Consider the following 72,089-nt stretch of genomic DNA (forward strand, 5'->3'; position numbering starts at 1 on the left):
TTGGTATTTGTCTGCTATTTACTGACAAAATTCATAAATGACTGCACACCCATTTTGGATGGGATACTCTTAGTTATATATTTTGATGGAATTTGTGAAATAATTTCACAAGAAGTTTTCCTTGATAAACAACACTGGAGAGGAAATTTTCAAAATTCACTGTATCATATATATGTATACATACATACATATACCAGTCTATGTTTTCTTGCAAAACTATGATCCTCTTTGGCCTATTCATTAGTGATACTGGGGAAAATTATTAAATAATGCTATTCATTGAAATAGCAGCTGTCCCTACTGTAGCTAAAAACTCAATTTAAAATGGTCTACCACTAGGCAAAGAGGGAAAAATCTGAACATATAATGATGCTACATTGTCTTCTGTGTTAACCTTGATTGCTTCTTGACCTGTGTGTGGGCAATATTATTAACAGTTAGAAATACTCTATTCACAACAGCTACAGGCAATGGTATCCATGGAATGATAGATTAATAGTCCCAGAGTTAGCTAATTAGTTTAAATATTATTTACGTCAAAATCTAAGCTCATTTCTACTTATTCTGAGGCAAACTCTGAATATGAAATATGATTTATCAGGACTCTTACAAGAAAAACGTCAGGTATAAGATTCATATATGGAAACACAAGCTGATAAGTTAGGGAAAAATATTTTAAATTGGTGGATACATGAGTCTAGGGTGTGGGGAGGCTATTGACTGGAAAGGGACACAAGAGAACACTCTGGGATGATGGAACTATTCTGTGTGGTGTTAGGAGGGTACGTATTTCTCAAACAGACCGTATGAAATTCTTAATCTGCGCATTTTGTTCTATGTAAGTTATACATCAATAGTAAATAATTCTTTAAAAACTCACTAAAAATTACCCCTGTAAATTCCACTAGATTTAGTTTATCAGTGAGTTTTGAAAATACAAGCAGGGATGGTATCTTGAATTGAAAAAACTGTTTGAACACTAGGAGTTCAAATCTGAGACTCCTAAGAATTTGAATACAAGTGATTCAGTATCCATTTCACTCCTGTCAGACATGTATAAAGCTGAGATACTAACATTAACCAAACTTATTGGGCTGTCCAAAGAATAAATTAATTGAATATCTCTAAAACATGTAGCAATAGAAGCAAATCATTCTTTGTATCCTATGTAGTTAAACTTGATGTGCAAAATGAAAAGTCATCACTCTTTTCCACAGTAGTTATTTTCATTTGTGCTATACATTACATTTATAGGAGTAAAACTATGTAAAATATATGTAAAATGAGGGTCAGGTCATTGTTATTTTGCATACTTTGTTTTTGGTGAGCAGAGAACCTTTTTAGTCAATTTATGTAAGTGCTATAGTGTTTTTGTCATCATAACCCGGGGACCAATTTGTTGAATTGGATAGCTGGAAGCAAGGAAAGAAGGAAGGAAGGCAAAAAGTGTTTCACCGAAAAGGCAGAAGACTGGCATCAATTGCAAGCTCTGGAATGAAGACAATTTTGGCTGAGTCCCATTTTATATAGGACTAAAGGAGAGTGCTGTCCTCAAGGGCAATAATGCTTATGAGAACAAAGAAGACTATGGAGAAATTTTAGGCAGTAGAAGAGAGCAGAAAGGTCAAGAGGATCATAGTTGAAGTAAGCTATACAGCAAATCAGGCATTGCCCAATTAGGAATTACCATCAGACAAAGCAGGAATACCTGAAAGCTAATTGCTTATACAACCAAATATTTAGAAATAAAGATATTTTCATCTAGAACAATCCTAAAAATCACTCTGATTTCTAAAAAGCCAAAGGTAGTGGGCAGGTATACAAAGAAAGGGATATTTATGAGAGAGTGCCTGACATTTAATCTATTTATGTAAGTGACATCAATACATATTGTCAAGCCTGGCAATGGATATGACATAATTAATCATTAATACAACCTAGTTGCAGAAGTTCTCTTTAAAAATAGAGTTATGTCTCAGAATAAAGAAAGATTCCTAACTCTAATACTTATTGCCTCTATTTTCTTGGGCAAATTACTTCAACTCACTAAACCTCAGTATCCGTCAGTAAAATATAGATAATAATAGTGCCTACTTCATAGGATGTTTGGGAGGGCTAATGATAAAATGCTTGCAAAAACATTTAGTATGTAGTACGTAGAATAAAGTAAGCACCCAATAGATGTTAAAATCTGACATACATACACACACATATATACACACATATTTACACATATTTGCACATGTGTGTGTATATATATGCATATACACATAATATAAATATTAGACAAATTTGACAAATATGCATAAAAACTCTACTTGTTACTTATGGAAGAGACTATTTACCATATCTGTTTCCCTTTCCTTCTGGGTCCACAGCTATCTTATGTGCCTTAAAGTAAGGTATTGCAGGTACTGAGTTCCTGCCACTGGCACGAGTAGCACGAATGTGTGCTGCTTCTAGATCTGGCAGGTGAAAACCTTCCATGAATTCTTCTACCTGTTCTGTTTCCAACCTGCCAGCTCAATGTTGGCAGTCATTTGCCATAGAATGGCAAGGCTCTGATCACTGGAGACTCAGAAAGGTGGAGGGATGGCAGAAGGGTGAGGGATGGCATAATGTACATTATTCAGGTGGAGGTTCCATGAAAAGCCCAGCCTTTAATGCATGCAGTATGTTCATGTAACCCAATTGCATCTGTACCCGCTAAATCTCTTTAAAAAAAGAAATGCAGGGCTCAAATCTGACTGCAGGAACTGAGTGCTACCGCCACCACCACCTCCACCCTTGGTTTTGTTTCCTAGAGTTTTAAGTGCATGAAAAATATACTTCTATTGCGTTAAGGCCATTGAAATTTGGAATGTTGCCTATTGTAGTAACTAGAGTTACCTTGACTAATATACTACTGAATTCAAATGGTGTGTATATTATGGAACATCAGTTCATGTTTTTGCTGCATGTGGGAATAAAATAAGAGTGTGTCATTCAGAATTTTGTTTGGTTCCTCATAATAGAAAACCAGTTACCAGCAGCTTTAACACTTAGTTATTTATTTTTCTTACAAGGATGTAGGTCCAGAAATAGCAGTTGTTGCTTTTTTGCTGTAGCCAATATATCTGGAATTCCCTTGCTTTTCCCTCATTGTTACCATATGACTGCTGTGGCTCCTACCATCATGTCTACATACAAGGCAAAAAGAAGGTAGAAAAACTTACTGTATCTGTCTCCTTTTATTAGGAAATTCAAAACTTACTTAAACTTAGAAGACAACTCAAGTTGCACTGGCAGAATTGTGTCATCTGGTCACCACCAGCCACAGAAAAGATGCAAAGTCAGTATTTGACTGGGCACCTTATTGCCCTAGACATAACTATGGTTCTATTATCAAAGAATAATTGAGGAATGGATCTTGGCTAAGTAACTGACAAAGTCTGTAACTTATAGTGGTAACAATGAACTCTAACCTGACTGATTTTTGGTTCAGGCTATTTGTCTATACAGGTGATATCAAAAAACCCAGAAAAGGTCAGAAGGGACTGTGTTTTTACTAAATTCCAAAAGTTGACAGAAATAATTATAGCTCTGAAAAGGCTATATGTCATCACATGCTTGTAACTTCTGCTTCCACATGGAAAGCCACTTGACATCTGAAAACCCAGCTCTCTGTTCATGGGCTTTCCTTGTTCTTTTTCACCACATGATGAGACAGGGAGATAAAAATGTTTTATCTGTATAACTTTTAAAATAATTTGGAAAGAAAAGAGAAAGTATATTTAAAATTATTTGGGTTAAATCCTTAAAGTCTCTAATATGCTATATATTTAATCACATTTTAATGTTTTAATTTTCTTTTTCTTTTTCAACTTTTCTTTTAGGTACAGTGGGTACATGTGCAGGTTTGTTGCATGGGTAAATTGCAACAAACCTGCACATAGAGTTTGGTGTATGAATTATCCCATCACTCAAGTCATGAGCTTAGTACCTGATAGGTAGTTTTTCAACCCACATCTTCTCTCCATTCTCCTCTAGAAGTCCCTGGTGTCTATTGTTGCCATCTTTATGTCCATGTTTAGCCAATGTTTAGCTCCCCCTTATAAGTGAGAATATGCAATATTTGGCTTTCTGTTCCTGTGTTAATTCATTTAGGATAATGACCTTCAGTTGCATCTGTGTTGTTGTAAATTGCTTAATTTTTGTTGTTGTTGTTGGAGACGGAGTCTCACTCTGTCGCCCAGGCTAGACTGCAGTAGTGTGATCTTGGCTTACTGCAACCTCTGCCTCCGGGTTCAAGTGATTCTTCTGCCTCAGCCTCCTGAGTAGCTGGGACTATAGGCACTTGCCACCACGCCTGGCTAATTTTTTGTATTTTTAGTAGAGACAGGGTTTCACTGTGTTAGCCAGGATGCTCTCGATCTGACCTCGTGATCTACCTGCCTTGGCCTCCCAAAGTGCTGGGATTACAGGTATGAGCCACTGTGCCCAGCCCTAAAGTACATAATTTTATTTCTTTTTATGGCCGCATAGTATTTCGTAGTGTATGTGTACCATATTTTCTTTAACCACCATTCATGGGGATCTAGGTTGATTTCATGTCTTTGCTATTGTGAATAGTGCTGCAATGAATACGCAAATGCAGGTATCTTTTTGGTAGAATGATTTATTTTCCTCTGGTTAAATACCCAGTAATTGGATTGCTGGGTCAAATGATAGTTCTATTTTAAGTTCTTTAGGAAATCTCCACACTGCTTTCCACAGTGGCTAAACCAATTTGCACTCCACGGGCATAGCATGTGTTCCCTTTTTCCACAACCTCACCAACATCTGTTATTTTTTTACTTTTTAATAATAGCCATTCTGACTGATGCGGGATGGTATCTCATTGTCATTTTCATTTGCATTTCTCTAATGATTGGTGATGTCAAGCATTTTCTCATGTATTTGTTGGTTGCATGTATGTCTTCTTTTGAGAAGGATCTGTTCATGTCTTTGCCCATTTTTGGATGGGGTTGTTTGTTGTTTGCTTGTTTGTTTAAGTGCCTTAGAGATTCTGGATATTAGACCTTTGCTGGATGCATTTTTTTGCAAATATTTTCTCCCATTCTGTAAGCCTGTTTATTGATAATTACTTTTGCTGTGTAGATGCTCTTTAGTTTAATTAGGTCATGCTCATGGATAGAAAGAATCAATATTGTTAAAATGGCCATACTGCCCAAAGCAATTTATAAACTCAGTGCTATTCTTATCTAACTACCAATGTTATTTTTCAGAGAATTAGAAAAAAAATTATAAAATTCATACGGAATCAAAAAAGAGTCTGAATAGCCAAAGCAATCCTAAGCAAAAAGAACAAAGCCAGAGGCATCACACTACTAACTTCAACCTACACTAAAAGGCAACAGTAACCAAAACAGCATGATACTGGTGCAAAAACAGACACACAGATCAATGGAACAGAATAGGGAATCCAGAAATAAAGCCACACACCTACAACCATCTGATCTTTGACAAAGTCGACAATAACAAGCAATGGGGAGGGGACTCGCTATTCAGTGAATGGTGCTGGTATAACTGGATAGCTATATGCAGAAGATTGAAACTGGACCCCTTTCTTTCACCATATTAAAAAAGCAACTCAAGATGGATTAAAGATGTAAGACCTAAAACTATAAAAGTTTTATAGAAGAAAACCTAGAAACACCGTTTTGGACATCATCTTTGGCAAAGAACTTATGACAAAGTTGCCGAAAGCAGTTGTAACACCAAGAAAGATGGACAAACAGGACCTAACTAATTTTAATTTTTAATTAGTCAGGTAATGGTCTTGTTTAGTTTGAGTGTTTAAGTACAATGAAGAACACATCGACTTGTTTTCTCATTTATCTTATTGGGAGTTTGTAAATAAGCAACTCTGCTGTATGACTCATTAATAAAACATAGACTTTTGCCCTTTGAAAAAACACCTTGAAGCTGCTTTTATATATTTATGACAGATTTCACTTGCTGTCATGACTCATGGATGGTAATAATTATAATTTATTTGAAGGCCATTGTTTTCTTTTCATTTTTATTTATCTATTTATTTAATTTTTAAATTTTTTATTTTTTTTTTTACTATTATTATACTTTAAGTTCTAGGGTACATGTTCATAATGTGCAGGTTTGTTACATATGTATACTTGTGCCATGTTGGTGTGCTGCACCCATCAACTCATCAGCACCCATCAACTCGTCATTTACATCAGGTATAACTCCCAATGCAATCCCTCCCCTCTCCCCCCTCCCCATAATAGGCCCGGGTGTGTGATGTTCCCCTGTTTTCTTTTCTTAGTATGGGGGTAGTTTTAGCTGAGACATTCAGTCTAAGCTGAAAATTTTAGTGTACTATATATATATCTGGAGTGAAGGGGTGGCCTGCCCCTCCACACCTGTGGGCGTTTCTTGTTAAGTGGAACGAGAGACTTGAGAAAAGAAATGAGACACAGAGACAAAGTATAGAGAAAGAAAAAGTGGGCCCAGGGGACTGGCGCTCAGCATACAGAGGACCCACGGGGGCACCGGGCTCTGAGTTCCCTTAGTATTTATTGATAATTATCTTTACCATCTTAAAGATAATGGAGTGGGAGGATAATAGGATCATTGTAGGGAGAAAATCAGCAGTAAGACGTATGAACAAAGATCCCTGTGACATGAATAAGTTTAAAGAAAAATGCTGTGCCTTGATACGCATATGCAAACATCTCCATAAACCTTTTAGCAGCATTGCTCCAGCAAGTCCCACCTTTTGCCCTAAGGCGGTTTTCTCCTATCTCAGTAAACAGAGCATACAATTGGGTTTTACACCAAGATGTTCCATTGCCCAGGGACGGGCGGGAGACAAATGCTTTTCTCTTACTTGAGATTAAGAGAATGGTGATGACTTTTAACCAGCAAGCTGCCTTCAGGTACTTGTTTAACGAAGCACATCCTGCACAGCCCCAAATCCCTTAAACCTGGAGTCACCACAGCACATGTCTCTTGCAAGGACAAGCTTGGGGGTAGGGTCACAGATTAACAGCATCTCAAATACAGAACAAAATGGAGTCTCTTATGTCTGCTTCCTTCTATATAGACACAGTAACAGGCTGATCTCTCTTTCTTTTCCCCACACTGGAGTATTTGTATATTCTGTTTATTTTCCTTGCAAGTATTTTCTTCAATTTAAAAATTATTATGTGTGAGTATATTTGCATAATGTATTTTCTGTGATTACTTGTTAATTTATAGTAAATTACAATTACTTTAATGAATTTTCATATAAACATATTTGTTACTTAGGGAAATTTATCAAAGCACTTGAATTTTTTGTTTGTAAATATTCCAAACAAACATTCATTATTGCCAACTTTTACAGCTGGTCAATATTTTTTTAGCAAGAGCAGAAATTTATGCAGTTGACCTGAAAGGACCTTGACAGATATCAAGTAGTCTCCATGATATACAGGCATTGCATTTCGACTTTATTACTCAAGATTATGTTTTCCTTATTATATTGTGCTTGCTAAAGGGGAAGATACTAACATTATTGTCAGTATGGCACAGATAATTTTCACCTAAATTAGTTGATTTCTGCAATGCTACTATATGTGCTGCCTGTAAAAGCACAGGAGGCATAATTCCATTTCATTTTTATTAAATGATTGTTGCAAATAAGTTATAAATTCTTCCATCTTAAAAACATAAATCCGGCCTTGACCCTATATCCCCTTCATCTATGATCCCCTCTCCAATTTTCTTCGTTCCTTGTTAGCAAAGCTTATCGAAAAGTGGCCTATACTTTGATTCTGATTGCCCCTCTCCCTTCTTTTTCTTGAAAACACTAACCAGGTCTTCATCCCCATCACTCTGTTGAAATCTTAATTTCTTAGGTCACCACTGACTTCCATGTTACGAAATAAGTCAATCATCGTCTTCTGATTACATGGCCATTCTCTTTCTTCAAGTGCTTTATTCCATTGCTTTCCAGGGAATGCACCTCTTCTGGATTTTGTCTAACCACACTGGCTTTTCTTTCTCAGTTCCAGGTGTTGAGTCCCTTCATCTTTCTGACCTCTAAATGTTGGGTTATCCTAGGGTTTACTCTGGGACCCCTTTTCTTTTTTCTTTCTCTTTCTTTTTGTTTATTTATTTATTTTTTTTTGAGAAAGAGTTTCACTGTGAGACCTGGGCTGGAGTGCAGTGGCACAGTCTCAGCTCACTGCAACCTCCGCCTCCCAGGTTCAAGTGATTCTCCTGCCCCAGCCTCCCGAGTGACTGGGACAACAGGTGCATGCCACCATGCCCAGATGATTTTTTTGTATTTTTAGTAGAGAAAGGGATTCACCATACTGGCTAGGCTGTTGTCAAACTCCTGACCTCAAGTGATCTGTCTACCTCGGCCTCCCAAAGTGCTGAGATTACAGGCATGAGGCACTGTGCCCAGCCTTTTTTTTTTTTTTTTTTTTTTTTTTTTTTTTTGACACAGGGTATCACTCTGTTTACCAGACTGGCGTGCAGTGAAGCAATCAGGGCTCACTGCAGCCTCAACCTCCTCCAGCTCAAGTGATTCTCCCACCTCAACCTCCTGAGTAGCTGGGACTACAGGTGTGCACCACCACGCCCAGCTAACTTTTTGTACTTTTTTTTGTAGAGACAGGGTCTCCCGAGGTTGCCCAGACTGGTCTATAGCTCCTGAACTCAAGCAATCCACCTGCCTTGACCTCCCAAGTGTTGGGATTACAGGTGTGAACCACCACGCCTGGCCAGGGACCCCCTTTTCTTCTTAATCTATACCTACTAACTAGATGATCCCATCTAATCCCATCTGTATGCTGATAACTCCCAAATTTAAGTTTCTAGAGATTTTGTCCCTTGATTTGAATATCCAAACTAGCTACATGATACTTCCTTTTGAAATTAACATTTCCAGAATTCTTTGTTTTCCTTCCCAGTTTTGATTTCCCAGTGTTCTCCATTTCAATAAATGGTACCACCATTCATTCTGTTGCTCTATGCCATCCCTGATTCTATTTTTTCCCACAGCCTCATCCAACACATCTTGTAGTTTCTCCCTCAAAACACAACTGAAATTTGATGACTTGGCATCCTGCGCAACTACTATCATCTTTTTTCTGAATAACTGCAACAGCTCTTAAACTCTTCACCTTTGTTCCCTAAAGTCTGTTGTCCACTTAGGAAAATATCTATGTTATATGATCTTGTGCAGTCACTGCTATTAACTCTTCAATTTTACACATGAGACTTAAAATGAAATCCAAGTCTGTGCCCTATGAGGCCCCACAGATCAAATTCACACGGGTATTCTGTAGTTATTCATGTGGTTTGCTCATTCACTATTTTTAGGTTTATCTCAGTATTCTTTAGATAAACCTCTGACAATCCTATGAAACAGCTTCTATCACTCTAATCTCATACCCTGCTTAGAGGTTTTTGCACTTATAATCAGTAAATGTTACATTACGTATGTACTTGTTTATCTGTTCAGTATTGCTCTTCCCTATGAAAATAAATTACATGACCACAGGAACTTGGCTTTATCCATTTAGGTATACTCAGTACTGAGATGAGCACTTGGCATATCCAATCCATTTACTGGGCTTCCATATAATAGATAATCATTACTCTGACCAAAATCATTCCTGTATCTCACAAAAAACTATGTATTTTTTCTGTCCTTGGAATTTTTTTTTTTCAAGATGGAGTCTTGCTCTGTTGCCCAGGCTGTAGTACAGTGACGCGATCTCCACTCACTGCAGCCTCTGCCTCCAGGGTTCAAGCAATTCTTCTGCCTCAGCCTCCCAAGTAACTGGGATTACAGGCGTGTGCCACCACACCCAGCTAATTTTTGTATTTTAGTAGAGACAGGGTTGCACCATGTTGACCAGGCTGGTCTTGAACTGCTGACCTCAGATAATCCACCTGCCTCAGCCTCCCAAAATGCTGGGATTACAGGCATGAGCCACCATGCCTGGACTGTCTTTGGAAATTTTATTAAACTTGCCTACTACCCAGTGAGATTAAACATTTTCTCTTCTTTTAACAAAAGAAGATATCATTGAAAATGTTGCCATCTACCTTTATAACTAGCATAGAGAAGATAAGTTGACCTGGACAGATCTTCTTTGTTCTGGAAAGAGTCACAACTTTGGTTATGTACTCTGAGATATGAGGTATCTGATTATCTGGGGAATGGTAGAGCTGGTTCCCAAAATTTGTCATATGGTATCAGAAAAAAATCATTGTTATTTTTGATTACTCTGAATGTTTTAAGAGTGCCTATATCAAGCTTGGTTAACATAATTGCCTTTTCTTCATATAAAAGTAAAATAAAAAATTATTAGAAAATAATGAACCTGTATCAAATGTCAAAATAAGGTGTTTGAAAATGTATAATGGGTGATATGATTTGCCTTTGATTCCCCACCCAAATCTCATCTCAAATTCTAATCCCCACATGTTGAGGGAGAGACCTGATGGGAGCTGACTGAATCAAGGGGGTGGTTCCCCTCTGTTGTTCTCATGATAGTGGGGGAGTTCTCATGATATCTGATGGTTTTAAAAATGGCAGTTTCCCCAACACACTCTCTTCTGCCACCTGTGAAGAAGGTGCTTGCTTCTCCTTCACCTTCTGCCATGATTGTAAGTTTCCTGAGGCCTCCCCAGACATGCAGAACTGTGGGTCAATTAAACCTCTGCTGTTTATAAATTACACAGTCTCAGAATACAAGAGTTGAGGTTTGGGAGCTTCTGCCTAGATTTCAGAGGATATATGGAAACACCTGGATGTCCAGGCAGAAGTCTGCTGCTGTGGTGGAACCCTCATGGAGACCCTCTGCTAGGGCAGTGCAGAGGGGATATGTGGGGCTGGAGCCCCCAAAGAGTCCCTGCTGGGACTCTGCCTAGCGGAGCTGTGAGAAAAGAGGGTCACCATTCTCCAGACCCCAGAATGGTAGATCCCCTGACAGCTTGCACCATGTGCCTGGAGAAGCCACAGACAATACCAGCTTGTGAAAGTAGCTGCAGGAGCTGTATCCTCAAAAGCCACAAGGGCAGAGCTGCCCAAGGCTGTGGGAGCTCACACCTTACATCAGAGTACCCTGGATGTGAGACATGGAGTCAAAGCAGATCATTTCAGAGCTTTAAGATTTAATGACTGCCCTTCTGGGTTTTGGACTTGCATGGGGCATGGGGCATGGCGCCCCTTTGTTTTGGCCAACTTCTCCTATTTGGAATAGCAACATTTACCCAGTGCCTGTATCCCATTGTATTTTGGAAGTAACTAACTTGCTTTTGATTTTACAGGCTCATAGGTGGAAGAGACTGTTGGGAAGGCGTGATTGGTTTTGAAATGTGAAAAGGACATGAGATTTGGGAGGGGCCAGAGGCAGAAATTATATGGTTTGACTCTGTCCCCACCCAAATTTCATCTCAAATTGTAATCTCGTGTTGAGAGAGGGACCTGGTGGGAGGTGATTGGATCATGGGGGCAGATTCCCCGTGCTGTTATTATGACAGTGACAGAGTTCTCACGAGATGTTTGATATGTCTCGCATTTCCCCTGCTCTCTTTCTCTCCTCCACTATGTAAGATGTGCCTTGCTTGCCCTTCAACTTCCATCATGACTGCAAGTTTCCTGAGGCCTCCCCAGCCATGTGGAACTGTGAGTCAATTAAACCTCTTTCCTTTATAAATTACCCAGTCTCAGGTACTATCTTTATGGCAGTGTGAAAATGGACTAACTTTGCCTGTGTGACTTTTAAATATCAGGCTTTATATCTGAGATGTCCACATGCAATTCTGATCAAGACATTTAAAGATTATCTCATCAAACCCTTAGAGACCAAACATTTTGTTAGCATAAATGGATAATACAATTTTTGAAAACATATACTGCATCATCAAATCCTTTGCACTGGAATCATATTTAAGTAACCAAGCAGTGTTCTTTTCTTTCATTAACAATTAAAATGCTAAGATTTCATGTGACAAAGCAAACTTCAAATCATGTTGAATATTTTGTGAAATACAATGTATCAAGATAATCATGGAGTTCTGGTTTGATGAATGGCACTTCCATGGTTGGAATGGATAGTACATTCACCCTGCAGCTAGTTTGGATGCCTCTAAAACTTCACACAAACTGTGAAAGGCAGTATATACTTGAAGACAGAGAACTGTACCCTCCAGGAGACTCCATGTAGCCTCCAGGCACCACCCAGCTTCTATTAGTCTGGCCATTAGGCTGGCCACCATAGTGATGCAAGACAGATGAATAATGTACTCAGACACTGAATATTCAGTGAAAGAGCAGTTATGGTGCCGGGCCACGCACAGAAAGAGTTGTGGCAGTTGCACACCTTGACTAGCTGGCCTTGTGGGCATTTATTCAGCACAGATTAATGACAAAGGCTTTTAGTCAACACACCTGTGGATAATTAACCTGGTCGCCCTCCCCAGGAGAGAGCCATCCTGCCTGGGAATGACCAAAGGTTAGTCTTAGGACCACATGAGTAAACAAGCTATCTAGATAAACTCCCTTATATTCTTTGTATCTATGCCCTAAGCTCTCTGGTTCCTGAAAAGAGAATCTGCCTGCCTTCAGCCAAATCTTCTGCTGAAGCTATGCAACACCCCCGGCCTTCCAAGAAGGTTTGTGTCTATTTCCTATAACTATATCTATAATTTTTCCAACCACACTGATCAATCTCCTACAGTGATGTGCTTTGGGCATCTGAGAAATGAACTCCTCCAGCAGCCCACAGGCCCCTATCCATGGGAAGTAGCGTACTCCACAGCTGGCTACTGAAAAGGATTTCATATGATTGAGGATATTCATGGTCAAGGTAGAGCAATGACTGTCCATGTCCCTCACTTTGTAGTAACCTGCAAGTAAAAAGTGGCACACCAGTAAGCCCGAGTCTCCACGTGGCACCCTTCTAGAAGCCTATCTGAAGCAGTTTGAGCCAGAGGGGACACCCTCAACTGGAGCTCTGTCCTAAGCTTCTGTAACTCCCTGACAGGAACCCCCCCACAGCATTTATAGTGTATCAGTGCACTTTAGCTCATGTATGTGCTTCAGCACACCAGTTGGAAATTTCTGGGGAAGAAAACATAACCAGGAAGGCTTGCGGAGCTGTTTCTTTGGACCCTGCAGTGTTCACTTTAAGAGTTTTGTTTGTTTAGTTGACATGGACACTGATATTTTAAAATACAAATTCTGTCAAGGCAACCATTGGCTGTTATTGAGGAAGAGGTAGGCTCTGTATCCCCAGTTCATCATCACCCTTGCCCCTCCATTTTGCCTGTTCAATACTGAGGTCATTTGTCCTCACACATTTATCAACACACTTACAATTATTTTTCTGGTGGTAGAACCAGAAAAAAGTCAATTTTTTTTTATTTGTGTCTGTTAAAATGAAAAATCTAGTGATAGAAACAAATTCATGTTTCAAGAAAAATAGCTCAGGGTGTGGGGAAAAGCCCCTAAGGTAAAAATTAGAAAAAAGTAGCCACAAGCAACCATGCAATCTACTCACTAGGATAGAAGCATCACTGTAGACCTTGACTTCAGCATCCACGCTTGGGCATATCTGAATTACAGCTCTATTCAAACGGTAGTTCTATCTGGGATTCATTTTTTAGACTGAATGAAGCAGTAAACCCTGGGCTTATTTCTTTTTTTTTAAATTTATTTAATATTGACACAGGAAGGACACCAAGACAGAAAAAAAAATAATGCTCTGGATAGTGCTTACTTAGTTGTAAATATTAGAATATATGTGAGCTTATTTTCTTTCCCAACTTAATGCAATGATACACACATATGCAGTTTTTCATTTAAAAGATTATTTTGTTAAAACTGAAAAAATAATGTAATATGTAAGTAAAATTTCAAACTATTTGTAAGTTATAACAGTCATAATTTATAATTCCATTTTAATACTCAATTTCTAAAATGTTATCTATAAAGTCCTTGTTCATATATATAATATACATGCATTACAAACATTCATGCACTATATATATATATATATATATATATATATATATATATTTTTTTTTTTTTTTTTTTTTTTTTTTTTTTTTTGAGACGGAATTTCGCTCTTGTTGCCCCAGGCTGGAGTGCAATGGCGTGATCTCAGTTCACTGCCACCTCCGCCTCCCAGGTTCAAGAGATTCTCCTGCCTTAGCCTCCCTAGTAGCTGGGATTACAGGCATGTGCCACCACACCCGGCTAATTTTGTATTTTTAGTAGAGACGGAGTTTCTCCATGTTGGTCAGGCTGATCTCGAACTCCCGAACTCAGGTGATCAGCCTGCCTTGGCCTCCCAAAGTGCTGGGATTACAGGCATAAGCCACCACAACCGGTCATATTCATGCACTACTTTTGTATTTTACTTTTAACTTACTATTTTATTAGCCAAAGATTATCCAGAACCAACTGATAAACTAGAAATGTCAAAATGTGGAAAATATAGTTCCTATCCTCATAAAGTGCTCATTTATGAAAATCTTATGAAATATATGAAATATGAATATTATTTCATATTATGAAAACATAGGTCCTGTCCTCATAAAGCGCTCATTTATGGAAAATAGATGTATGCACTTTAAAAGGTTTGGCCTTCAATAACAGTCATTTAGGGTAGGGAAACAGTGTAGAGAAGAGAGTAAGTTACACTGTGTGTGGGATGGGTAGGAATCACAGTAGACTTTCCTCAAAGGGAATCCATGAGCACCATGGAGTTATTTTTAAAAGTTATATGGCCATGCATACAGAAATATAACTGAATTCAATTAATCTCTAGATGGGGATTCGTTTCATCATATCTACTTCAAGTGAATGGATTCCATTATTGTGTATGGTTACTACAAGTCTCCCAGAAATCATAATATGATTTGGTTTTAAAAGCATAACAAGAACCCTAAAGCTTATATCAAAAATAAAATCGGTTCAAGAACAAAATCTGAAATGAAGAGTTACTAGGTTTACTTGAACTGTTGCTTTCTTACTTAGTATTCAATCCAGGTTTAAGTCTTTCAGCATCTGACATTTTCCTAGCAACTGTAATTGAATCAATGATGACTCATCTGAGATGAGCAAGTTGGTCCAGTTAGACCAAACAAAAGATATTCTATAATCAGGGAGAAGTCTTCTCTATATCCCTCTTATATGAGCAAGTAAGCATTATTATTATTGCTTTGTGGTTTTGAAACTGTGGCCAAATATATGTAAAATTTACTATCTTAACCATTTTTAAGTGTAGGGTTCAGTAGTGTTACATACATTCTCACTGACGTGCAAGTGATCTCCAGAACTCTCTTCATCCTCCAAAAACTGAAATTCTATGCCCATTAAACAACTCACATTCTATGTCTTGTAGTTCTGGAAATATAAAAAGGCATCTAGTTTTATTTATAACATTTCCTTTATTTATCAACAGCAATGATATGACATTACAAAGTGATCCATGACATCTTTTTAAATCTTGCACATGAACTGCAGCAAGGTTAATCCTGTATGTGAAAACTTCTGAGTGACTATCTCAAAGCCTGTCATATAACCTGCTGAGTTTTCTGACACTGTAATACTAGATACAAGATGTCTGAATAACTCCTTATATTTATAAATTCTTATTTAATTTTATAGCTTTAATGAGGTCCATCATTTCTAATAATGATATTGGCTACAAGAATAATGATCATATTATTTATCATTTGTCAAGCTTTACCATTTGTTAAGCAACAAATTGCCCAATAACAATTAAATTGTAGTTATAGCATCTAAAATTATTAGAAAATTATATTAGCATGGAAATATGTTCATGATATATCACTGAGTGAAAAAAATCTGGCTACCAAATATGTAGTCTGATCTCATTCTTATTTCAAATAATAAAAAATATGTGTATGTTTGAAAATATGCACATATGCACATTAGTATTTGTATTTTATATATATTATGTACATTATATATATATATGCATACATATTTGTATATACACACAGATAGCACAGGAGAGAGACAGAGTGGGAGAGAGAAAGAGGAAGGAGGAGCAACCTCTTTTTTCTCAGCTTAATTTCAGCTACAGGAGAACGTATACTAGAAACTAATTAATGGGAAGAGTACATAATAATATGTTAGTTATAATTATCTTTGGGAGATGAGAACTGGGAACATGGGTGACTTTTGCTTATTTGCATTTTCTAATTACTTAATAATTATGTAATTATATTATCTATCTCTAATCTGTGTAGTAAAACATCAGTTTTATATCCAAATTTTTAGTCATTTATAATAAAAGGCATATTAGCATAATACGATTGTTTCATCCTTAGCCCACAAATAAAACTCACACCACATTTCCTAACACTGGGCATTTTGGAACCAGTCAACAGTGTCACCCAATAAAATAAATCTTGAATGGTTGATTTTAATACATTAAACATTATATGAAAACATACTACCAAAAAGCAGACATTAATATATTCTTAATAATTTTTAAGACACCCTAAATTCAATACCAATACCAAGAATTTTGCCTACCCAAATTAACATTATACAATTACATATAATATACATATACAAAATGGCATAATCACATGAAATTTTAAAGTAAAAATAACTCAGAGAAGGCTCTAGTTTAACATTTACACAGCATTTTATTATCCTATTAGCCAGTGTAAATGCAAACTAGGGAAGTTGATACCTTTGTTTTATGTAAAAGGAAGCATATGGGTTTAAATATCTTTTTATATAGCACTATTGAAATTGGAGTCAAGATTAAATTAGGGAAATCTAAGTTTCTTTTACTAGTTTATTCTTAGGAATGATTAAGACTAACATGTAATTTCCCCTACTTTGTGAAATTCCTTTTCTTTATTGTATCTTAGTCCATGACACAGAATTTAAGGAACTTCATTATTTCCCCTCACTTTAAATGATAGTGTAGGTACCCAAATAGTTTTGATCTGGTGGGCAGTTATGAAGAAGGCAGTGGAGGAATACGGAAATAAATAAGAGGACATAAATCAATGAAATTAATAATAACCACAGTTCAAAAGTTAGTGTGAAAGTTTTATCAATATTGAAATTGTGGAATGGTGAGCAGAATACAACTGGGACACCTGATACTGAGATCTAACTCTATATGTACCATAGTTAGTTGTAGGAGATTGGACGAGTCAAAAGTACTTGACAATCAATTTCTTCAACTTAGAAATAAAAGAGTTGGCCGGGCGCGGTGGCTCAAGCCTGTAATCCCAGCACTTTGGGAGGCCGAGACGGGTGGATCACGAGGTCAGGAGATCGAGACCATCCTGGCCTACACGGTGAAACCCCGTCTCTATTAAAAAATACAAAAAACTAGCCGGGCGAGATGGCGGGCGCCTGTAGTCCCAGCTACTCGGGAGGCTGAGGCAGGAGAATGGCGTAAACCCGGGAGGCGGAGCTTGCAGTGAGCCGAGATCCGGCCACTGCACTTCAGCCTGGGCGACAGAGCGAGACTCCGTCTCAAAAAAAAAAAAAAAAAAAAAAAAAAGAAATAAAAGAGTTTAGGCCAGGTTTATTAAAGTATTAAAACCCCTTTCAGAGGCATAGTTCTGTAATTCTAAGGAACATAAGACTATGGATACCTATCTACTGTCAGGTACTGCTTTGGCAACAGTGAAAATATCAGTTTCAATATAACTTTAAACAATAAATGGATTAACATTTTTGAAGTATGAGGCAAATACAAACCACTGGAATGTTTTTATCCCATAAATACTTTCTTTCATTAACAAAACTTTAACCTCTTGATCTAAAATGCCATATTGCATCTTTTAAGTTACATAGCATTACCACTTTCTTCATTATTATGAAACTTAAATTCTGTTTACTACTTTATTTTTTAGTATTAATATTTAAATTTATCCACAAATGTGCTTTCGAAGGAAACTTGTTTTAAGCAATGTTTTAAAATATTCATAAAATGTGTTTTCTTTACTTTGAGATCTCTGCATTAAGTGATCAATGCGATTTATAAAACCAGAACTTTTATATGAAAGTCTACATACCTTTAATGTCCTCAATTTGAATTAATCATTCCTTTATAATACAAATTAATGTAAACCTAATGAGTAAATATCTATATTGAGATGACATACTTCCTAAGGAAATATGAGAAAATCATACCTTTTAAATAGGTAAATATATTCAAGAGAATATTATCAAGCTTGATTCTTTCCCTTGGATCTTAGGAAGTAAACAACAGTACTGTATTTTCACCCACCTCCCCAAACACAGCTTTATTTGTGCCAGAAAAGGTGATTGTATTCAACTAGTTAATTTCATCACAGGTTGCTGTAAACAGGAAATAGTATGTTATTTATCATAGTAAGACAAAAGAAATTTGAAGGGAATGACTTGTTGGGTCTATACAAATACCTCATCCTACCTCAGAAGCAATCCTAAGAAATTAATACTTACTTAGCTTTCTTTTTAGGAAGGCCCTAATACAAGGCATCTCTTTCTCTCTCTCTCTCTCTCTCTCTTTCTCTCTCTCTCTCTCTCTATATATAAAACTTTTATTATACATTAAGTTCTAGGGTACATATGTACAACGTGCAGGCTTGTTACATATGTATACATGTGCCATGTTGCTGTGCTGCACCCATTAACTTGTCATTTACATTAGGTATATCTCCTAATGCTATTCCTTCCCCCTCCCCCCACCCCACGACTGACACCGGTGTGTGATATTCCCCTTCCTGTGTCCAAGTGTTCTCATTGTTCAATTCCCACCTATGAGTGAGAACATGTGGTGTTTGGTTTTTGGTCCCTGAAATAGTTTGCTGAGAATGATGGTTTCCAGCTGCATCCGTGTCCCTACAAAGGACATGAACTCATCCTTTTTTATGGCTGCATAGTATTCCATGGTATATATGTGCCACATTTTCTTAATCCACTCTATCATTGATGGACATTTGGATTGGTTCCAAGTCTTTGCTATTGTGAATAGTGCCGCAATAAACATACGTGTGCATGTGTCTTAATAGTAGCATGATTTATAATCCTTTGGGTATATACCCAGTAATGGGATGGCTGGGTCCAGTGGTGTTTCTAGTTCTAGATCCTTAAGGAATCGCCACACTGTCTTCCACAATGGTTGAACTAGTTTACAGTCCCACCAACAGTGTAAAAGTGCTCCTATTTCTCCACATCCTCTCCAGCACCTCTTTTGTCCTGACTTTTTAATGATCACCATTCTGACTGGTGTGAGATGGTATCTCACTGTGGTTTTGATTTGCATTTCTCTGATGGCCAGTGATGATGAGCATTTTTTCATGTGTCTGTTGGCTGTATGAATGTCTTCTTTTGAGAAGTATCTGTTCATATCCTTTGCCCACTTTTTGATGGGGTTGTTTTTTTCTTGTAAATTTGAGTTCTTCGTAGATTCTAGATATTAGCCCTTTGTCAGATGAGTAGATTGCAAACATTTTTTCCCAAGAGCGATTTTGTCACCACCAGGCCTGCCCTACAAGAGATCCTGAAGGAAGCACTAAACATGGAAAGGAACAACTGGTACTAGCCACCGCAAAAACATGCCAAATTGTAAAGACCATTGATGCTAGGAAGAAACTGCATCAACTAATGAGCAAAATAACCAGCTAACATCATAATGACAGGATCAAATTCACACATAACAATATTAACCTTAAATGTAAATGGGCTAAATTCTCCAATTAAAGACACAGACTGGCAAATTGGATAAAGAGTCAAGACCCATCAGTGTGCTATATTCAGGAGACCCCTCTCATGTGCAGAGACACACATAGGCTCAAAATGAAGGAATGGAGGAAGATCTGACAAGCAAATAGAGGCCAAAAAAAGGCAGGGGTTGCAATCCTAGTCTCTGATAAAACAGACTTTAAACCATCAAAGATCAAAAGAGACAAAGAAGGCCATTACATAATGGTAAAGGGATCAATTCAACAAGAGGAGCTAACTATCCTAAATATATATGCACCCAACACAGGAGCACCCAGATTCATAAAGCAAGCCCTTAGAGACCTACAAAAAGACTAAGACTCCCAAACAATAATAATGGGAGACTTTTAACACCCCACTGTCAACATTAGACAGATCAACGAGACAGAAAGTTAACAAGGATATCCAGGAATTGAACTCAGCTCTGCACCAAGTGGACCTAATAGACATCCACAGAACTCTCCACCCCAAATCAACAGAATATACATTCTTCTCAGCACCACATCACACTTATTCCAAAATTGACCACATAGTTGGAAGTAAAGCACTCCTCAGCAAATGTACAAGAACAGAAATTATAACAAACTGTCTCTCGGACTACAGTGCAATCAAACTAGAACTCAGGATTAAGAAACTCAGTCAAAACTGCTCAACTACATGGAAACTGAACAACCTGCTCCTGAATGACTACTGGGTACATAACGAAATGAAGGCAGAAATAAAGATGTTCTCTGAAACCAATGAGAACAAAGACACAACATACCAGAATCTCTGGGACACACTTAAAGCAGTGTGTAGAGGGAAATTTATAGCACTAAATGCCCACAAGAGAAAGCAGGAAAGATCTAAAATTGACACTCTAACATCACAATTGAAAGAACTAGAGAAGCAAGAGCAAACACATTCCAGAGCTAGCAGAAGGCAAGAAATAACTAAGATCAGAGCAGAACTGAAGGAGACAGAGACACAAAAAACCCTTCAAAAAATCAATGAATCCAGGAGATGGTTTTTTGAAAAGATCAACAAAATCAATAGACCGCTAGCAAGACTAATAAAGAAGAAAAGAGAGAAGAATCAAATAGATGCAATAAAAAATGATAAAGGGGATATCACCACCAACCCCACAGAAATACAAACTACCATCAGAGAATACTATAAACACCTCTACACAAATAAAGTAGAAAATCTAGAAGAAATGTATAAATTCCTGGACACATACACCCTCCCAAGACTAAACCAGGAAGAAGTTGAATCCCCGAATAGGCCAATAACAGGCTCTGAAATTGAGGCAATAATTAATAGCCTACCAACCAAAAAAAGTCCAGGACCAGATGGATTCACAGCCGAATTCTATCAGAGGTACAAGGAGGAGCTGGTACTATTCCTTCTGAAACTACTCCAATCAATAGAAAAAGAGGGAATCCTCCCTAACTCATTTTATGAGGCCAGCATCATCCTGATACCAAAGCCTGGCAGAGACACAACAAAAAAAGAGAATTTTAGACCAATATCCCTGATGAACATCGATGTAAAAATTCTCAATAAAATACTGGCAAACCGAATCCAGCAGCACATCAAAAACCTTATCCACCATGATCAAGTGGGCTTCATCCCTGGGATGAGGCTGGTTCAACATACACAAATCAATAAATATAATCTCTGTATTTTTTTTGAGTGATACAGCCTGGACTGGCCAACAAGACAGAAGTTTCTTCTTGCTAAAAATGTGTAATGTCAAATAACCATTATTAACCCTATCTATGTTAATGTTCTTACACTCATGAAATGGGGAAACGTAGGGCTTATGGCAGTAAATCAATAATGACAACAATGAACCTTTAAATCCTTATGATGTGTCAAATACTTTACATTAATTAATTCAGTTCTCACAACAACCTAAGAGGTAGTAACGGTTAGCCACTAAATATGATAATATAGAAGAAAATAATTGGAAAGTAAATAATTAATGTGAAATCTGTAAGATACACATTCATGATCTCACATCCCCAAAAGTAGCTGTACCTTTTTCAATTTTTCTCCTTTTATTTCCTTGGAATTTGTAAGTCTTTTTAGCTCTAAATAGATAATACAATAAACACTAAATCTATTTTGGCAGGCACTGTGTTTGGAACTATGGGGGACAGAGGAATGAGTAAGAGAGGTCCTAAGTTCCATGCTGATACTACATATTGCTGATAATCAGATCAATTTCATAAAGTATTATAGTTCTGACCATATAGAAAGGGTTCTAGTTTTATCTATGAAATTTCTCTTAATTGTCTACAGCACTGATACAATCTTACAAAGCCGCCTATGACATCTTATCTTGCACATGCAATGCAGCAAGAAGGCTGATGCTCAGTGTGTGAAACGTCTGGAGTGACCTTCTCAAATCCTTTGTCACATAACGTGCTGAGGTTTCTGATATTCTGATAGTAGTTATAAGATGCCTGAGTAACTCATGAAATCTTACGGATTTTTATTTCACTTGATAGAGTTAATGATGTCCACTATCTCTAACAACAAGCAGCTATTTCTATAGAGAAAGATCATGTTTGGATAACAATACACGATTTTAGGCTCTAAAAGTTAAAACGTGTTTGTAACGTTGATACTATGCAGAGGTCTTGACAGAACTTAGCTGTCTCTGAGGCTACAGAGAAGTGTGAAAAAGAGCACAGAGATTTCAGAAGGAGGCAGATTCAGTCAGACAGACTGAATCCCATTTGATCCCAATTCAGGCACACTTCAGATGGACGGCAAATTACTTGGTTTATCTGAGCATCAGTATTTTTATCTGTAAGATGAAGCTAATAACACCTACCCTGAAAAGTTGTTGTAAAGATGTTAAATACATTTGTAAAGATACAGTACAGATTATATATTAGATGCTCAATAAATAGGAACTGTGTATTCTCATCTATCATCTCTGCATTGCATTAGTGACTAATGCTGCATTTCAACTCCGAGAGCATACACTTGGTCTGTCTTAAACCAGATGACCAGGTCAAGTATGAGACCAATTACTACAAGGACATGCAGAGATCAAATAAATAAATAAATAAATAAATAAAGGCTTTGTGGACATTGTCAACATATTTACCTTCCCATAAAGCTGTGTCTTCGGAATATAAGCTATAAAACTGGACTAGCTAAGATGACAATAATTGCCTAAATCACCTTTATGGCTTTAGTCTGGAAAATAATTATAGTGATAATGACCTTGAACTCCTGTGGAATTTCCATAACTAATACATAAGTATATCACTACTGTGACATTGATGTCTTTTGGTATCACTGAAATAATACAGTGAGATAGAATTCAAAAAGAAAAATTTCAGAGGTGGACTCATTATAAAGTGCCTACGAGTATCACATAAGCCTGGAACAGATAAAGTACATAAGGCAGTTCTTAAATAAAAAGCCTTGATGATTAGAGTTCTACTGAACTACTGCCTCAACTGATCAAAATTCTAACTTGCACAGTATAAATGCAACTGCTTTGAGCTAAACATCAGTTTCAGAAGAAATAATATATGTGCACTTTCCAGCGACCATTCATTTAAAAACCTGAATCTAGATTCACAATCATCCACAAATGGAATAATTTCTATTACTGTAATTAAATATACTTAACACACAGAGCTTAATGAAAAAGATCATGAATCACTCCACTATAAGAATTATCAGGACATGATAAAACTTTATGTATCTTAATGGTAAAAACAATCTGATTATTAGATTTTCATTTGAGGCAATTTATCTACAGTTCAAAAAAATGCTTTCACTGATTACACTCCAAAGTATCTCTCTCATTGTCAGCAGGAGTGTCTGGCATTTAGTTAAAATATATTCCTCTAACTATAAATAATTGAATGTTTTTAAATCTATGGCAAATATTGGCAAACTGATAAACAACTAAATAATGTAAGAACTAGAATTATCAAAACACTTTTGCGAACACAGTTCTGCTTGGAGGGCTCCACGGAGGAAGTGCCTCACTTTCAAGAAAGGAATGACAGTTTCTTCTGTTTTCGTTCAATTCTTTCTTGCCTTTCCTTATTTTCCTAAAGAGAAAATAGAACACTATAAATTTATATACATATATGAATATTATTTTCAAATCAGGTTGCTTGCTGAAGAAAATAATCCATTATAGGATATTTATGTATCACTTCCTAGTTTAACAGATCATAAAGAAATAACAGGTAGGGCTGGGCATGGTGGCTCACATCAGTAATCCCAGCACTTGAGGAGACTGAGGTGGGTGTATCGTTTGAGCCTGGGAGTTTGAGACCAGCCTGGGAAACATGGTGAAACATCATCTCTACAAAACAATACAAAAATTAGCCAGGTGTGGTGGCACACACCTATAGTCTCATCTACTTAGGAGGCTAAGGTGGGAAGATTGCTTGAGCCAGGGAGGTGGAGGTTGCAGTGAGCCAAGATTGCACCGCTGCACTCCAGCCTGGGCAACAGAGTGAGACCCTGTCTCAAAAAAGCAAACAAAAAATGGAAACAAGAAAAAAAATAGCTAGGAAACATGCCAATTTGTAAGTACATCAACAGGTATTAATATCACTTAATTTTTTAAACTATAAAAGTGAGAACATTAAAAAAGAATTGTATAAAATAGAAAAAAAGACCTACTATTATGACTCAAAGATAATAACTATTATAAGCTGGTGATGACTTTGTGAGAACAAATTCTCAGAAGTAAATATACTGGGTGCAAAGTTTTAATATGTCATGACAGTATGAGATACTTCAAATTTTTTACAAATAGTTAAAAAAATCTGCCTCATGTTTCTTTATTATTGAACTTGAGCACATTTTCAAACATTTCTTTAGCCCTTTTGTAAATTTTCTGCTCAATTATTTGACCCATTTAAATGTATGGTATCAGTGCCTTTAATTTTTAGCAATTTGTGTACTTTCATATAAAAATATTAATGTTATCTTTGCATCAAACATTTTGCCTACCTTTGTGAGTCATTTTTGATCGTTATGCAATGTATACATAGATGGAAACATCACACTATATCGCATAAATATGTACACTTTTTATGTGTCAATTGCAAATAAAAGATTTTTTAAAAATCCCAACACACAGATATTGTCTCTGTCCCCCAGGCAACTTTCAAAATGGACAGAAACAAACAAGAAAATAAACAACTGATAATTCCAAGTTGTGTCAATTTCTAGGAAACATGTTTTAAAACTATGAGAAGGAACAGAAAAGAGTATTTACTTTTAACAAAAAATGGACTCAGGGAAAGTCCCTTTGAAGTGTGAAATGATGGATAAGAGAAGCCACTCGTGACAAATATTGGGGAAGAGCTTTGCAAGCAAAGCAAACAGTAGTAGTGAGGGCTCTGAGAGTGGGAAAAAAATGTGATGTGGGAGGAAACAAAAAAGATCTACTGCGACTAAGGCTTGCCAGGAGGCAGGAGACAAGAAATGAAAATGGGGCACAAGGTGAGAAAGAGATGGATGAGGACTAAGATCATATGGGCCTTGGCAAGCCGTGGTAACATGCAGAACTTAGGTAAAACAATTCAACGAATGACACAGAAGCCAGGCAGAGAAGTGAGGAGAACATCAGGGGAGCATGACAGCCAAAGGAGTTGACAGCTGTAGGAGGAAGAAATGAACAGTGTAGAATGCTGAGATATTCTGAAACAGGACAGAAACACACAATAGACCGTATAGATGCAAACCTGTAACTTTCAAAGTGTGATTTTGGTGTAGTGATGAGGACAAAGACAAAACTGAAGTGGGAAGTGAATGAAAAAGATATGAGGAACTAAGGAAGCATAAGCAAAACTTTCCAGATGTTTCACTATAAAGAAAAGCAGACAAAAGTGGGGCCATAGACAGAGGGAAATGCAGAGTTCAAAGAGTGTATTTTTCTTGAAGATTATATATCCTGGAACATGACGGGAATAATTCAGAACAGTAGAAAGAATGATGATTCACAGAAGTGGAATGGCAAATTTATATTTTATTGCTTGATAGGGATAGTCCTACTTCACATTATTCTCAAAATATTATCTCCCATATTTTTATTCTACAGATGAATTTGAGAATCATTTCATTTCCCTGCACGTCCTCCCGTCAAAGAAGTAACTGAGTATCTGCATATTAGTACGAAATCTAAATATTTATCTAGGTATACTTGAAATATTAGTAGGATCTGGTCTTTTCATCTTACCAATTGGATTGTCTATTTCTTTACGTCTCTGCTAACACTATAAGGTTTGGTGGTTTCTTCATCATGGTATTTTTCTCATATTCCTCAAGGAGCAGGAAAACCCTCAGTGAAACCTGCCTCTGCAGGTTGATGGCTTGGGAGGAGAGGCATTATGGAAAATGATTAGGTATGTATGCATCTTTTCATCAGTATATATATAAGTGCCACAAGAATAATATGGCAATACAGTACAAGGTTTCCATTCACATATAACAAAGTTTAAGTGGGAGGTTTGTTTTCTTCTCAGTCTTAACATCCATATCCTTGTTCCATGTCATAAGAATGTTTGCATGTTTGTTTGCTTGCTATTTCTATTACGGCAAAGAGGGAACTTCCTTTCAGAATTTTAATTGTGAAAACCAAAGCTGTAATTAGATCATCTTCAATCATTTTAATATTTTAGAGAGAGGCAGACCATCTAGCTAGGCGGAAGAAAAGCAGTGACCAGACTGTGTCCACAGAGATTGACTGAATAAATCTCTTTTTCTAATTCCACTTAACATGGGGGCACAGTAACTTGAAATATGCTTCACCTTACTAGCAGGGAGCTGTAAAGTCAGGGTAGCAAATAGACAATTATATTAACTGTAATATCAATTCACAAGAATCAATAGTTACTACCTTGATAGTAATTAAAAGAATCTTGTTAAAAAGTCCTTCTGACATTCACCTGTGGAAAACTGAGCTTTTTGCTCATTTTCTTACTAAAGGTAATGATGAATTAAGCTGGGAATTGGCAAGAAAAATATTTTAGTCTTACCTGATCTTTGGCTATAATATTTCCCCTAAAACAACTATGCACCAAATGCTTACTGTGCAAACTAGTTTGTATATAAAAAGCTTGAGATGTTATTTTACATGAAAATTGAAGTCATTAGACTTCGATACAGGGACAATTTTTCTATTCTATCTGCAAACAAATTTCAGTAAGAATTTGGTAAGAAGCAGAATGGATCTGTAACATGTATATTTATGTGTTTATAGGTGTACTATATTTGCAGACATTTTACTAGATATCATGTTATTTTGTCTTTGGTCTTTAAGGAATTCTTGTTCTTCAGAGGACTGATGAGAATGATAATGTAATTAAGTACTATAATTAAAAATAGTGTACCTAAATGTGACTTATTAAGGAAATTCTATTTCATTTTCATGAAAATACAGAATTAAAATGGAAAACTGAAACATTTACAGTTAATTTCCCTAATTGATTCCAGCGGTCAGTATATATCTTCTTAATATAAGTGGACTTTAAAATGTTTTTTGGAACATAGCTTTATTTAAAAGTTTAACTTAAGGAAATCATCATGAAACATTACCTTTTTCATTCAAAATTGAACCAATTTTGATTACCTTATTATTATTTCTCTGCACAGAATTAGCATATAGCAGTACTAAAGTCAACACACAGAGTAAATCCTGTTGGCTTTTGTTACGAGTGCATTAAATTACTTCAGGGAGAGCTGACATCTTTATAACATCATTATAAGTGTGTTTCTCTGCACGGGCAATTCTGATCCATTTTCTCAAGTCTTCATTTGTGTTGTTCAGGAGAGTTCTACAATTTTCTTTATGTTGGTCTGGCATGTTTCTTAAGTTTATTATTGTTTTATCTTTTTATCCTATCTTTAAATAGCTCGTTTTTAAATGATGTCTGATGTGCCTTTCTAACTACTGCAGATTCTTAAGTTTATGGAAAAAAAATAAACAAGACTGGTCAAAAAGACTGTGAAAGAGGAACTATAAAGGGAGATGAATCCAAGCAGATATTTAGAAACATCAAGCCTAATAATGAAGTGTGGCACTGGAATCACAAGACTGATCAATGGAACAGAAAGTTAAGAAACAGACCCAAAAATATGAGAAGGTATCATATAATAAAAGCAGCACCTCAAATCAATGGGTAAAAATGGGCTACTTTATAAAGGATACATTTGGAAAAACTAAAGTTAAAATCATATTTCCCACCATTATCAGGGTAAATTCTAAGTAGAACAAATGTTAAAACATTAAGGTATTAAAGTCACAAAGTTGTTAGAAGAAAAATAAGAGAATTTTGTTTAACCTCAAATTGTGGAGGTCTTTTCAACTATGCTTGAAAATCAATAGCCAAAAAAAAAAAAAAAAAAAGACTGATAAATTTGACACCTAAAATTTAAATTCTTCATGGCATAAAATACTATAAGGAAAGTTGGGAAACCAACAGTATGGTGGGGAAAAATATTTGAGACTCATATAAAAAAATGATAGGCTAATTTCCTTAGTACAAAACAAAAGATTCTAGAAATCAGTAAGAAAAAAACCCAACAATCTAACAGAAAAGTGTACAAAGTCTATGAAATGACAATTTACAGAGAAAATAATAGATAAATGGCTTGTATACAAATGAAAAGATATTCGAGCTCAATTCTAACCAGAGAAATGCAAATCAAAAATAACCTGCATGATTTTTTTTAACTAGTTGATTGGTATGAGTTGTTTTAAAGTTTGATAAGAAACCTGACTGGACAGACTTCCAGTGCAAAAATGTTCTACTTTTTGGTTGCTGAATCACATGAATATGTTAGCTATTCATATGAATGTGTTACCTACTTATGTATTTATTCATAATGTATTACTTATATAAAAATTGACAAAAATGCATATTTATATTGACATTCTAAAATGGAAAATAACATTTTGCTTGACATCAACAAAAGGTAACTTTTATAAAGATAAGTAAAGTGAAATCAAATATATACATACATCTGGTTCAGCTAGCTATTGCTCCTCCTAAATCTCAAACCTGCTCTCTCATTAAAAACACCTAAATAAGAGATTCTCCTTGAGGTCATCAGAAATATCAAAAGAGAATAAAAGATGGAAGAATTTTCTCACTATTAAATTCAGTGTTACTTTTTGTCACGACCAAGTTCCACCAAGTAGCACCCCCGATAGTATACTTGTCTTCTTTCTATGATGTTAGATGTGAGAATCACAGCAAAGGAAGAATGGGCATCAATAGTAAATGGTAAATGTGGGGATGCAGGTAAGGAAGAAGACTTTAACAAGTTTTAAGCCTGGGCGTTTGAGCAAATAGTAGAAACATTAATAGAAATGACTAAATCAAAGAAAATATGCTATATGCAGGAGGAGATCTTGAATTCAACAAAGCAGATTCCAGGTAAAAATGATCAGTAGTTCTGGAGCAAATAGAATTAGAATTAGGGACAGAAAAGACACAAAGGGTAGATGAAAAAGACTCAAGTGCATTGACAAATAATACCTACCAGCCATTTTTCATACTCATCAATAGCTTGTTTATCTTTATCTTTTTTCTCAGCTCTTTTCAGTTCTTCCTTTCTTTTCTCATTTATTTTTTCTTTTTCCTTTTGCTTGAAAAAAGCTTCCTTTTTCTCATTCCTATAGAGGATAGTATACAACACTGGAGAGTTAAAGGAAAATACATAATAAAGATTCCCTAGTACATTTTTGACAGTAACGAAAGTGAAATGCGTTAGTAAATTTCAAGTAAATAAATTTTATAAAATTCGGAAGTGTTATTAATTTAAACTATGTCAAAATATGTATGATTTGGGATTACCATTTCTCAACAGCAGTTAAATTATCTTTCTTTTTCTCAGCAACAGTTTCCTCCTCTTTCTGTTTCTTTGCTCTTTCATATTCTCTCTCCTTTCTATTTTTCTCTTTAAGATATTCCATCTTTTTCTCTTTCCATTTTTCAAAAGCCTGAAAAAGTTCAGAATAATTTTCTTACTGTGAATATTTGAAAATAAAGAAAAATACGTTAATCATTAATTTGAATTTCAAATGTTTTAAAATAATTAAGATGTGCAAAACTCCCGAATACCCGCAGTGCTTCTCCTTTTCTCGCAGCATTTTCTTCTTCAGTTTTCTTCTTGTTTTTTTCTTCAAGCCTCTTTTTGGCAGCTATTTTCTTTGCTTCCTTTTCTTTCATAGCCTTCCAGGCCTCAAATGATGCTAATGCTTCTTCTCTTTTAGCAGCTCTTTTCTACATTGGAAAAAAATAATAGAGTGATATACTGATATACATACATACATATATATAGAGAGAGAGACAAATATGGCTAGATGTAAATATTAGACAAATATGGCTAGATATAAATATACACATATACATTTATCTTTAATCCTCTGATATTCATTGTACTTAGAAAGTTAATTTCTAACTTTCAAAGTAATTCATTTAGAATGGCATAGATAAGTTAATTTACAAAGAATGTTATCTGAATTATTCACTGATTTTAAAATGTCCTTTTCTAAAAACATTTATCACATATTGACCTATTAATGAGAAAGATGCCAACTATTATTTTTGAAAGTGTACTAAACAAATTATGTCAAAATAAACTGTAATAGGCTAAGTGGTATAGTAAAATTTTCATAATAAAATATTTGAAAAAAATCAGTGAAGTTATGGGCTTATAAACTAAGAGTAAGGCAAATTGGCTAAGTCATACAGTAAGATGCAGATTTTTGGTTTAAATCTTAATTTTGAATAGTATCAAAACATAAAGTTCTTACTATATAAATGTATTCCAAATGTTGAAAGTATGTGCCCAACTGAAAAATAGGTTGGAGACTGTATAGCAAGTTATGTTATTATTTTACTTCCTTCAATCTAATCCCATAATATTCTATGTTTGCTTCATTGTTCAATATTAAATGACATAAAACCTTAATATTGGGGTAACATAATTTATAAGTCAACGTACTGTCCACCTCACAGAGCTGTGAAGATCAAATGAGAAGGGGGTATGGCACTGACCACAGCAGCATACTGCTATGAACTTGGTTAACAGACAGGCACGCCCCCTGGAGGGCGGCTCCCTTCGCTACTGATGCATTATCCAGAGGTTCACTTTGGAAAATATTTTTCTTCTAAATCTATTTTAGCATTGAACAGCACACTGGAGTTTTTTTTTCATAAGTTTGACTTTAGAATATAGGAAACAACTGAGTGTATTATCTAAGCAGGAGTTAGAGGAAGCGACTCAGTACAGAAGAGAAAGGAACAAAAGTTCACCTCCAGTTGATGGGAAAGGATACAAAAATCAAGAGCTCAGGGAGGGGTTGGACTTGATAATTTGTACTAAACAAATTATATTAAAATAAATTGTAATAGGCTAAGTGGTACAGTAAAATTCAAGAGAGAAAAGAGGAAAACTGAAGGTTAACTAGTGTCTAATGATCCTTTATCTTCTTACGCCTTTTTTTTTTTTTTTCGAGACAGTCTCTGTCACCTAGGCTGGAGTACAGTGGCACGATCTCAGCTAACTGCAACCTCCACCTCCTGGGTTCAAGTGATCCTCCCACCCCAGCCTCCCGAGTAGCTGGAATTACAGGTGCCCACCACCATGCCTGGCTAATTTTTGTATTTTTAGGAGAGATGGGGTTTCACCACATTGCCCAGGCTGGTGTTGAACTCCAGACCTCAAGGGATCCCGTCCAGCCTCAGGTCTCCCAAAGTGCTGGGATTACAGGTGTGAGCCACAGTGCCTGGCCTTCTTGGCTAAGTTCTAAATGAAGTCAACTTTTAAGAGTGAATTAGGTGCTCACAAACAATAATAACTTCATAATCAGCAGAAACAAAGCTATCCTATACATACACAAAATTAAAATCTGTTTTCATGTAAAACAGTTATATCAAACTAAAATATATAAAGTAAAACAGAAATAAAACCAGAAATCAATTATTTAATATACAAGTTATTTTACCATTTAAAAAGCTGATTTAGAAAAGTTATATATTCAGGGATATTTTACTGAAATAAAAATCCAAAACATTTTTACTTCTATATGTCAGAATACCTGTTCATTTTGGATCCTTAAGTTTTCACTTTCAATTCTTTTTATTCTGTGCATTTCATGTAAATATACATTTTTCTTTTCTAACCACTCCTATGAGAACAAGAAAAAGGTTATATAATATTTAAAATTTCTTAAATGAATTAGAATTCTTTATATTAACATTTTCCCTGAAATTCACATGTACAATTTTCTAAAGTATACTATTCTACTTTAAAAAAGACAAAAAAAGATCTTTTTTAGAATTGTGAATAAATTAATAAAATCTTTTTTCTATGTATGCCTAACATCATCTTAGGAAAGAAAAAATTTACTAACTTTTTGTTCATAATAACTCCTTTTGTTCATATAAACTTCAAGAATAAAAAAATGAAAACATATAGACTTTACAATGTTTTGACTTGTGTTATATTTCTATAAATTGTAATGGCATATTCTTTCTTTAAAAACAACTATTGGTTATGCGAAGTATGGAAGCAAGTAATTTAGTAAAATATCTATGGATTACTCATGTATTATAAGGAAAATCTTTCTCAATAAATTAAGTATTAAACCTTAATTTCCTATCAGGATTACTTTATTCTTTATAAACAGTGCTGACTTATGAAAGTGATCATCCTTCTCCTCTTAAAAATATTTTCCTTTTTTACCTGATAAACAGCTGCCCTTATGTTATCTGCTCTATCAGGTTCTATGCTCTGTTTCTGTGAAGGTTTTTGGTCCAAGACTTTTAAAGTCCCTAAATAGTGAGAAGAGGTAGTTGTCGATGGAGTTCTCCTTTTAGAACTAGATTTCTTCAAAAACTCAGAGGTCATTAATCTGAAAAGATCCAAATAAATCAAGATAAAATATTACAATTGCATTTGGTACAAGAGAGATCTGTTAGAATATGCACATATAATATTTGAAAACTGGCCAGGCACGATGGCTCACACCTGTAATACCAGCACTTTGGAAGGCCAAAATGGATGGATGACTTGAGCTCAGGAGTTACAGACCAGCCTGGGTAACATGGTGAAACCCTGTCTCTACCAAAAATACAAAAAACTAGCCAGCATGGTTGTGCACGCCAGTAGTTGCAGCTACCCTGGAGGCTGAGGTGGGAGGATAGCTTGAGCCCAGGAGGCAGAGGTTGCAGTGAGCAGAGATCATGCCACTACACTCCAGCCTGAGCAACAGAGTGAGACTCCATCTCAAAAAAAAATTGAAAACTACATTATAATTTAACAAATTGTATTTACTTTGAAAATGATGTAGGTTAAATGTACAGCCTTAGTATATGAAGAGTATTAAATTATGTTGAAGGGGACATATTTAAATTATGTCCCCTTCAACATAATTTAAATTGTATAACTTTATATGGCTTTAAAATGATTGCTCTATTTAAATATTTGTAATTAGACACTTTTTAAGAAATATGGGCCACTTCTCAAGTTACATGGAAACAACAATAAAGTAGGTTATAATCACTCTTTTAATATTTATTTTCTTTCATCATTTTGTTACATGAAGCATTCCAAATACAAAATTAGAAAGAATAGTACCATCGATTTCAGGGATTGGTGGGAAAATCTGGCCAGCCATCGGTTTTAGTATACAAAGTTTATGGCACCATAGCTGTAATCATTCACTTAAGTTTTGCCTGTGGCTGCTTTCCTGTTAAAATAGCAGAAATGAGTAGTTCCAATACAGACTGTGCCTAAAATGCGCACGAACTGGCCATTTACAGAAAAAGCTTGCTAGCTCTGTTTTACTTGATTAATGATAATTTGACTAACTGATAATTTAAAAGATTCAGAAGGTTTTGATTAGCACTTATGAGTTAGGCATTCATTATCACTGGTGTGAATGAAGCTATATAGATAATCATTTTAATAAACCTACTTAGTTCATAGATTCTGAAGGCTTTCAGTACAATTTCTCATGTTAGACAACGATACTTGATAATGAATAAGTATCACTGCTAGACTTCAGCTTTATTACCATTTTATATTGCTTGTCTCAGGAAAAGTAGGAGAAAGAAGCTCTATTCCAGAAGCAGTGTGGAGCACAGAGAATCCCTAATCACTGACATTAAGAAAGAAGAAAAATATTCCTAGGACGATCCTGGGGAGCGAAGGTATTGCATAAACATTCCAGGCACTAAAACAACCAGTAATAGGCTTACTTTTTATGAATTACTTTATTTCAAATAATATCATCAACCAAGGGGTTTTATCATGAAGTAACTACTCTTTTCATTTTATGAAATGCAAATAAAGAGCAAAACACAGTAACACCAAATGAAATTTACTTTATGAAAGTTTTGCTAGAATGCAAGCCCATAAATGACAAATATTGATCACTTTCTTACCTGGCAGATGCACTGGATGCTCTATTATTTGTTGACTTTTTATTCTTTATATTTCTATCTTCAATTGTTTTCTATTAAACAGAAAATGCCAAAGATGATTTATTCATAACAACTATCCTTGTTAGGCTTAGAAGCCAAACTGCCAGTAAGTCACTATTCTTTAAGCATCTACTATGTGTCAAACACGTAGACACTGGGAACAAATCAGCGAATAAAATGCCCTTAAGAATATTAAATTCTAGAGATGGTTGACCAAAAATAAATATATAAGCAAACATGACTCATGAAGGAGATAAAATAGTGTACAGTGACAGAGAATGACCAGAGTGGGGCTGAAGAAGTTGATCAGGGAAGGCTGTCCTGAGGGGCTGACATCAGAGCTGAGACAGATAATGAGTGCAAAGGGCCCACTTGAAGGTCTATGAAAGAAAGAAACAGCAAGTGGTAAAAGCCTGAGAAGGGACAGAGCTCGGTATCTTTGAAAAACAGAGAGTGAATGGAGCTGAAGCATAGTGAATGGCAGAGAAAAGTGGAAGACGTGGTCAGAGAAGAACCATGTGAGATCACTAGGTGGTGATGAGGAGTCTGGATGGAATTCTTGTGATAAACCAACAAAAAGACTTTAATGGAGAATGATTATATTCCCGTTTAGAAAAGGCCACTCAGTAGAGAATAAGAATGAAGCCAAGGGTCCAGTCAAAAGAAATACGTTACAACCTTACTTCTTACATATAAATTGCCTGTTCTAATTTAGAATTGCCTCTATTAGACATTCTACAATCCTGTCTATAAACTCCAGAATATCCTTTCTTCTTTTAAGGAATAACTTTTCTACTTTACATAGACTGATGGGTGCCAGTGGTAAAGTGAGAGCACAGATATAAACACATCCCTAACTTGTCAGTAGTGTTTTTTTCCTAAGGAACGTAGCTAAGGATGATATACCTGGCACATGGCTTAATGTACCTTCTCCATAAACGTTAAGAAAACTTGTATTTTATATTATAAAAGTATTGTTCAAACACAGATTTTCAGCTAGCGCTGTTTTCTTCCCCTGATACTAAGTACACAGAACTGCTAGTTAATTGCAGCTATAAGAGATAATAACAAATTCAGGAGAAACAAAGACTGAAAATGCTACACCATAAATTTTTAAAGTATAGCACTCAGACACAATTTAGTTTAGGAACAAGTAATCCTACATAATCATATATCTGTTTCTTAAGGTTAGAATAATAATGTTCCCCTCAACAACAACAAAAAACAAATAACCCCATTAAAAAGAGGGCAAAAAACTGTGAATAGACTTTTTGAAAAGAAGATATACAAGTGGCCAAGAAACATATGAAAAAAAAAAAATGCTCACCATCATTTATCATCAAACACAAATCAAAACCACAGTGAGATATATTAAACTAGTCAGAATATTTATCTATTATTAAAAAGTTAAAAAAGTAACAGATGTCAGTGAGAACACAGAGAAAAGGGAATGCTTCTATACTCTTGGTAAGAATATAAATTAGTACAATCTTTATGGAAAATAGTATGGGGATTTCTTAAGGAACTAAAAATAGAACTACCATTCAATCCAGCAACCCCACTGTGAGTATCTGCCAAAAGGAAAAGAAATCATTATATAAAAAAGATACCTGCACTCATATGTTTATCACAGTACTAGTCACAATAGCAAAGATATGGAATCAACCTAAGTGTACATCAACATATGATTGGATAAAGAAAATGTGCGCACACACACACACATACACACTGGAATACTATTCAGCCATACAGAAAAAATGTCTTTTACAACAACATGGGTGGAACTAGAGGTTATTACCTTAAGTGAAATAAATCATAAACAGAAAGTCAAATGGTACATGTTCTCACTTATAAGTGGGAGCTAAATAATGTGTACACATGTATATAGAGTATGGAATAATAGATAATGGAGACTAGGAAAGGTGAGAGGGAGGTGAGGGATGAGAAATTACTTAATGGATACAATGTATATTTTAGTTTATACTAGAAGTCTGACTTACACAATATATCCATGTAACAAAAAAGCACTTGAACCCGTTAAATTTATATGAATTAAAAAAAAAAAAAAAGCAACTTCATCACCTCTGGAGGTTGCCAGGGCACCAACTCATTATTTTGAAAATTAGGAAATAAAGGCAAAGGATCAAATATGAATAATAATAATAATGTTCCTGATGATAACCATCTATTTTAAAGAAGCACGGATGTTGATAAACATTTAAGATTTTCGTTAAAATTATTAACATGTTTCATGTTTTAAAGTGATATCCAAAAACAGAACTCTAATTTAAAATCTCAGAAGTTATTCCAGATAGTTATATTTTTAAAATGTGAAGACCTATGGAAATATATACACTATGAGTATGCATTTCTGAGATATTTAAAAGTATATTATAATCATAGACCTCTGATAAATTTTAAACACTGAGTTTCATTAAATTCACTACAAACTCCTTAAAGTTAAATTTTATTGGATTAAGTAAGAACCATGTGACAATATAATACCACTATCAAAAGATACATTTTCCACTGGTAATTCAGAAGTATATAACACAGAAGATAAAATTTCTTAAAGTTCTGTTTCAAGTTTTAAGCTATAGTATGAAAGGTATGAATTTTTACAAATACCTTTGAAGACGCTGTTGCACTGGTAGATGTTAAGATACTCTGAGATTTAGATAGTAGTGGATCTACTGTTCTATCAACATCCATAATCAGTTCTGCTTTTGCCTTTTCTTCTTCAAGGTCATCAGCAGTCACTTGACTTTCCTTGGATTTCTCAAATGCAGTAGTCACATGGTCTGCTGAAAATGAATTCTCTTTATTTTCATCTGATTTCAAGGAATTATGGTTTTCAGTGATTTCTTCATTTGGATCTATTTTGAGACAGAGTAATAGCATTAAAACCCCCTTCTGAATTAATAAGGTAAATACCAGATTCATTTGCTTTCTTTTAAAGGAGGACTACTTATAAACTTTTTTTTCCTGCAAAATATGAAGAAAACTATCATATTAAACTTGCATAAACCTTTTTCAAAAGTGATTTACAAAAAAAAATTGTCTACGCTTAACTAATGAGGCACTTAACAAATCTAGTACTTAGAAAAATAGCATATTAATAAACAGAATGGAATAACTACCCTAAAACAAAGACACGTCAAAAGAGTTTGTTGACATACAAACCAAGCAAGTGAGATGACAATATTTGTTCAGCTCTAAAGCCTGAGTTTCTTAGCTGGAACAACAGGCTGCATAAGAAGGTGTCACACCTCTCTAGGCTACTACAGTTACTAGCAGTACAACTGTTGAATTGCATAGATGCAGAAAGAACCAGGAATTAATGCAATTTTACACAGACTCTAGTGAGTTTCATCTCACCAAGATGCAGTACTGCCTCTGATGCCATAAGCGGCAATAAAGACTATTGCTTATCCTCTCTGTGCTCCAAGAAACAGGCTCAAGCTCTGGCATAAGAAGATTCAGTTTTGCGCTTACAGAATTGCTTCTACTATTCTGATTCTACCATATTTTGGAATGGGATCACCAACTTTCAGTTCTACCAAGATCCACCTCCTAGCTAAACCTGAATCTTCACTATCAAAAGTCTTAATTCTGTTGGTTTCACTATGACCATTTTTTGGAATTTCTTTTGAGGTAAGATGGGCTTAAAATCACTCAATTCACTACTGGATTCTTTGGAGCTGTTAATCTATTCAGTGAAAAGAACAAGAACTTTGGAAGCTCAAGATTTAACTATGGCTCCATCACTGACCTTGGGTGTGTTTCCCCAAGTCACTGCACTTCAACTTTTCTCATCTGTAAAATAACAAAAATGATGCTACATAGTAAGCACTTAATAAATGTTCGTTACACATCTCAGATCTAGAAATAGCTAGGTATTTTAGCTTTCATTAAGCTACATATCACTAAGAAAAGAAATTATGTTCACAACTCACATATCACAGTAAGTGCTTAGTATGGTATTGCTGTAAATGCTTTACATGTTTAATTCTTACACCACCCTATAAGGCAGATTACCCTTATTTTACCCATTTTAAAGATCAACATACAAGGTCAGAAAGGTTAGCTACTTTGTTTATGTAATTGTGCCTGTATTCAAATCTAGCTTAGTCTCACTTTAAAATTCCACCTAGCTATTATGTTGTCCTGCAGAATATCAAAGAAACACATACATAACGATAGCTTATCTCAGGTGCTCACTCCACTTGGGCTGTGAACTAGGCTAATGGCTAAAATGCACTATATCACTTAATTTTCACATGACCCTTATGAGACAGATAATATAACTTAGGGAAATTGAGGCACTGAGAGATTAAGTTCTGCATCCAAAATCACAGTTAGTTAACTACATGATCAGGATTAAAACTCAAACTCATAAAAACATGCATTTCTCTTGTAATTATAGGAAGTATTATTTCTCTTACAAACAGGAGTCTAAGTAGTACAGAGTTCACAAATAAGATATAATTATTATATATAACCACCTTTTACAGACATGTTTCCCTCAGGTCCTGGTGAAAAACAATCTCCAAGAATTTGTTTAAGTGGTGATGATGATAGACTTGTTAAGCATGAATCCTGTTTCTGCAAAAAAATACATTTCCCATGTAAGTTTAGTAATTAACATTTTTGGGAACAATAGCATTATTAAAACCTACAAATTAAAATAGTGCGTAACTCTGAAATCTGATTAGTCATTTGTGCTGAAACACAAAGTGTGACAAGCCAGTGGAGGTGAGTATGCTTTACTTTCAAGCCTTGATGTCTTGGTCAATAAAAGGGGTCACTAAAAGAGTTATTCAAGTTCTTTATCTAACTACCACCACCTCTCTATTTGTTTTTACCAATTTTCAAAACTCCTATTACTTTAAAATCACATTTCTTATAAATATTTAAGGCCAAGATTTGATTTTGATAGCTCTTCCTACAATTATCCTTTGAAGGAAAGCATAAAGAAGACAGGTAAATACTTTAGTTCCAAGCAAATATTACTAGTTATCCAAATGAAAACATTGAATAAAATCAAGTAAGCAGCTACTTCCAAATATTTTAGATAGGAAAAGCACATAGACTGCATGCACTTGAGTTTTCCTCAAAATTCTGAAAATTATATTTGAAATGCAATGATTCTATTTGTGTATCTAAGGTAAACATTTCTCCATAGAATCATCTAGCCTAAAGGTGATGATATTATAATGTAAGAAGTTCCACTTTGTTGTACAAATCCTTTAATTTTCTTTCCCAGCAATATTTTATGGGTACAAAGGAAATTATATGTCAAAAGCAATGGAGAGAAAACATTTGAGAAAAGGGAAGAAGTGCTGAGACACTGGAGTCTACCCTGAAAGACAAAGCTTCACCTGAGGAGATCTGCAAATTAGTAGCTTTTTGCCAGAAGGCATTCTCTAATCTATGCAGCTCAAGTAATAGAAGGCTACAGCCTTGGTGGAATGACTTGAGGGGACAGAGGATAGTCTAGTACCACGAGATCAGCCAATAAGTATGTGGAAAATAGTAGAGGACAGTGACCACAAAATCTGCATATGAAATTCACCAAAAACCTGTATCACCTCTATTTGGGGCATAAGGGAGACCTCAGAGGATCCTGTAAAAGCGTAGAAGCTAGAAACTGAAAAGAATTAAGCAGAAATTTCAGCTTATATCCATTGCAGGAGAAACAGGATTGGGAATTTGTGTCCAGCCATATCTGCTTGCTAGAAAATGTGTTTGGAGGGACATAAAAGAATCGAGAATCTCTACAAAATATCATTCACAACATCCAGTATTCAATCAAAAGTCACAAGATAAAGAAACAGAAAATGGTGGCACTTATTTAAAAAAACAAACAAACAAAAAAAAGAGAATGGTCAATAGGAAGCAACCCAGAGATGACTCACATTTTACAGTTAGTGGACAGGACTTTAAAGTAGCTATTATAAATATGTTCAAGCACTTCGGGGAAAATATATGCATGATGGCTGAAAAGATGGGGGATTTTATTAGAGATATAAAAAATAGAAAAAATACCAATGGACAATCTAAAGTCGAACACCACAGTAAGTGAAATAAAAAATTCACCTGGAGAACACTTATACTTTGCAACTGCAAATGGAACTTTCACAACATACACTTATGCTGGGCCATTAAAACAAAACAAGACAATTTAATACAAGTTGAAATCATAAAAGATACATTCTCTGGACCGCAATCAGTAAACCTGAAGACTGAGTAATACAAGTTATTAAATCTGAAAAACAAAGAGGAAAACAATTTAAGAAATATAAACAGAATCTCAGAGATCAGTGAGATACAGTAAAAATTTCAATGCATGTGCAACTACAGTACCAAAAGGAGAGGGAGAAAAATAGGGTGGGAAAAAATAATCTTCCCATTTCACAGACAGTATCAACTTATAGGTTTGGAAAGCTCAACAAACGTCAAGCAGAATAAACATAAAGAAAGCTAGACTTAGGCACCATATAGTCAAATTGCTGTAATTAAAAATAAAAACCACAATCTTGAGTAAAATTTCTGAAAGCATTCAGACGAAATCAACACATTATATATAGAGAGGACAATGAAATAAATGATTACAAGAGAGGCCAATAAAAATGGAAACCTATAAAGAGCTGGAGGTACAAGGAGGCAACTATTAGATAAGAAGGATATAATCACATCACCCACCCTTCGAAAACGAAGATGAGACAAATACTTTTAGAAAAGCAAAGACTGAGAAAAATCCATCACTAGTAAACCTGTATTACAAGAAATGTAAAATAAGTTTGTAAGACTGACAGGGCACAAAATGGTAATCTGAATCTACAGGAAGAAATGAAGATCCCTAGAAATTGTATATATTTATAGATATATATTATCTCTATATATTTATATATATTATCTAGATATATTTTATCTATATTTATAGATATGTTATCTATAAATATATTATGTAGATATATATCTACATATATATGAGAATAGAATATATTACCTATATATAGATATTATCTACAAATATGTATTATCTATAATATATTTAGCAATCGAATGTTATCTATAATATATACAACATATAATACAATAGATATATAATATATAGTCTAGCCTTCTTTATTTAAAAGTCTAATAGAAAAAACTTAAAGGGCTCTTTAAAGAAAAGTTATAACTTTATTGTGGGGATTATATGATATGTAGATATATATGACAATAGCACAATGGATGTAGGAGTATATGGAACTATATTTTTATATCAAATGTGAAACAATACCGTATCAATTCTAAATAGACTGTGATAATGTTTAGATGTGTTCTTTAATCCACTGATCAACTCTGAAAAAATAATGCAAACAGATATAGATAAAAGGTCAATAATAATAAAAATAAAAAACTAAAAAACTCATGATTATCTCCTCCAGAAAAGGCAAGAAAGGAGTAACAGAGAAACAACAATAAAAATGATAATTTTTAAAAAAGATAAATAGAAAATAAAGAGAAGCAAATTGCTCCTAAATCCAACCATATCAGTATTTACATTAAAAGTAAATTGACAAAACATTCATAAATGGACTAAACACTACATTAAAAGGTACAGATTGCCAGACTTAATAAAAAGGTGACACCAGGTGTGTGATGTTCACCTTCCTGTGTCCAAGTGATTCTCATTGTTCAGTTCCTACCTATGAGTGAGAACATGTGGTATCTGGTTTTCTGTTCTTGCGATAGTTTAGTAACAAACCTGCACCTTGTGCACATGTACCCTAGAACTTAAAGTATAATAAAAAAACAAAGTGACACCAAACCCTTATTTTAAGAGATTCACTTAAATGAAAGACAGAATTAGTTTGAAAGAAAAAAGATAGAAAAAATATACCATGGAAACACTTGTCATAAGAAAGGTGAAGTATTAGACAAAACAATCTACAAGCTAAGGAAAGGAATATTACCAGAGGTAGAGACATTTCATAATGCTCAAAACATAATAATAGTATGTATGTGCCTGATAACAAAGTTATAAAATACTAACAGAACTAAAGAGAAGTATAAACAAACCCACAAACATAACTGGATATTTTAATACCCCTAAGTTGGTAACTGGTAAACAAATTAGATGAAAAATCAGTAAGGCTAAAGAAGATCTGAATGATATTACCAACCATGTTGACCAAACTTCAATTACACCACATTATATTCAGCACCTGGAGAACACATCTACTTTGCAAATGCAAATGAGACTTTCACAAGATACACTAAGGTTGGGCCATTTAGAAATAATAATAATAATTTTTAAAAATTTGAAATCATGTAAGATACATTATCTGGGCCATAACAAAATTAACTTATAATTAACAGCAAAAGTATATGTAGAGAAGAACCAAGTATTTGAAAATAAAATAAATCACCACAAAATAACCAACTGGTCAAAAAAGAGATCACAATGATCACTATATATTATATGTATCGAAAAATCACTATGTACCCCATGTACAATTATTATTTTTCAAGTAAAAAAATGAATTTCTAAAACAGAAGATCACAAGGGAAGTTAGAATATATATTTAAAGAAATGATAATAAAAATAAAAGGCATCAAAAAATCGGGGCCACTAAAGCAGTACAAAGAAGAAAGTTTACATCTTTCAACAGGTTTAGCAGAAAACATGAAAATCTTAAAAACGAGTGAGAAAATTTTCAAATCTAAAGATAAGCAAATTAAACCAAAAGAAATAATACTAAAAATTAATGAAACTGGAAACAAACAATAGAGAAAATTATTAGGTTGGTGCAAAATGATTGCAGTTTTTGTCATTGAAAGTAATGGCCAAAACTGCAATTACTTTTGCACCAACATATAACAAGGCCAAAGTGGTTCTTAAAAAAGTTTAATGAAACTAAGCAATGCCTATCAAGATTTAGCAGGAAAGACAGAAAACACAAATTATATATGTTAGAAATAAAAAATGAAATGTCATGATAATCCTATAGTCAACAGAAGAATGAGGGACTATCATGAACAACTGTTTATAAACTCAACATATCAGATGAAATGGACAAACTTCTTGATAGACACAATTACCAAACTGGTAAAACAGAAAACTGAGTACTGAAATATCTATTTAAAAAATCAAATTTAATGACAAAGATGTCTCCACACAGAAAATTCCAGGCTCAGATAATTGTACTGGTGAATCCTCTCACCAGTACAATTAAGAAAAAAAAAATACCAAACCTTTATAAAATAAAGGAAGAAAAGACACTCCCCAACTCATTTGATACCCAAGCCTGATGGTAACATTATAAGAAAAAAATTACCGACCAATAGCCTTCATAAATATAGATGCAAACATCTTAACACAATTTTAACAAATCAAATTCTACAATAAAATATCGCACCATGACTAACCAGAGTTTATCCCAGGAATGCTAGGTTTAACATATGAACATTAATGCACCAAAATTCATGTTCATCTAGAACCTCAAAATACGACTTTCTTAGGAAATAAGGTGTTTACAGGTTTAAATACTTAAGATGAGGACACACTCAATTAGGGTGGGCCCTAAATCCAATGCCTGGTATCTTTTTTTTAAGAGAAAGAAGAGACACAGACACGTAGAGAAAACACAGGGAAGAAGGCCACGTGGGATGAAGGCAGGGATGGGAATGATGCAGCTACAAGCCAAGGAATGCTAATGGACTGCTGCCAACCACCAGAAAGAAGCTGGAAGAGGCAAGGAAGGATACTTCCATGATGCCTTCAGAGGAATATGGCCCTGCAAACACCTTGATTTCGGACTTCTGTCCTCCAGAACTGAGAGAATACATTTCTGTTTTAAGTCTGTGGCAATTTGTTACAGCAGCTACAAGAAACTAGCACAATATTCAACTGACCAGATAATTTTCTTAAATATAAAGTAATTGCTTGGGTTTCTTCTTCTGGTTTTCAGAACAAATTAAGAAACAGCATGGTGGTGTCAGTTAGGCATATATCAAATTGTCAGTTTTACTGGTAAAGTTCAACTGCAGAACAAGATTTGAATCGACAGCCTATTGTGCTTCCTGATACTTTCAGTCTGAATTGGGGGGTTCCCCCATTTAGTCATAGCACAAAGGAGCTCCTCTCCGCGCCTTCTGCCTCACCTCCCAGGGAGCAGATCCTTACACACCAACACTGCAGACAAGCGATGAGAAAAAGAAAGAAGCTTGGCCAGGTGGCATGCAGTTCCCTAATCTGCCCAAGCAAATTATGGGGAAGAAACGTTCTTCCTGTACTTTTCCCTTCTGAATTGTTCAGAAGCGAAAATTTGCTTCTCATAATGAAATACAAAGAGAAAAACGAAGTGTTCTCCCTTAGTAGCAATGCATAGTAAACTTCCTGATAGAAACCTGAAAGGCCACATTTAATGCTATTGGAACATAACCGAAAGAACGTGGAACAGTGCCATGAACATTCAACACACATTTGTTGAGTGAATAAAATCAAATAAATAAAATGACACTGACTATATTGTTCTTAGCCATAAATTCCGTAATTCAAAGGTACATAAATTTAAAAAATTACTAAAGATAAACACTATTACATAGATTCAAAAAAGCAACATTTTTTTGACATTTTACTTTCTCTAAAACTGGATAAACTCTACAATCAGTGGTGTGTTATAGTTTAATTGTATGCATTTCCTTCTTCCTTAGTGGTATGTAAAATAATGCTACATGTTACAATTGGTGCAGTTTTAGATTCGGTGGAATACAGTATATCTTTAAAAATTATTTCCTTATCAGTTGCAGAAGAAAATATGTAAAACATACACACACACACAAATTCATTCTCTCCTTCTCTTTTTCATAATCAGATAAAAAAGCATAAATTCAAGAACACAATGCAACAGTTAAGTGGTAGTGCTAACCTCAGGATCAAGGTTTTCACAGAATGCTTTTTTCTCAGCTTCTACTTGTGTGCCATTCGGTATTGGAGAGGAAGAAGGTGCAGAATGTAACTCCAATTCTTCACAGAGGGCAGTTTCTTTATCTCCTAGTCCATCTTTCTCTTCTCTGTGACTATTCTTTTTTAACATACTCCTTGGCCGAGGTGATGGTTTAAAGTGATCATCTGTGTCAAGGCTGTTGTTTTCTGCTGAAAAATAAAATGCTTAAAGTGTGTGTACAAAAAAATGACCATGGCTTTATCTATCTCTCTGGGTGCTACCATATTTCCCTCCTGTGCCCATGCCCCTTCGCTCTCTGTCCTGAAGAGTCCAGATGAAGCTCACAACTCTTCTCTATACAGAGCTCTAATAAGGCACAAATAAATAATAGTTAATAATCAGGCTGAATGCAGTGGCCCACGCCTGTAATCCCAGCACTTTGGGAGGCTGAGGTGGGCGGATCACGAGGTTAGGAGTTTGAGACCAGCCTGGCTAATATGGTGAAACCCTATCTCTACTAAAAATACAAAAAAAATTAGCTGGGCGTGGTAGCTCATGCCTGTAATCTCAGATACTCAGGAGGCTGAGGCAGGAGAATTGCTTGAACCCAGGATTCTGAGGTTGCAGTGAGCCGAGATCTAGATCACACCATTGCACTCCAGTCTAGGCAATAACAGCAAAACTCCATCTCAAAAACAAAAAACAAAAACAAACAAACAAAAAAACAAAGTAAAAAGATAGTTGTCATCCTGAAAGTAACCACTATACTTTAGTTTCACAAGAAGTTAAACTCTTCAACATTATGAACTCCTAGAGTATTCAAAAAAAATGTTAAAAATAAAAAACAAAACAAAATCTTGCCCCAGTTTCTACCACTATAAAATGAAGAGGTTCATCCATCAAGCCTTTGAGTACCAAGCCCTGTACACATTACTAAACCTCATAATCAACAAAGCAGCAATGGACCTGTCCAGGGACTTTACAGGTTGATTTTTCTAAACAAAATTACAAGACAAAGGTAAGTGCTATTATAAGGATCAAGATGATGATGTTGGCACCCAAGGGATAGGAGCGCTAACTCTCACTAGAGGAAGGAATCTTTTATGAGTTAATTGTTCTGAGTCCATAAAACTTCTTTAGCAGTTATTAAAATTTCACTATTTCCATTACTTCTAAGTTTAAAACAAGAATCTAATGCTGATATGCCTCCAGCATTTGAAACATAATGGGAAGACTTTCCATGTATATATTTTTTGCCTGAATTTTACCTGCTATACATATTTATGTTTCTATTGTTCTACAAATGCATTTCTCTAAACTTCAAAACTGGTCTAATTAACATCTTCCTCCCATTTACCTACAAACGGGCTTATGAATGCTGCCAGAAGATTCCACAACCATACCAAGTGGGTATTATTATAAATATTTCCTTGACAATTTTAGCTACATCCTAAACTCCAGCCAAATGTTCAACCCCAAATCCAAGGGTCCTAGATTTCTCCCTCTATTATCCCCTAAATCCAAAGTATCAATATACCCTATCGATTCTACATACAAATATCTCATTTATTCCACTTTCTACATCCCTACTGTAGGGTCCTTATCCACTCTTTCCTAGATCACTGCTTCCATGATATTTACAAAATGCAAATCAGAACACATCACTCCTCTCTACAAAATTCTTCAATGGCTCCCCATGATCCAATCCTACAGAATAAAAGCTTAACTGCCTTTGAACAACATAAAAGGGATTTTATGGTTTCGTCCTTCACTGCCTAATCTACAGCCATTTTGTCATCTGTGTTTCTGAAATGCTGGGCTAACAGTTGTCATGAACACATGCCACAATCACTCCAATCCCTCCTACTACCATACCTTTACCTAAGCTGATCCCCCTGCCTAGAATATCCACTTCTTGCTTCTCCTGACAAATGCTTCCATGTCTTTTGAACCTCAGTTTAAGCAGAGTATTATAAAATGCCCAAAAGAAGATATTGAGCCAATTTTTTGTATTATTGTAGTAAGAACACAACATGAGGTCTACCTTCTTAATACATTAAGTGCAAAAGACAGTACTGTTAACTATAGGCACAATGTTGTACAGCAGATCTCTAGAACTTATGCATCCCACATGACTGATACTTTATACCTGCTGATTGTGTTTACAAACAAATGCTAAATAATAAAGTGAATAATCAGAACATTTATAGAGTGCTAAATTTATGCCAATACTGTTCTAAGTACTTCAAATATGTGAACTCATTTAATTGCCTCAAACTCCTAGAGGTAGGCAACTATTGTCCCATTTTTAAAGATGAATAAAATGAGAACAAAGAGGTCTCATGCCCAAAGTCACAAACTCTAGCAGGCTTTAGGTCTCAGATTAAAGGAGAAGCATCCTGACTCCAAAGTTCATGATTTCAGTCATGTTAGTGTTAAAAACATATCCTGCAAAAAATACTTTCATTTTATAGAGCAACTGTCACTTCCATAGTGATTATGATGTCTGGTTACTATACTTTTTACAAAAGACAAGCAAGGACAGAGAAAGCCTTCAAGCTCTAAGAGTCTCATAAAGCATACTTGCTCCTCAGCAATATCTCACCACATTAAAAATATTGAGTTCCAAACCTGTATTAAAAATAAAAAAAGTCAAAGAATTTAGAGCATAAACTCATGAACCACATTCCCTCTTTCAAAGATAAATCATTCATATATTAATTTATTCATTTAAATACTTAATATATTCTATATGCCAGGTATTATCTTAGGAACACTAGCCTCAATTTTTACAAGAACCTGAGAATGACAACTTTAATATATTTTCTACAAAAATATCACTTCCAGAAGTACTGTCAAGTTCCCAAAAAGAAAAAAAATGCCTATATTTTAAGAAAAGTGCTTTTTTTGGTAATCAATGTATACAATTGCCTATTTAGGTAATTTTTATATTATACATACTGAATATAACATTGCATATGTAAGTAGGGCATTTAGGATCCCGATGCCACCTTGTGGTTAAAATACAGTATTTCCTTATTCATTTTAACGTACCACAAGTTTTTCTTTTTTTTCTTTTTTTTTAAGGTATGAAATAGGTAGATTATTGCTTTCCTGATTGTCTACCATAAACTTCTAATTATATACGTCCACTTGTCTCAGACAAATTTTTTTTTTTTTTTTTTTTTTTGAGGCGGAGTCTCGCTTTGTCGCCCGGACTGGAGTGCAGTGGCCAGATCTCAGCTCACTGCAAGCTCCGCCTCCCGGGTTTATGCCATTCTCCTGCCTCAGCCTCCCGAGTAGCTGGGACTACAGGCGCCCGCCACCTCGCCCGGCTAGTTTTTGTATTTTTAGTAGAGACGGGGTTTCACCATGTTAGCCAGGATGGTCTCGATCTCCTGACCTCGTGATCCGCCCGTCTCGGCCTCCCAAAGTGCTGGGATTACAGGCTTGAGCCACCGCGCCCGGCCTCAGACAAATTTTTAGCTGCTATATGCTCGCATTCTCTTAATAACAAAGTTCAATTGCGTTCCTCTTCTCTGCTACATTGATTTCACTCACTATACTTGGGAGGCACATTTTAACAAGTTAATTCTGTTTCATTATGCATCCTGTTTGCATTTTTGTAGTTTTTTTATAGTTTATGAGATGCACTTCAATAAATTCTCACAACAATTTTGCAGAAATAGAAAGAGGGCTATTTTTAGCTTCTTCGTCATGAGGATAGTGAAGCTTATTTGCTGAAGTCACATATAACTAATACACAGTGGCTTTTCCCCAGGTGTCCTGGACATTATTCTATGTTCTTTGCTCTGCTTACATCCTTTGCTCATTTCAAAGTTAATGAGATTGTGGGGTCAGGAAGAAATGAGCAGTTCCCCAGTACATGCCTGAAATACAGTTTTGTCTGATGTTACCACTAGTATCTAATATGCAAAGTATGAACTATTTACCAGCACTGTATTTACTGATGATATGGAAGGAGATTTTTATGATGGTTAACATCAACTAATAATTCCTTTATAGAACAGAAGACTGAAAAACACAAAATCCTTAACCTTGCGTATACAAGTTGAGGAATGGTGACCCAGAGTATGTGAGAGGGCTTGGTCTGTTTCATTCTATCTTTGTTCCTTTATGCTTAAAGCTCAGTATAATTGTGGGGAGAACTACTGTAACCCCACATCACACTGGGAACTTTCCTTTGGAAAACTGAATCTTAGTAGATTTTCATAGGCAATACAGGGACCAAATGGAGATTCTCTTAATGAGCGCCTAGAAGCTTCAAAAAACAACAGCAGCAATAACATAACTCATCCTTCAAATACACAAATGTCAAGAAAATTTTCTGGCACAATGTTGGTATGGCAAAGATTGTTTTAAGGATTAGTCCCACTATTGTTGTAACTCTAATCTTTGGAGTGTGAGAGGGATTAGACAGCATTCCATTCCAGTTCCATGCCTACAAACAAAACTGAAGCTCACAGGTCTAGGTGTATGGAGATCCACAGCTATGGATGCTATGGATGACTAAAGGTGCTTTGGCCTTTTATCAGGCAACAGCCTAGATGCAAGACAAAATACAACAGGTCTGTAAAATTGAAGTTAAGTCTGTTTTTCTTAAATATATACTAGCTACCATATAAAAAAATTTGGGATTATCTTAAAATAAACTTCCAAGAAATGCAATTACAGTAATCCTAACAAATTACCTGAAGATGTGCTTTTAATTGAAAGAATTCTGGGTTTAGGTTTCATTTTTATTTTGTCTTTTTCAAATTCCTTGTCCTTATTTTGAGATTCAGAGAAGGATTTTACAACGATGTCTTCACACCCATCAGGTGCCATTTCCTCATCATTTTTGATGGCACACACTGGCTCATCTTTGGTTATGTTACCATTTGATTTCTTGGTTTTCAAAAAAGATAGTTTTGAAGGATTCTTTTCTTCATCATCTGATATATGAAAGTCATTCATTTTTTTATTAACTGAATTTTCATCTGCTGAAGTGTCAGAAAAATCACCTAAGGAAACTGAAAAATGGAAAAGAAAAAATGTTTTCCACAGTATTTTTAAAAATTGTCAAGGTTACGTTAACTTAATTAAAAAGTTTACCTTAAAAGCTACAAACAAAATTCTAACAATGAATACGCACAAATTATTTTATGAATAGACTTACAGCTCTAAAAACACAGCTAACTCAGGCATGTTTCATTAACATTTATGAAATAAAAATTCCAATTACATTAATTTATTCAAAATGTATTATTGTGTGTCTTTAGGGTACCAAACAACCAAATACTGTTTGCTCTGGAAAAAGCCATCCAAAGGTCCCTAACAATCAGCCATGTAGCATTTAAATTAGGTTATGGACTGTAAAACTTTTATTTGAAAATTACTTCCTCATATAAAATTAAGAATGGAAGAATTTAATTAGTAATTACTAATTATATTTTTTTCCATAAAAATTTTGGAACTACAATTCCATCCACACCAGAATACTAGATTTACTAAGAATCATAAGGAATGCTAAGTTAACTATACAGCAGTGATTTAACTGTGGTTATTATTGGTTTTACAGAAATCATTAACAACTATTCACCAAATTTTAAAGAATAAAACACCAGGCTGGGCGCAGTGGCTCACGCCTGTAATCCCAGCACTTTGGGAGGCCTAGACGGGCGGATCACAAGGTCAGGAGTTCGAGACCAGCCTGGCCAATGTGGTGAAACCCCGTCTCTACTAAAAATACAAAAATGAGCTAGGTGTGGTGGCAGGCGCCTGGAGTCCCAGCTACTCAGGAGGCTGAGGGAGGAGAATCACTTGAACCTGGGAGGTGGAGGTTGCAATGAGCCAAGATTATGCCACTGCACTCCAGCTTGGGCGACTGAGCGAGACTCCATCTCAAAAAAAAAAAAAAAAAAAAAAAGAATAAAACACCAAGTTTAGAATTCTGTATGCTTAATGCTTACACCTGAAACTAAAATATTAATATTTTTACACAGCTAAGAGAAACCAAATTATAATAGTACTGATATATGAAACATGAAGAGTCTGTGGTTTTTAAATTTACCCCTTATCACAGCCCCCCAAAAAATCTGATTTATAGCAAGCATTATAAAAGTACTTCTAATGTGCACCAAAGTTTAATTCTGTGAGGCCTAGCTACTAGCTAGCTGTAGCATCTCCTAGGATTGATCTTAAAGACGAACCTGTTTTCTCCAATGTGGTTTACCACTGGCAGCCATCCTTTTACTGCAAATCTGCCATCAATTAATTTATATTTTCATATATACATTCAGAAAACAAAACAAACAAAGCAACAACAACAACAAAAAAAACCAAGAAAACTCATACAACTTCTTGAAAATTAAGAGTGACTTTCTACTGATTAAAAAGTTGAAAGTCTAAAACTAGTGAATGCATAGGTATTTTTTAACATACGTGATTGAGGGGATGGGTGGTTGGGGGGCTGGCTAAATACAAAACTAAGGAAGCAAAAAGAAGAAAAGTGGTTCACTTTTCCATACTGTCACATACCAATCTCATCACTGTCAAAGTCATCTGAGTATTCAGAACTCCTTTGTCTGGCTGAGCGAGCTGTAATTGCTCTTATTAGCTCATCCTGAAATGAGATACTGAAATCAATTTCCATCCAAACATGGAGGTATCATATTTACAAGTAATTCTTTAAACAAATAATGCTTGATTCACAACTGCTTTCAGACTTAGGTTTCATTCATCTAACAAATATTTCCTGCAGGCTCACTTTATGCCATGTACCCACTTTATGCCTCATACTCAATGCAGAGCATCACAGACAAGAGCCCTTCCTCATGGAGCTTGCAGTTAAACTAGAGGAGACACACATTATCAGATAAATTAATTGCAGGTTATAATTAGAGCTGGAGGTTGACAAACAAGAAGGGGCTCAATTTAGATTATAATTTATTAAAAACTGGTATTTTGAAAGAAATGGTATTTTTAAGAGCTCTTGTCTCAACATATTTCAGAAATGGATGCAATCAATATTGCAAACTTAGAGGCTGAGTTCAAAATTGTAGTGACTCAACAGAAAAAAACAAACATTATGTGACAACAGAAAAAAAGTTTTTATATAAAAATGGCAATTTAAGGTTGCAATTCCACTTTTAACTTAGTAGGAAACTAGTATTGAGGCTACTTCGGCAGTCTTAAAACCATATAGGGGAGTCTGTAATACTGAATGGAGTCCAAACATGATCATGTGCAAAACCTCAAAAGAAATGTAAGATTTACTCCTGCTTTATATAGGACTGTTCCTAGAATCACCAATTTCAACCCATCTAATACAGTGCTTACACTGTGAAATGATTCCAAATAAAAATACTTTACCTGGAAAGTAGTTCTTTTGGTAACTTTGGGACTCTTTGTATATGCCAAAGTGGTGCTAAAAACTTCATCAGACATAGTGTATTTTTTTCTCGTTACCTTTATAAAATAGCTAATTATTAGAATAATTCAACTTCTGATGGTGGCTGAAATATACAAAAAACAAATCAGACTTTGCATGCTTGAGAATTTATTTTACTACATTTGATTCTACTCTCCCCGCAAAGGTCAAAGAAAAGCATCTCATATGAACATTGGGCTACACCTTCACTTAAAAATGTAAAAGGAGTTCTTGTAAAGAAATAGCAAATTATCACAAGCTTATTTTAAAAAAATTCAAATGGAAGATATCCTAAAATAAAAATTCAAATGGAAGATATCCTAAAATAGTTTTGCAACTACTTAAAAAGTCTGCAAATAAATAATTACAAGTTAATAAGACAAAATGATGCCAATTAAAATAGAACACCTTATTTTTCACCTCTCTTCTAAAGTATAACATTGCCTTCAAAATAACTCATGTCTTATTTAAAAGGCCATCAAAAGGATCGTCGGCGTAAAAATTATAAGCACCACCATCAAAAAAATGTATCTATATATTTGCATATAGTGCTATTCAAAGAAAAATATCTTAATGCTAACCCGCAAACAGCCAGCGATATGGATTGCAAGCCATTTTTTCCTCTCACAAAAGTGTTAAAGAGAGCCAAGTAAGCAAAACGACGAAGCTTTCGCCATGAGCGGAATTAAAATCGCGGTTTCCGTGCTCGGAGCAGAGGCCTTGCAGGGCCGCCCATAGCGGTGCGCGCCCCGGGTTCCGTTCCCTACCAGGCCAGGTGACGTCCGGGTGCTCGCCGCTCTTCACCGCGCCATACGCTGAGCACCAGCGAACACCAAGCTCGTGCACGCCCAAGCGCAGTCTCTGTCCGGATCCCCCATGGTCCCCAGGTCCCGCTTTCTGTTCCCAGCCCCGGACGCCCGTGGGCAGTTCCCCGCGACCCTGAGAACCAAGAGCCAAGCCTCGGGTAGGACCTGCTCACCTTGGCCTGGGCCTGGCTGCGCCCGCAGAGCCGGTCCTGCAACGAGCGAGGAGGAGGGGCTAATAACAGAGGCGGAGGGCGGTTGCTAGGAAACAGCGTCTCCGAGAGGAAGTGACTTCCCTACCGCCGGGTCTCTCGGGTACCCAACACCGCTCTTCGGCCTGACGTGTTGCTGGGGCAACCACCTAGACGAAGGAAGTGACATCACCGTCCTGGGTCTTGGGAGAGGGGTTCGTTATTGGCCGCTTGTGTGCATGTGTTGTTGCCTAGGAGACAGGACCCACCCAACTCCCACCCAGATAGCCTTAGTCTTGCCAATGGAGTAAGGGCCCTTATCTGCACATGTTGCAGATAAAGCACATTCGTCGTTTTGCCACAGTTAGGACGTGAAGTTCTCTGAATCCAAGTACAGTGTCAGTGCATGGGACAGAATAGTACGATAATGACGTTTGCAGAACACTGCTTCTGACTGCATGTTTGAATTCTGGTGACCCTTTCCTACAAACGTGATTGTCCCAAGTTAAGGGCTTTATGAACCAGTTTCTTCTTCTGGGGGAAAACAAAAGTGTACTAATAATAGACAACTTGAAAGGCTGTTGTAAAATTGAATGAAATAATGCAAGCGGAACACTTGGAAGAGTGCCTGAAATTGTATTCGGTATTAGATATGCTGCTCTTCATGCAACTAAGCTGCAAAGGGCCTGGAGAGAAGTCAACTCTTGTGGACACAAATGAAAGCCCATTTGACATCGTACTTTAATGTAAAATTCCCCCACTTTGTATACTTAGTGAGTAATCTTATTCGAATCAAACCAGACAAGCAAAATGATCCACTAGGCTAAAAGACCATGTGCTACTAAAGTAAACAAAATCAACATCATTTAATTAGCATAGGAAATTCTTAAAGCAAATAAAAACCAAAAATACTTATTGGACGTCTTTAAAATAACATGAATTTTTACTATTTTTAATTTGTAAAAAGCTTAATCCTGGTTGAATTGTCTGAATGAACTCATTGACTAGTAATTAAACTCATACCTGGTATTTTTTCCACATCTGTAAAATATGTTAATATTTAACTAATTCAATTTTGTATAAACAAATCACATTGAGATATAAATTTAATAAATCAATGTATTGAAAAACTAAATGTACATAACAAGAAATACGAAATTCAGTGAAATACAATGCTGCATTAGTCAGGGTTCTCTAGAGGGACAGAACTAATAGGAATGTGTATATATATCTCCACTCATCTCTATCCATTTATGATGCTAAAAATGTACACCACCTCTACACACACATACCCAAAATAGAAAATGCTCCCTATTTTCTATTAAATCATGGAACTACTGTTGAACCTTTCCAGGTCCCTCTTATGCTCCTGGAATCTCCTTTCCACTGTAAAATATTCTCTCACTTTTTCTTCTACAATCGCATCCTTATCTTAGCTAAGCAAAACTGTTTTCTGAATAAACTACCTCCCTGAGGGCTTTTCAAATAGAGACTGCTGTAGAAGAATGAAGATTTCTAAGTTCTCCTAGGTCCTCACATACTCAGTGACTGCTCTCCTATTACTCCAAACCCTTCCTTCTCACAAGCCAATATTCTGTTCTATTTGTTTCTGTCATCAACAGATCTCTAGGCCCTTCTCCCACATTCACTGAGTATCTACAGCCAACCTATCCAATACCCGAGATCACACCAAGGTCTGGTGTGGCCATGTTCCATGCAACAGACTTCTTTGCTCTATACTCCAAGACTTTCACTTGTCTATACCCCTAATTGTGGGGCTCCATACTGGAAGTCTTAAACTGTAATACTCCATTCCAAAAGGCCCGTGGCTTCCTTTTTTAGTTATTCTTCTCTTGTTATTTCTATTTGGGTAGGAACTCATCAAAACATCCAGACTCTTTTTTTTTTTTTTTTTACTTTTTCTTTCTTTTTTTTTAATGCATGTATCTCATCTAAGACACCCAGATGCTTGAGCTTTTCACAGTCTTCCCCCAATTTATCAGTTGCTCTCCTTGCTTCCTGCTTCCCTTTCCTAGCTAGCCCAAATCCCACAATGTAGCTTATGGAGTTCTTTCTTCAGCACTTTCAACTTTCTCACTTCCTCATTCCTCTGGTACACAAAACTTGTCCATTGATCATCCAAATTATTTGACCCAATGTATTTCAGAGTAATAGTGCATCAATCCCAGCTTATGATTTTATTTTATTTTTAAAGACAGGGTCTCACTTTTTTGCCCACTACTGGGCTCAAGCGATCCTCCTGCCTCCATCTCCCCAGATGCTGGGATTACAGCCATGAGCCACCATGCCCGGCCCCAGCTCACAACTTTCTATGTGACCTCAGGTATGTTACTTAAACACTCCTAACCCCAGTTTGTGCATTCATAGGTTGGGATAATACCTACCCCTTCCAGTGCCATTTTAAATATTTCATATAATACTTTGCACAAATACATATGATAAAATTATTTCACCACTCAGGACAGTGCCCAGTAGAGCTGGTGAGTCAGTAACTGTGGTTCCCCCACTTTCTCTCTCCCTACCAAGCTCACTTTCCACCTTCCCTCTAATTCCCTTCCCTATTCTCTTTCATGTGTTTACATTCCTGTCTCTTTCACTAGAATCAGTTTCTCAACAGCAGCACTATTGACAGTTTGGGCAGAATTACTCTTTGCTGTGGGGACTGTCCTGTGCATAATAGAAAGGTCAGCAGCATCCTACTCTCCACCCCACTAGATCCCAGCAGTGCCCTCCAAGCTGTGACAATCAAAAATATCTCTAGACATTGTCAAATGTCCTCTGAAGGATAAACTCACCTCAATTGAAAACTGCTGCACTACAGTAATGGCTATCAAACTTTTTTGAACAAGATCTACAATAAAAAACATTTTGTGTATGTATATATACACACAGTATGTGAAATAACTTTATGAAATTATTCTTTCCCTTACAGTGTCCCACTCTGATATGCTCTATTCTGTTTAAAAACAATAACTAGACTGAGCCTCCATAAGAATAGTAATCATCTCTGTTTCATCTTTGCACTCACAGTACCTAGGTAAACCATGTGGCACACAAGAGGAACACAAATACTTGTTAAATTGCAATGAATCATCATTTCTGGTAGTCATTGAAGAGTTTTTGTTAACAGAAGAAAAACAAAAATTAAATTTGTTTTCTGGTTGTGCAGTGCTCAAAATTGAATACCACCCTTGGCAGCTTCCAGGAGAAAAAGTTCTTCGCCTCTGCTTTAAAATATTCTGTAGCCTAATCAATGTGAGCAAAAGGCAAAAATCTCCTAAGATATAAAATGCATACTACATATATAATCATGTGTGCACTAGGCTGCGACCTAAAATGCCAATGACTATGGCCAAATTACTGACAGATACAAGCCTGTGACTTAAGCCAGACACTCAAAAGAAGTAAGCCTCCCTTTCCTTGGAGACACTTTCTAAAACTATAAAAATAAAAGGTAAAAATTAGGACATATTCAGGTAACAACTACTCCCCTCCCCAAAATAACTTCTGTTGTATAAAACCCAAAGATTCAAAGCTACAACATTGGATATGAAAGCTGAGTCTTTCAATAAAAAGAGGAATGGGACAAATTAACTAAACATATTTTTTTTTTAAAATGCTCATCCTTTTTCCTAAAAGTACAACAGTTCCCCCTTATCCAAGAGGGATCCATTTGGAGATCCCCCAGTGCCTGTGCTGAAACCATGAATAATACTAAACCCCATATATACTATGTTTTGTCCTATGCTTGCATACCCATGGTAAAGTTGAATTTATAAACTAGGCTCAGTAAAAGATAAATAACAGAATAATTATAGCATACTGTAATAAAAGTTATATGAATGTAGTCTCTTTTTCTCTCAAAATATCTTATTTTACTGTACCATAGGTAGCTCACATTGTGGATAAAGGGGTACTATTGTACAACAATCTCACCATTTGCCGATATTCCCGAACCATTTTTAGCTTTTCTCCTCCTTCCTTGTTTGTTTCCTTTTGTTCAATGCTGCTGAGTATTCTCTAAGAGGCTCTTCTAGCTCCAATCACATTCTTATATCAACAGATAGGAGGTTCTTCAACTGTCAGCTACACATCCATCTCTGCTAACTTCTTCATTGCCTCCACAATTTCTGTAAAAGAAAAGCAAAATCTGCACACCTGCAGAATTAGCACCATGTAGATGCTGCTAAAGGGTTTTCTGCCTGGCACAGGTATTTCTTCTAGCAAATTTCAATCTCACCCTGGAGGGGTGACATCATGTCCCCCACTGCACCAGGGCCCACTGAGCAACACTTGGAGCAACCAAGGGGTGCCACACCAGAATGTGGGGACCAGTGACTTCAGGGATTGCTGGGAAGCAAGCCCCAAGATCCCCAGGGCACACTAGGGCCTTCCTTGAAAACTGTACTGCCCTCAATGCTCTGGCAACATGGGCCTATGATGAGAGTGCATCCCAAGCAATCTACAAAATGCCTTCCGGGTTGCTCTTTCATTGTCCTGGTGAAAAGCACAGCCCTGATCCATGGATCCTGATCCACAACCTTTGTGTTCTCTCCCACACTTTATTTGTTAAAATATGGACAGGCTGAGAAGGCTAAAGATTTCCCAAATCTTTAAATTCTCTTCCCTTTTGATGATAACTTCTGTCTCTAAATCATTCCTCTTTTCTTTCATTTTCCTATACATATTCAAGAGAATCAAGCTGCTCCTTTAATACTTTGCTTAGGTATTTCTTCTAGCAAATTTCAATCTCATTATTCATAAGTTCTGCCTTCCAGAAAACACTTGGACATGAACACAATGCAGCCAAGTTCTTTGTCACTTTGCGACAAATGTCACCTTTCCTCCAGTTTCCAAGAGCATGTTCTTCATTTCCATCTGAGACTTATCAGAATGACCTTTCCCTTCCATATTATTTTATTTTATTTTATTTTATTTTTTTAGAGACTGGATCTCCCTATCTTGGGCAGGTTGCTCTTGAACTCTTGGCCTCAAGCAATCCTTCTGCCTCAGCCTCGCAAAGTGTTAAGATTCCAGGCATAAGCCACCATGCCTGGCCCCCTCCATATTCTACAAACATTCTATCCAGCTCTTCTCCTCTGAGCCTTCACCAGAATCACACTTAATGAAGAGTCACAGGGAGAAGACAGCCACCCACATCTCAGGAGACAGGCCTGGAACAGAGCCTTCCTGCTCCGCCCTCAGAAGGAACCCACCTGCTGACAACTTGATATTGGACTCTTGGCCTCCAGTACTGTGAGACAGTAAGATTCTGTTGTTGAAGGTGCGCAGTCTGTGGCCAGTCTGTAAGACAGCCCTAGCAAACTAACGCAGCCTGGTAGCCCACGGATGGTGAAAAGATGGAGTGCACAATGGAGCTCCAGGCTTACTGTCTACAGCTCCCAAAGTGTGCTACGGGACCCTTTGGTGGATGTACGTATGCAAGGTAATTTTGGGTGGTGCAGGGTGAATAATTTCAATTTCCATAATAATGTATTTATCTTACTGGGTAAATCGGGGTCCCCACCTGTTAGGAACCAGGCTGCATAGCAGGAGGTGAACAGCAGCCAGAGAGCAAAGCTTCAGCTGTAGAAACAGCTCCTCCTCATCCCTTGCATTACCACCTGAGCCCTGCCTCCTGTTAGATCAGCGGTAGCATTAGATTCTCATAGGAGCACAAACCCTACTGTGAACTGTACATGCGAGGGATTTACATGCTACTTAAGATTTACATACAACTTAAGATTTACATGCTACTAAAAATATGGGTTTCAACAGTAATAAAAATGGATGCAAATGAAAACACTCTCTTGCTGTGGTCCCAGAAACCTCAATCATTCTATCAGTGAGATGTGTAGCTTTGATCTGTCAATGTCTCCCGTCACCCCTAGATGGGACCATCTAGGTGCAGGACAACAAGCTCAGGGCTCCCACTTATTCTCCATCATGATGAGTTGTATAATTACTTCATTATATATCACAATGTAATGACAATAGAAATAAAGTGCACAATAAATGTAATGGGCTTGGATCATTCTCAAATCATCCCTTCCCCTTCTCCTGGGTCTGTGGAGAAGTTGTCTTCCACAAAACTGGTCTCTGATGCCAAAAAGTTTGGAGTAAATGCTGGTGTAAATGTTTCTAATAGTTAAGCAACTTAAGATTTACATGCTACCAAAAATATGGGTTTCAACGCCAATAAAAATGGATACAAATGAAAACACTCTTGCTCTGGTCCCGGAAATGTTAATCACTCTGTCAGAGAGATGTGTAGCTTTGATCTGGAGCTGCCCTCCCATATTCCGTCCATTGTAAACCCCTGCAACACACACACGCACACTCACAGACACATGCACACACATACACATACCAGCATGCACACACACGCACTCACAGACACACACACACACACACACACATACCAGTGTGCGTGCACACACACGTGCACACTCACAGACACATGCACATACATACACATACCAGCGTACACACACACACACATACACCAGTGTGCGCACACACACGTGCACACTCACACACACACGTACATACACATACCAGCGTGCACACATACACACATGCTGTGCCTCATGCCCTCACAAAGGTGGCACGGGAGGGAATGAGTATTTTTAAGAGAAATGACAACTCAGACCCCTTGTTCTCCCAGTGTTGGCACAAGTGCTTTCTCTGTAGACCATGCTTCCAGCTCTTTCTTGGCTCTCCCTCTTAGTGAAAGAGAGAAGCAGAGCCCCAGCCCAGTATACCCAGCTGCTTAGTGCCCAAGCCAAGTTCACAAGCTTCCTGAGGAATCTAGTGACATGAAGGCAGTGCAGAGCCTCCCCCAAAGACGTGTCAGCTTTTGGTGGATCCTTGAGCCCAGGAAGGTGATAGGCGAGACATCACTGTTCACCAGAAAACACAACCAAAATCCATTGAGGAAGGGCAGCAGTCAAAGGTTTTACTCTCCAGAAGGAGTTCTCTGGAACTGCAAGCAGCAGGCAGAAGACTTCCTTGTATGTGTGGTTAGGCGACAGTGACCTACAGTTTTCACTGGGAAATGGGATCAAGAGTGACCCTGTCTCCTACTCATGCACCTCTCTCCCTGTCTCTCTCTGCCTTTTATGTCTCTCCTCCTATTGCTCTCCCTCCTCTTCCTCTCAGCCTCCTCTGTCTCTCTCCCTGTCTCTCTTCCCCTCTCTCTATCTCACTCCCTTTTCCCCATCTCTCTTTCTCTCTCCTTCTTCTCCACTTCTCTCTCCCTCCTCCTCTCCCTCCCTGCCACTATTCAGGCAGGACTCCTAGGCCACCTTTCAGTGTACACGCAGGGCAGCAGGACCTTGGTCCCCCATCTCTCAGTGGCCTCAAGGTCAGGGGTATGGACCTTTCCATGCTCTCCTGGTGGGCACCGACACTCCAGGGAGCAGAAACTATAGGTCACCACTGACTCAAGTGGCGCACCCACGGGTGCTTCCACTTGTGATTGTGACTTCCATCTTGTGATCTGCTGAGGTCAAAGCAAAGGACAAGAGCTGAGGCCCGACCCTGCACCAGGGTGGGGATAGGGGTCGGTTTGGGGGTAGAGGTGGGGATGGCAGCAACCACTGCAAACTGGTCCCTGGCCGGCTTCCTGTCCGTCACCCTGCCATGCAAAGCCTCCTCTCCTGCCCCTCCCCCTGCCTCCCACCACCTCCACCCCTAGGCAGACTCAGGCTCCAGAATTCCTCCTGGATCCAGGAACTAAAAGCAACCCCTGGACTCTGCAGCCTCTAGGCCAGGTGTCAGCTGCCCCTGCTGCATGCTGACAAACCTTAGCTCTCACTTATGCCCTGACCCAAGCCAGCCACACACACCCAGCATAACCACCTTCTCCCGACTTTAGCCCTGACATCCCTGCTTTCTGGTAATCCCCAGCTCCAGGCAAGTCCAAAGGCCAGCACCCTACTCCCACCCTTCCTGGGTGCCACTCTTGTCTGCTTGTCAAGATGTCTTAACCTGGCTTTATCAACATAGAACAAATAAAGGGCCTCTCCCAGGAAGGTTTGGCAAAACACTCTCCATTTAGAAGCAGGGGCAGTGACGAGACCTACAGATGACCCGAGGTTTGCTACTCAAGCAGCAAGAAGGGCAAGGAGCCCGGTTTCATATCCTCATCCTGGAAGGATGGCCAGGGCTCCACAAGATCCTGTGGGGGGCTGGCAGGAGCCGATCTGCCCTCCTCTTGAGGAAGCAGGCCACCACCACCAGGAAGCAACAGATGGTGACATACAGGTAGATCCCCCACGTGCTGTAGAGCAGGGCCAGCAGATCTGCACTCAGCCCAGCCCCAGGGGAGCTTTAAGACAGACTGAGACCCTGATAGGTTTGGCTCTGTGTCCCCACCCAAATCCCATCTTGAATTGCCATCCTGATGTGTCAAGGGAGGAACCTGGGGGGAGGTGATTGGATTTGGAGGCAGTTTCCCTCATGCCGTCCCCCGATAGTGAATGAGTTCTCAGGAGAGCTGATGGTTTTAAAGTGTGGTACTTCCTCATTTTCCACTCACTCCCTCCTGCCGCCTTGTGAAGAAGGTGCCTGCTTCCTCTTCACCTTCTGCCATGATTGTAAGTTTCCTGACCTGTGAGTCAAGGAAACCTCTTTCCTTTATAAACTACCCAGTCTCAGGCACTTCTCTGTGGCAGTGTGAAAACAAACTAATACAGACCCCTTCTCTCAAGTGCCTTATCCTTAGGCCATCAGCTGCCCCCATGCTCCTCCTCTGCCCCATGGTCTTCCTTTTCCCCTCATTTGGCCCAAGTGATCCACATGGCCAGCTCCAGCCCCATCCTACTGCAGGCCTGTCATACTGGTGGAGAGGCTGGGCTCCTTTCCTGACCCCAAGGATGGCTGACATGCTCTCTGGATCTTGAAGGAAACTGACCTCCTACCCTCATACTGGTAGCAACTTCTTCCAAGACCTCAAAGCTGGACCATATGAGCTGATTTTTTTTGTCGTCTCCGCTTGCTAGGGCTGTCACTGGGACAGGTCTAGCCCAGGAAGCCCATGGGGACCCCGACACCAGGCCCTGCCCAGACCCATCAGGACTAAGAGAGAGGTCAGGAGATACCCCAGCTGCAACATGGGCACGTGCATCTGGCCCTGTTGGTGGCCAGTGATGGGCATGCCTGGAAGGAGCCAGGGTGGCATCCCACCAGCTGCCCCGCAGTCCTAGACACCTTGGAAAATCCTGTTCAATGTGGAAGCTGATCTCATCAAGGCCATGAGAGAGAAAAGTGAGCATTGCATCCCCGCATCTCCAGTCAGTCAGCAACATGTCCTGGGGCCTCTATCCCAAACTGTGGGACAGAGGCCCCCTCCCAGGCCACAATTCCCAGACCAAGAGGGCCTGGCCTAGACCCCAGCCCTGGGAAGAGAGGGGCACCAGAGGTGTGGTGGGCTCTCAGCTGCAGTCAGCATGACCATGCAGGGGACCCTGGCACTGTGGAGCTCTGTCACTATCACAATTCCCCTCGCAGAAGCTGGGTGAGATCCTGAAGCCTTGCAGCTGCTGCTACAGCCACAGCAGGGGCTGAGATTGGCTTTCACTGCACTGAGCCACAAGGTGGACATGGACTGGCTTGCCCTACAGTGCACACAGCACTGCTTCTGACCAGGACACCTCATTTACAGCTAGGGACGTGCAGCAGTGTGCTCCGCCTTGGCTCTGCCACCTCTACTTGGAATGTTCTCAAGTCCTTCCAGGCTTCTAGAACCATCTGGGCCAGGGCTCATGGCTGGACAAGCACCTGAGGCCCCACAACCCAAACAAGCTTCCCATCCTCATTTTATTTTTTGTTAAACTTATGAAAATATATTAAGATATGACTTACATCACTGCATGTAAGTGTGCAGCTAAAAAGTCATTCACAAATAGAACATACCAGCCCCCAGATCACAAAGCCAACCATGCCCAGCCCCTCCCAGTGCCCCAGCCCTGAAACCAGTGTTCTGAATTCTGACAGCATTGTGAGCCTGCCTTTTGTACTTTACACTCACGGAAGTATAACCACTTTCCTGTTTTAACACAAATGTTTTCTTTTGAAATGATTTTAGATATACACCTTCCATCCAGCTGCCCCTAATAATGACATTTTGCATTACCATGGCACATTTGTCAAAACTAAGAAATTTAGGCCAGGTGTGGTGGCTTACACTTGTAATCCCAGCAATTTGAGAGGTAGAGGTGGGAGGCTCAGGTTTGCTTAAACCCAGGAGTTTGAGACTAGCCTTGGTAATATGGGTAGACCCTTTCTCTAGAGAAAAGTAAAAGAAATTAGCTAGGCATGGTGGCGTGTGCCTATAGTCCCACCTAGTTAGGAGGATGAATGGGAAGACTGCTTGATCCCAAAAGTTCCAGGAAGCAGTGAGCTATGATCACACCACTGCACTCCAGCCTGGGTGACAGAGAGATACCTTGTCTCTTTCAAAAAATTAAGAAACTCAACATGGGTGCAATCCTTTTAACTACATGATAGTTTGAACTCTCAGGTTAATGCAGTAATTATATTAATATGGTGAAATTTATTCAGATTTCACCTGTTTTTGCCCAACTTCTCATGCCTGCCCCAGGATCCCACCTCAGACTAACCCTCTGCCGTTAGGTCATTTCTCCTTAGCTTCCTCCAGAGAGTACAGCCAGACACACACCTGGGCTGAATGGTAGAGCTAATGGCTCCTGGACTCCAAACCTCTGCAGCATGTTACCATACTGAGAACTGTAGAGAACTGTAACACAATAGTGGTTATTTGTGTATCTAAGCACAAAAGTATCATAAAAATACAGTATAAACAATAAAAACTGGTACACCTGGCCAGTTGTGGTGGTTCATGCCTATAATCCCAGTACTATGGGAGGCCAGGTTAGGAGGATCACTTGAGCCCAGGAGTTCTAGAACTAGTCTGGATGACATAAAAAGACTCCACCTCTTTTTAAATATCAATTTTTTTTTTTTTTTTTTTTTTTGAGAGGGAGTCTGGCTCTGTTGCCCAGGCTGGAGTGCAGTGGCCGGATCTCAGCTCACTGCAAGCTCCGCCTCCCGGGTTTATGCCATTCTCCTGCCTCAGCCTCCCAAGTAGCTGGGACTACAGGCGCCAGCCACCTCGCCCTGCTAGCTTTTTGTATTTTTTTAGTAGAGACGGGGTTTCACCGTGTTCACCAGGATGGTCTCAAACTCCTGACCTCGTGATCCGCCTGTCTTGGCCTCCCAAAGTGCTGGGATTACAGGCTTGAGCCACCGCGCCCGGCCTTAAATATCAATTTTTAGCAATGGTACACCCGTATAGGGCAGCTCCATTATAATCTTATAGGACCATCATCCTATATACATTCTGGCATGGACTGAAATGTATTATCTGACACATGATTGCATAAGTAGTCTAGAGATGATTTAAACTATACTAGAAGTTATACTTAGGTTATATGCAAATACTGCACCATTTTATATTAGGACTTGAGCATCTGTGGATTTTGGTATCTGTGGAAGGTAGTGAAATTGATTCCCCACAAACGATGAGGGACAACTGTAAACATTTCAGGCCACACAGAAGCTGCAATTCCCTGCACCCCTACCTCCAGGTAAACTCTATCACTGGAGATTAGTCTGCCTGAACATAACTTTATATAAATGGAATCACACATTGTCTATTCTTATAGGTCTAACTCAACATGAGGTTTGTGAGATTCATTCATGTTGAAGCCATAATTTATTCATTTTCTTTGATGTATAGTATTCTAATCTTGAACGTACCATGGTTTTTTTAAATCCATTCTTCTGTGATGGATATTTGGGAAGTTTCTGGTTTGAAATTATTACAAACAGTGCTGCTATGAATGTTGTTTTACTCGTTGTATTAGTCTGTTTCATGCTGCTGATAAAGATATACCCAAGACTGGGCAATTTACAAAAGAGAGAGGTTTATTGGACTTACAGTTCCATGAGGCTGGGAAGGCCTCACAATCATGGCAGGAAGCAAGGAGGAGCAAGTCACATCTTATGTGGATGGCAGCAGGCAAAGAGAGAGCATGTACGAAGAAACTCCTGTTTTTAAAACCATCAGATCTCCTGAGACCCATTCACTATCGCGAGAACAGCACGGGAAAGACTGGCTCACATGATTCAGTCATCTCCCACCCAGCTCCTCCCACCACACGTGAGAATTACGAGAGCTACAAGATCAGATTGAGATTTGGGTGGGGACACAGAACCAAACCATATCACTTGTATTTTAGTGAAGATATAGACACATCTGTGTAACGTGCATGTGCAGGGATGAAATTGCTAGTTCATGGGAGACAAACATTTAGCTTTGGTGAATATTGCCAAATCATTCTAAAGTATTTGTTCCACTTTACCTGCTCATCAGTGAGCCAGAGCGTTCCATCAACAGTTTGAGCTGTCTAAGAAGGTCCTAGGTTCAATCCCATTCAATCATGAAGTAACTGTGTCACTTTGGGCAAGCCATGTAACTTTTCTGAGCCTCAGTGCTCAGTGTCCTCATCTGTAAATTGGGCTGATGGTGGTCCTCACTTTACAGGATGGCTTTAAGGACTAAGTGAGATGAAAGCTGACACCCCAAGTGACACCACTTCTCCCTCCTTCAGATTCAGTAAGAAGACGTCTTCACTGCCCAATGTGAACGCCATGGGGAGGACTGGAAGCCCTAGAGTTCCCCTGTCCCAGGAGCATAAGCCTTGGATTTTTGTTTTCAGAAACAACCACCTCTAGGATCAGGATAGCTCTCAACTTCCCCAAATCTGTGCTCCCACCCCACGAATGTGATGTGTTCAGCAATGGGGAAGGCACTGCACTGTACCAGCCTCACTCTGCCCACTGTCCATCCTCATGACTCAGAGCCCAGCTAGTTCCCCAAGCAGAACAGAGCAGGGTCCTGCCCCGGCCATGGGCTCCAGACATCCGGGCCACTACTACCTGTTCCTACCCTGCTGCCTCCATCCCTCAACCCTTGCTTGCCTCCTTCACAGCTCAGGATGTCTTAGCTTTTTACCTGTCACCATTGTCTGTCTCATCGAGGGGAGAGCAGCACAAGGGCAGGGACTCTGTCAGTCTGTGGATGTGTCTCCAGTGTCTGGGAGAGATTAGAAGCTCAATACACACTTGTCCAGTGTCTGCATGCATTTCACTAAGCAGAAGACAGCTTCGGAGATGAGAAGAGACCCTCCTGAGGCAACAGTCCTTTAGTGGCATTTCCCAAGTATTCTCAGCATGCCAGGTGCTGAGCTGGACCATGGACATAGGAGCTCTGGAACCCGTGGGGTGCCGGATTACAGGTGTGAGCCACCGCACCTGGTCAGAAGTATTCTTTATTTCTTTTTAAAAATTTGCACTTTCTGAGTTTACGTAATTGGTGTGTACTGCTTTTGTGATTAGAAACAGTAATGGTATAGAAAAAATGTGTAGAAAAAAGCAGAAAACCAAATCACATACACAATAAAATCCTAGCTTTTAAGTAAAATGTGCAGAGAAGAAAGATGGAAAAGGAATACAGTAGGCCAGGCATGGGGGCTCATGCCTGTAATCCCAGCACTTTGAAAGGCCAAGGTGGGAGGATCGCTGAGCCCAGGAGTTTGAGACCAGCCAGAGTATCAGAGTGAGACTCCGTCTCTCTCTCTTTTTTTTTTTAATAAAAATAAAAAATATTAAAATAGAAATGCACAAAATCATTAATAGTTGGCTGGGTGTGGTGGCTCACACCTGTAATCCCAGCACTTTGGGAGGCTGAGGCAGGTGGGTCACTTGAGGTCAGGAGTTTGAAACCAGCCTGGCCAACATGGTAAAACCCCATCCCTACTACTGAAAAAAAAAAAAAAAAAAATTATCCGAGCATGGTGGTGTGCGCCTATAATCTCAGCTACTTGGGAGACTGATCCAGAATTGCTTGAACCCAAGAGGCAGAGGTTGTGGTGAGCCGAGATCTCACCACTGCATTCCAACCTGGGCGACCGAGTGAGACTCCATCCCCCCCAAAACAGAAACAAACAAACAAACAAACAAACAAAAAACAAAAACACAAAAACCCTTAATAGTTGTTGTCTCTGAGGACTGGGGTTATCAGGAGACTTACCTTCTCTGTCTTTCTAGTTTTTTATATTTTCAGCTCTAGATTTTAATGTATTATATGAACCTATTCCTTTAGTAGCCTCCTAATTAGTCTCCCTGCTTCCCTTCCTGTGTGTGATGTAGAAAGCCTTCTCATGGCATTGTGCTGGAGAAGTTATGTTGCTCCTTGTAAAAGTCTTCGTTCTCTGTGCCTAATTAATGTCCACTTACCTATCAGTACTCTACTCAAGGTCTCCCCAACTTCTTTATGGAAGACTTCTGTAGTGGATGCTGTGACCTGCCACCCAGATGTCATTTCAGGACCGGGCCCTCATTCCCCAGCTGCTGGGAGACTTGGAGGCTGATGCTCACAGATGAGTCTCACTCTGGGAAATGCCCTGGCTGAAAAAAGCTACCTGGGGACAGCCTGCATCCATTGCCTGGTCCACTGGAGGAGGGAGATGGGGTGGGCAATGAAAGCTCAGACCCCTTGCCTCAATCCAGTGCAACTTTGAAGGGTCATCTACCCTCTAGAGCTCCCTGTGGAATTGGCTAAGACCTTTGTTGCAACTCCAATGCAGTTTTCTCTGCCTGCCGAGGCCGGCTAGCTTCCCCCTCTCACAGGTGCTGGTCCTGAGGGCACTTCCCAAGAAACTTCCTTAGCCAATAACACCTTCTTGACCTCCCAGGCTAGGGTAATTTCCTTTATTATATGCTCTTCCAGAGCACGTATCTCCTTTGTAAGTTTTACATCTATTTCTATTATCTGGCCAATGTCTGCCTGTCCCATCAACTGTAATAGCCACAGGGTGGGAGCTATATCTGATTTTATTCACCATTGCATTCTTCCTTGCAGGCATTTGGTTTAGAAATATTTGTAGAGTGAGCAGACAACATTATTAACCATCTAATCTAATCCCTTGCGAGGCCATCGACTTTACTTAGAGCTGCAGAATGTCTCATTCATTCATTCAATAAATATTTACAAAGAGAAGCTGGATTCCTACCCTCTCAACACCAAAATAATTACAGATAGTTCAAAGATGCTTATATGTAAGAGAATGAAACCAGTAACTTTCTAGAATAAAGATGAGTAGGTTTTAGAAAAAAATTAGAATATTAAGGGCCTTCATAAGCATGACCACATATAATTCTAGACTTTATAAAGCAAAAATAAAGATTAACAAGCTGGCCAGGCACGGTGATTCATGCCTGTAATACTAGAACATTGGGAGACTAAGGTAGGAGGATTGCTTGAGGCCAGGGACCAGCCTGGGCAACATAGTGAGACCCTGTCTCTACAAAACAAATGAACAAAACTTAGCTGGGCATGGTGGTGCATACCTGTAGTCCTAGCTACTCAGGAAGCTGAGGCAGGAGAATAGCTTGAGGCCAGGAGTTCAAGGCTGCCGTGAACCATGATTACACCTGTAAATAGTCACTACACTTCAGCCTGGGCAACGTATAGCCCATCTATATTTATATTTGAACAAATAATTAAGACAAGTAAAGAAAAAGTATTTGCGGTTGAATGCGGTGGCTCATGTTTGCAATCTCAGCATTTTAGGAGGCTGAGTTGGGAGGATCGCTTGAGCCTAGAAGTTTGAGAATAGACTAGCAACATAGTGAGACCCCATATCTACAAAAAAATGCAAAAATTAACCAAGTGTAATGATGCGTGCTTGTAGTACCCGCTACTCAGGAGGCTGAGGAGAGAGAATCGCTTGAGCCTGGAGGTCTGGGATACAATGAGCTGTGATGACACCACTGCACTCCAGTCTAGGTGACAGACCAAGATCCTGTTTCTAAAAAAAAAAGAAAGTTAAAAAAATTTTTGGCCGGGCGCGGTGGCTCAAGCCTGTAATCCCAGCACTTTGGGAGACTGAGATGGGCGGATCACGAGGTCAGGAGATCGAGACCATCCTGGCTAACCCGGTGAAACCCCGTCTCTACTAAAAAAAATACAAAAAACTAGCCGGGCGAGGTGGTGGGTGCCTGTAGTCCCAGCTACTCAGGAGGCTGAGGCAGGAGAATGGCGTAAACCCAGGAGGCGGAGCTTGCAGTGAGCTGAGATCCGGCCACTGCACTCCAGCCTGGGCGACAGAGCGAGACTCTGTCTCAAAAAAAAAAAAAAAAAAGATTTTAAATAAAAAAGAGTATTTGCAATACTTACACAAGACAGCTAATATACCAATAACCTTTACAAATCAAAAGGTTAAAAAGCCTACATAAAAATTGTCAAAGAATGTGAAAACCTATTAGAAACCTTATTTATATTCTATTATATTAATGCAAATTAAAACAATAATACAATATCAATTTTTTTCTATAGAATTGACTGAGTTGAATGATTGACAATATCCAGTCTTGGCAAGAGTATAGATAAACAAGGAATTTGATTCACACTTGTTGGCAAAAATTGTTCTGAACTCTTTGGGGTGCAGTTTGGCAATATCTATTAAATTAAAAGCATTCACTATTTTTTACTTCACAACTCTACTTCTAAGAATTTGTTTGTCTAAGGGCATGTGTTTGTACAGACTATACAAAGTAGAGTATTGCCACATTTATAATTACAAAAAAAAAAAAAATGCCTGGGCAACATAGTGAGATCTTGTCTTTACAAAAACTTTAGCACGGTGGTGCTCACCTGTGATCCCTGCTACTCAGGAGGCTGAAGAGGGAGGATCACTTGGGCCTGGGAGGTTGAAGCTGCAATGGTCTGTGATCACACCACTGCACCACAGCCTGGGCAACAGGAAGGAGGATCACTTGGGCCAGGGAGGTTGAAGCTGTAATGAACTGTGATCACACCACTGCACCACAGCCTGGGCGACAGAGAGAGAGGGAGAGCAAGGAAGGGAGGGAGGAAGGAAGGAAGGAAGGAAGGAAGGAAGGAAGGAAGGAAGGAAGGAGAAAGAAAGAAAGGAAGGAAGGAGAGAAAAGAAAGAAAGAAAAAGAAAAGAAAGAAAGAAAGAAAGAAAGAAAGAAAGAAAGAAAGAAAGAAAGAAAGAAAGAAAGAAAGAAAGAAGAGAGAGAGAGAAAGGAATGCTTCATTAATGCAGATTGTTTAAATACATTGTGATTAATTCATACAATCAAACTCTAATAAACATCTGTCTTAAAGAATGAGGCACCTCTCTGTGTACCGAAATGTACTGTATGTACATTTGTACTGAAATATAAGTAAGTATGTACTCTCTACGTACATGAAAAGAGTCTGCATTAAGAGGAAAAAGCATGCGGTAAATGAGGTATTTCCCGTTTTGGATGCATGGAGGAAAATATGGTGTGAATGTATGTGTGAGAGAGTGCATTAGAATAGGCACAGAAAACATCTGCAGACACCGATCACCAGTGCCTACTAATGGAGAGTTGGGGGTGATGGGCAGCTTCTACTCTCTCTGTCCTGCTTCCATTGTGTTTGACTTACTAATAATGAGTTCACATGATTTTTGTAATCCTAGAGAGAGGACAGCACATGTGAAGGTCTGAAGCAATAGGATACATTTAGGGAAATGCTACAATTGGCCCAAAAAGGATGGCAGGAAGAGATGATACTGAAGAGGAAGGCAGCAGGCAGGTGACCCAGGGTACCCCATGCTGTGCCAAGGAGTGTGGGGTTCATCCCGGCACAGCACGGTTTCTTTGTCCTCACTGGCAGCTCCTGTCAGTTTCTGAGGCTGCCTCCTCGTTTTCTGCCCACATCAGACTGTGGGAATTTCTAATCTAATCCCTTGGGAGGCCTTCAACTTTACTCAGAGCTGAAGAATGTCTTATTCACTCGATAAATATTTACAAGCTCCGCACAGTGGCTCATGCCTGTAATCCTAGCACTTTGGGAGGCTGAGATGGGAGGATCACTTGAGTTTGGGAGTTGAAGAACAGCTGGGGCAACATAGCAAGACCTGTCTCTACAAAATGAAAAATTAGCCAAGTATGGTGGTGCACACCTGTGGTCCCAGCTACTCAGGAGGCTGAGGTGGGAAGATCGCTTGAGCCCAGGAGGTCAAGTCTACAGTGAGCCTTGATCACACCACTACACTCCAGGCTGGGTGACAGAGTGAGACCCTATCTCAAAAAATAAATAAATAAATAAATAAAAATAAAAATAAAAAAAGAAGAAGAAAAGAAATATTTACAAAGAGAAACTGGATTCCTGCAGATTGAGTCCTGCTGAGAGTCAGTCCTGCTTCCTCATCTCTTCTTTGTCTACACTGTCTCCTTCCGTGATATCATCAGTATTCCTGGCTATAAAAAACATCTTTGTGTGCCTACTCCCAGGTCCTCTCTCCTGCTTGGTTGCCCTCTGAGCAGGGACATAATTACCTCCTTGTCACCTTCATCT

At 37.8% G+C, this 72,089-nt stretch overlaps 1 protein-coding gene across 1 annotated transcript; it reads right to left on the reverse strand.

Annotated features, from left to right (window-relative positions):
* Nucleotides 1-23,729: 23,729 nt before the first annotated feature.
* MAP9 (microtubule associated protein 9) lies at nt 23,730-53,811 on the reverse strand. Its single transcript, XM_030913967.1, is given in 15 exon segments — nt 23,730-23,804; nt 23,806-23,853; nt 29,309-29,441; nt 29,623-29,768; nt 29,890-30,051; nt 31,872-31,961; nt 32,519-32,687; nt 34,222-34,292; nt 36,889-37,136; nt 38,766-38,865; nt 45,183-45,409; nt 49,913-50,233; nt 51,741-51,825; nt 52,575-52,717; nt 53,612-53,811. Coding segments are annotated over 14 exon segments (1,950 nt in total). The 5' UTR covers nt 52,650-52,717; nt 53,612-53,811.
* Between the last annotated feature and the right edge of the window lie 18,278 nt (nt 53,812-72,089).

Source organism: Rhinopithecus roxellana, chromosome 2, assembly GCF_007565055.1.
Source record: "Rhinopithecus roxellana isolate Shanxi Qingling chromosome 2, ASM756505v1, whole genome shotgun sequence".
Lineage (NCBI taxonomy): Eukaryota > Metazoa > Chordata > Mammalia > Primates > Cercopithecidae > Rhinopithecus > Rhinopithecus roxellana.